The sequence below is a fragment of the Gymnodraco acuticeps genome, unplaced genomic scaffold (assembly GCF_902827175.1).
Source record: "Gymnodraco acuticeps unplaced genomic scaffold, fGymAcu1.1, whole genome shotgun sequence".
NCBI lineage: Eukaryota > Metazoa > Chordata > Actinopteri > Perciformes > Bathydraconidae > Gymnodraco > Gymnodraco acuticeps.
In genome coordinates this window covers 100,555-172,643 of record NW_022992001.1, presented here as the reverse complement: position 1 = coordinate 172,643, position 72,089 = coordinate 100,555, and the positions used below count along the sequence as shown (strand labels likewise).

Below are 72,089 nucleotides of genomic sequence, written 5' to 3'. Positions count from 1 at the left end.
GTAAATGCTGTGCATGTGTTGTAGATTGCCTTTCATTTGCATCTGATTTGGCACATTGCTGTTATATGTTTGCATCGCTTTTAAAAGTGCAGCGTGTCTTGGTTTCTCCTAATGTAAGTGTTGTGGCTGTTGTACCACATTTGCCCCTGTTGGCCACCATAACAGCTGGTATCAATAAAGGTGGTACCAACCCAGTTCATCTTCTCTAACTAAATTCAACGCTTTTCAACACAAGTTGCTGTGCTCCGACACTCTGGGGAACAAAGACAATGAAAATTCATCTTAATCCGGAGAATTCTTCCTGGCAGCCTCTCCACTCCCAGCCCTTTGGGGGACAATAATTAATCAAGCTAGCATTAAGTAGGTGGGGTGCAGGGGTAATAGATCAATTGAAAAGCTGATGATAAGAATCGATGGAAGAGATAACCTTGGCTGAGGTGCAGAGTCTGAACGATGGGAGGAGAATGTGAAAGAAAAGGAGGGGAGGGCTGAGCCGTGATGATTTGGCTTGTATTTATGATTGTCAAAAACAATATAACATTTTCGGAGAAGATAAAACACTTGCCCTAAAGCCAGAAATGCTGAAAAAGCACCATGATTTAATGGTTAGCCCGAGATAGCAGCGGACTGAAGGAGTAAACTCCTATAGTAAATCAGGGGTGGTTCACCATAGGCCTTTTTCAACAGAAAACATTTTGACATGTCACAGCATGAAAAGAACATGTGTAAACAATAACATAAACAGTGGGCGAATTAGGATTCTAGAGTGTGGTCTTGTGCATGCTGGCTGACTGTCATTTCAGCTCATTTTCATGGACATATGACCAAATGTTAAGTGGAAATACACATTGAGAGCTGAATCATTCCCAATACAATGTGCACAGTGTCGAATAAACCAGTATTTATTGCAACAGGAAATAAGTGTTTCCTAAAACGTTTGCATAAACATGTAGCGCCTATATGGGTCCAAAGTTAATACAGATATTATACTGGGTGGGATACACAAGGGTTGAGAGGGTTACTTAAACACATTTTATTTTGTTACAATTAGTAGTTACTTATAAGTATTGTTACCTGATTATCTTTGTTACTTTTGGATAATCTATATATGACACATTAAAAAGATTCATGTTAATTACAATAATTACACAATGATAATCTGGGAGATTATCTATCTATGGTTTCACTCAAGACTCGATTAACTGGGTGTTGTGTTCCTTTGTGTGCGCATGTGCTTAATTACATTTTCCCAATCATGTGATCTGATAACATATTTTTCATGTAACTGTAAGGAAATATAGTTACCTTTCATATTTTTTTGTTATTAAGTAAACCCGTTGCATCTGTTATAACTTAATCTGCCATATTCGTTATGTGTTTGCTTGGATTCAGATTGGATTTTCCATTAATGGAGCCTATGAGTTTCAAGGATTGTTTTTTGGAAGTGTAAATGCTACTAACTGTTAAAGTATTGATGAGATTTATATAATAATTGCTGTTTAAAACTACCTTTGGCAAGTTTTCTAAGGAAGCAGTCTCAGCTGAGCTTTTCTGGGTGTATTGGTCTAAATTAAAATTACATATAAGTGTATTAAATATATGCCAAGAAATGTAGGTCTGCGATGGTCATATACGTATGGAACATTTTGGTGGGTACCTGAAATCAGCAATGAGTTCAAGAGTTTCCGATGTATTCAGCAAGATGTTGTTGTTGTGGAATCCAGCACCTCCTTTAGGTTACCTGCTTCCTGTAACTGTGCTCGTTGTTTTTGGATAACAGGCCTACTATGCTTGTGTCATGTAGTGCCGGGAGCAGTGGTGCGGGTGCATCCTGGACCTAGAGCCCCAAACGTGTCACTTTCTCCCTCCCGGTGTTTGCCTCTAGGCAGTTGGGCCGAAGTGTGCTGTAAGCTGCTAGTATTTCCTCTGGTACTGTTAGAAGGAGAGACTTACATCAGGCTCACTCTACGGGAAAGAAGCTCCAAGCATCCAAAAACAAAACAAGTGTGAGACACAGGATCATAGTGTGTACCGAGATAAGCTTCACTGCCCCTATTATACTGTCTCTGCCTTCTGCCATTGCTCACTGGGTCACTTGAATAAAACAGACCCATTGTTAAAGCAGTAGACTGTCAACCCTTTGGATTTTTTGAAAACTCCTTTATGCCCAAAGCTTGATACTACACTCATGGCTTTTGGCTAAACACAAGGAGAAAGCAGAAGCTTAGCGTAGCCTGTTGACAAAATGAAATGCATGTCACTGGGAGTTCAGTGCATGACTATTTGTTCAGGACTATCTGTATTATTTACCGGTTATGATGATGAAAACTATTTCAAATTAGCCCTGGAAAGAGAAAAAGAAAACCTTGTCTTTATGGTATGCTAGGCTATGCTCACACTATTCTATGCGATGCTAATTATTTCCCGGCGGTATAGATTTATATTTAAAGGAAAAGACATGCGATTGGTATACCAATCGCATGTCTTTTGCGATTTTGCGATTTTGGGAACCGCTGCGTTAGATGACAAGACCTATATATAGGTCTTGTCATCTAACGCAGCGGTTCCCAACCTTTTTGAACTCAGGGCCCACTTAAGAATCAAACATTTTTTCGTGACCCACATTCAACCATAAACAATACGGAGGCTAAATACAGTTCTGATAGGTCAATTCAGAACATGTGACATGTTGTAAATCCAGTAGAACAGACCGCTGTCAAGGACTGTAATGAGCGTTGCTTAGGAGGATCGAGAAAGAGAAAGGAAAATTGGTTCAAATACAAAAAAATCTTAATAATGAAAATGTTTTGCAAATTATTTGGCAGCAAATATTTAATTTATATTTACACCCTTTAATATTGTATTTGGGCTTTTAGATCAAGACCGCACACAGTTAATAAATATAACTATTCTTCTGGCTAAAATACATATGTTTAAAAGTCAATCAAGGAGTAATCTTAATTGAAGGTGTTTGAAGAGTAGATTAAAAATACAATTTATTTTGAATAAAAAATGATTGCCACAAAAAATCAAAGGGTGGCTCAACACGCCATGAAATGGGAAATAGTGAGCTCTAACGAAGAGTGGGATTAAAGGAACAATACATATTCTTGCCTATTTTTGTTTGTGAAATGTTGAAGTGATCCTACTGACTATCTTTATTTCTTCTGTTTTTGTCTGAGGTGGGAATGTCATCTCCTATATGTTATTGTTATGTCCATGTTTGTATCTTTAGCCTGTACAAAATTAAAATAAAAAAACTTGCAATCCCCACAGGTTGGGAACAGCTGATCTAACTCACAACCACATTTCCCCAAATTCTGGATTGTTCCTCCAAGCTTTCTTTCATCACTCACATCTCCAGGCATCATTAGCAAGGCATTACAGTCCTGTGGCAGTGGAGTGATGAAACTGCAAATGCAAATTACATCCAATCTGCTGTCACAAACCTGTACATGATCCCCTTTGTAATGAAGCAGAAACAGACTTCTTTACAGCCTTTTAAGCTCTTCACATTTCTGCAAAATGAGAAATGTTCCATGCCATGTGTATTATTTGATTTTCTCATTGAGACAAATGCTATTTATACATTGTGCATTTGTATGCTATGACAAAAGGTTTGAGGTCATTGTGCTGCAATGGTTTGGATTCTGGGTCACATTGTCTTTTGTACAATATTGTAAAAAGCTGCCATACTCTGTTTTTTGTTCTGACATTTGCTGTCTTACTAATTAGTTTTCCTGACTACATAGTCAGACAATCTTAATCTGTTCGCAGCTTGTTTTTATTTTTTAACCAACTGCAAACATGATCACAAATACTTGTGTTTGTCATTCTCAGCTCAGTCTTAATAGTGACAGTAGACAAACTGGTGTTGACAACTGACCATCTTGAAAGAAGAACCCTACTGATCTTCAGCTTCTACTCGTACTTGTGTACCTCTACTGATCTTCCATCTAAAACTGAGGCACACAAATGCATGGGGGAACAAAAATCAACCCAAGAAAAACATGTTTAGATATTGTAACGAAGGTAACTTCGTTACTATGGACTGACGGCTTTGGGGCATTGTAATATTGCACCTGTGGGTTTGCACTTTATGAAACAACTTCCCTTTGAACAGAAATAATGTCACTCAGCACTTTAGTAGTGAAAAGTTTGCACTTTATTAGTGTGATTTGCACAGCACAGTTTGGCATTGCATATTTGCAATTTTTTATATAATTTATACTATTTATTGATGTAGTATTTATTACATTATTCAACCGTATTAATTGGAATGTCGTCTGGCAGATGCTGGTCGGGTACTCGGCTCCACCTGAAAAGAGAGGGGAGTTATAGCGAGAGCGCCGAGAGTGTTTATGATTGTGTAAGGATGACAGCGGTTGAGAATAATCATTGTGTGCAATAATATGTTTGAGTGTGTGTATATATCATGACGTTAAAGTTGCATTAATTATATAAGTGAACACTGTGTGAAGAACACTGTGTAAAGTTTACATTCATCACTTACCCATGTCTGCGACCTTCAGCACTCACTGGATCGGTTCGCAACCGAGTGTGAAGCGGCTGGGATGAGGATCAGCACCTCCAAATCTGAGGCCATGGTTCTCAGCAGGAAACCGATGGACTGTCCACTCCAAGTAGGGAATGAGTCCTTACCCCAAGTGAAGGAGTTCAAGTATCTCGGGGTCTTGTTCTCGAGTGAGGGAACAATGGAGCGTGAGATGGGCCGGAGAATCGGAGCAGCGGGAGCGGTACTGCAGTCGCTTTACCGCACCGTTGTGACGAAAAGGGAGCTGAGCCAGAAGGCAAAGCTCTCTGTCTACCGGGCAATTTTCGTTCCTACCCTCACCTATGGTCATGAAGGATGGGTCATGACCGAAAGAACGAGATCGCGGGTACAAGCGGCCGAGATGGGTTTTCTCCGCAGGGTGGCTGGTGTCTCCCTTGGGGATAAGGTGAGAAGTTCGGTCATCAGGGAGGGACTCGGAGTTGAGCCGCTCCTCCTTCGCGTCGAAAGGAGTCAGTTGAGGTGGTTCGGGCACCTAGTTAGGATGCCACCTGGGCGCCTCCCTAGGGAGGTGTTCCAGGCACGTCCAGCTGGGAAGAGACCAAGGGGTAGACCTAGGACCAGGTGGAGGGATTATATCTCTTCGCTGGCCTGGGAGCGCCTTGGGATCCCCCAGTCAGAGCTGGTTGATGTTGCCAGGGAAAAGAAAGTTTGGGGCTCTCTGCTGGAACTGCTACCCCCGCGACCGACCACGGATAAGCGGGCAGGGTCGGCTCTAGAACAAATCGAATGGGGGGGCAATCATTTACAAAGGGGGGGCACACACTGCCGTCAACAACCAACACACAAACACCAACGCAACTTCAAAAAACATGCTGTAAAGTATATTGTTTTTCACACACATTGCAGGGGTGTAGTGCTATTGTATAGCACACCTATGACTTGTGCATACATGCACGGTTGTGGCACGACTAGTGCTGGGGGGAAACGATTATTTTGAAAACGATTAATCGGGCGATTATTTGATCGATTAGTCGACTAATCGAACGATTATTTTTCTGTTGTTCAATTCATAAAAAACGTAATGTAAAAAAAACGTAATGTAAAAAACATTTTTTTCACGATACTGTGTCTCAGGGGATCTTAATATTTATGAACCTATTAATGTGTTATACCAGATTAACGGAAATAATCTCAGCTAACTGACGATACAAACCATGTTTACCAAAACAAAACACAAGTCTCATAAGAAGCATCTAAATGACCCCTGAGCGAAAAATGCTAACGGACATTGGCACAGATCTCAAGATAAAAGTACCCTTATTACTTATCGTAGCTGCACATACAAGATATCCGATTAAAGCTGAGACTCCACAGATTATGTAGGTACATAGTATCATCACTGAGTGATCCGGACTCGCGACAGGGGAAGCAAATACAGTCATCACAACACGTACCTTCACAGAGATTCTAGGGAGATCGTCTCACCGCCGTAGCTGTCAATCTGATCAAAATACGTGTTCAATGGCATTCAAATGAGAAAAAACGCGGCTGAATCGGTTAATCCATAGGTTTTTAACGTCTATGTATACAAAAATTATTGAATTTATAATCCATAATTCCATTTTAAATCGGAGAGCAAATACTAGCTGCTAATGGTTGCCACCACAGCTAGCTGCTGCTTCCGGTCAAGCAGCAGTCTCAGTGAGATATAAATATCTTTGCGTTTTGGACTAACTTTAAAATATTCCCATGCTTTTGAAGACCTGGGGCGAGATGTTTTCGTTTGAGGGCTTCGTGCGCAATCCTGTGAGGAGGAGTTGGTAGCCGTTTCAGTCTCCATTGTGTTAGAAGTGCGATTGCGAACTGCTTGTTGCTTTGGGTGACTCACGTGTGTGTGGCGTCATACAGTAGGGGTGGGCGGATCGATCCCAAAATATCGATACTTCCGATATTACGTTACGTTTCAAAATATCGATACTAGAGCCAATAGGATCGATACTGTTATACTTTTTTTCTCGTCTCCTCTACTCGTCAATTTCTTCAAAAAACTATGTGCAGACGAACACAAGTATATGCTCTTTTCTTCTCTCTCCACTGCTGTCCTCTTCTCCTCGAGGCTCCCTGTCTGAACGCCGATTATCAAGCTGACTGACAGCAGCCAGCAGGGCAGGACAGCAGCAGCCAGCGACTCGCGAGTGCAACACACACACGCGCATGATGGCTGAGAGAAAGAGCAGCGTTGTGTGGAGCAATTTCACAACTGGCAATTAAAATTTAGCGAACTGTGATGTGTGCAAGAAGACAGTTCGCTACTTTGGCCACTTTGTATTGTTATTTTTCATGTTTGGACTTTAAATTTGCAAAAGTAAAACGTGTATTTGTCTATAAAAACTGTCCTGTCTTTATTCATGAAAATGAATTCAGATTTAGTCTATTTATGATGATTTCAGCTCAAAAATCATGTCATGCAGCTCTCCCCTATATGAAAGTACATAAGACGCTTTTCATTAAAAAAAAGTATCGGTATCGATATCGGTATCGGCGATACTGGCCCTGAAATACTTGGTATCGGATGGTGGCGACGCGTCGACGCGGAAATATGTCGTCGACGATATTTTGAAGTCGACGACGTCGACGCGTCCTACAGCACTAGGCACGACCACCAAAACAGAAACATATGGACATAGGCCACCATACAAAAAGTGTGCAAATGTATTTAGTATCCTATCCATGTGAACATGTTTTAGGTGGGGGTGGACCTAACGTCCTCTAGGATGGTCTGGGGGCATGCTCCCCCGGGAAGATTATTTTAAAAATATTGAAGTTAAAAGCATCAATCTGGTGCACTTTGAGAGCAAAATGAAGAGATCTATGGATAGTCTACATCTCTCAGCATCCATATGAAACAGAACTGTACACAGATTTACTTTTTCTTTATGGATATTTTACTAATCACTCCCCTTTTAAACTGTATTCTTGTGTTACTGTCCTATAGTATTTCATACCCGTTTTTTATTTATTCTCTTATTCTTTAATAACTATAATGATCATATAAAGGTGTTCCTCGCAAATACTTGTTTACATAAATGGTGACCAAACCGTTTGAGACCCACTGAGATAACCTACACTAAAGTTAACTATCTAAACACTGAGAGAGTCCTTACCTCACTGAGCTGAGGTTATACTACAAACTACAGGCCTGTCTCTCTCCTCCCGTTCCTGTCTAAATCACTTGAACGCGCTGTCTTTAAACAACTCTCCTGTTATCGCCATCAGAATAACCTTCTGGATCCGCACCAGTCTGGTTTCAAGGCAGGTCACTCCACAGAAACTGCTCTCATTGCTGTCACGGAGGAACTGCACACTGCCAAAACTGCATCCCTCTCCTCTGTCATCATCCTGTTGGACCTGTCTGCTGCATTCGACACGGTGAATCATCAGATCCTCCTTCGCACTCTCCAAAAACTTGGAGTTTCAGGCTCTGCACTTTCCCTCCTCACCTCATACCTGAAAGACCGTAACTACAGGGTGACTTGGAGAGGGTCTGAGTCCGACCCTTGTCAATTAACTACAGGGGTCCCTCAGGGCTCTGTTCTTGGTCCCCTCCTCTTCTCCCTGTACACAAACTCACTCGGATCAGTCATTAGCCCGCATGGTTTTTCATACCACTGCTACGCTGACGACACCCAATTAATTATGTCCTTTCCCCGCTCAGAGACCCAGGTCGTCGCACGCATCTCTGCTTGTCTAGCTGACATCTCTCAGTGGATGTCTGCTCATCACCTCAAGCTCAACCTTGACAAGACTGAGCTGCTCTTCCTTCCGGGAAAAGATTGTCCCACTCTTGACCTAACAATCAACATCGGCACCTCAGTTGTTTCTCCGACTCAGACTGCAAGGAATCTGGGTGTGACCCTAGATAACAACCTGTCCTTCACTGCAAACATAGCAGCTACAACCCGTTGCTGCAGATACACGCTTTACAACATCAAGAAGATACGTCCCCAGCTGACACAGAAAGCGACGCAGGTTCTGGTCCAGGCTCTCGTCATCTCACGCCTAGACTACTGCAACTCCCTCCTGGCTGGTCTACCTGCATGTGCCATCCGACCTCTGCAGCTCATCCAGAATGCAGCGGCTCGTCTGGTCTTCAACCTTCCTACATTTTCCCACACCACTCCGCTCCTCCGCTCCCTTCACTGGCTTCCGGTAACTGCTAGAATCCACTTCAAGACACTGGTACTTGCTTACCATGCTGCGAATGGATCTGGCCCTTCGTACATCTAGGACATGGTTAAACCGTACACCCCAGCGCGTGCACTACGCTCTGCATCAGCCAAACGACTCGCTGCGCCCTCGCTGCGAGGGGGACCCAAGTTCCCATCAGCAAAAACACGTGGGTTTGCTATCCTGGCTCCAAGATGGTGGAATGAGCTCCCCATTGACATCAGGACAGCAGATAGCTTGCACATCTTCCGGCGCAGACTGAAAACTCATCTCTTTCGACTCCACTTCGAGCGATAGAACTATTAACAAAGCACTTATATACTAATAAAGGACTGGCTTACCTAAAGCCAGTTGAGTAGCACTTGAAATGTTTGGCTCTATGAAACCTGAAGTACTTATATGATTCTGTTTTCTTCAAGGTTGTGTCTTCCTGGTCGAATGTACTTATTGTAAGTCACTTTGGATAAAAGCGTCAGCTAAATGCAATGTAATGTAATATACGATCCTCTCAGTCTGACAGGAGAGGACTCTCCTCCACCTTGGTGTAGAAACAGCTCTTTATATCCGTTAGCATAGCTAGCTAACCAGATCATGCTAACATCAACATTCCACGTTACAACTTGCGCACTCACAAAATGCGCTCGTGCCACACACACACACAGAGCCGAGCTTGAATGAAACACAGAGACCCAGAAGTATGCTACTTGTACTGTACTGTATATCATATTATTTTCGATGGCTTTACTGTATAATCAGTGTAACAGATGAACAGATCGCCACTGGGCTTTCATCTAAACACACAGCCACGTAATGATAACAAAACAAAGGTCGGGGGTCATTTGTCAAGCAACACACCAATCAGAGAGCAGCGGTGAGCACAGCTCAGGCTGTGTTTTAAATGTTGTATTCTTTATTTCTGACGTATTTCACACAAAAAACCTTTAGTGGAAACGCTTTCACTTATATGTTTTTTTTTTTTAAACGGCAAAGTGGCAAGGCTTGCCCACCCTGTGTTGGGGGGGCACAGTGACTCATTTGGGGGGGCATGGCCCGCGAATGACCCCCCATGACGCCGACCCTGTAAGCGGGAGAAGATGGATGTATGGACTTACCCATGCTGTCCCGTCCTGTGTCCGCTCCAGTGTGTTTGGCCAAAGGGTCCTCGGGTAAAACAAACACTGACAAAGAAGGTTCCGGGACGAACCAAGTGGTGAGATAGGCGTAGGGGTTCCTGTTTTAGTTGGGAATGTATTTAGGGCTGTCAGTCGATAACAAATATTTAATCGCGATAATCGCACATTTTTTGTCTGTTCTAAATGTACCTTAGAGGGATATTTTTCAAGTTTTTAATACTCTTATCAACATATGAGTGGACAAATATGCTTTATGCATATGTTTGTTTATTATCATTTGAACAATGACAAATATCCTCATGAATATTAAACACAACAACCTCTGAACATTACAAATATTCGCCTCAATTCAACCTGGAACCTCTTTCATACAATATTACAATACAGAGTGTGTGTGTGTGTGTGTGTGTGTGTGTGTGTGTGTGTGTGTGTGTGTGTGTGTGTGTGTGTGTGTGTGTGTGTGTGTGTGTGTGTGTGTGTGTGTGTGTGTGTGTGTGTGTGTGTGTGTGTGTGTGTGTGTGGAGAAACACTGATGGATCGTTGGAGCTATGTGCAACTCAAGGCATGCTCGAACGGGAGCTGCCTGGACGCTGCAATCATGTTGCGCGCACTATCCGTGCTGACTTTTCGTACAATATCCCACTGTCTGGCTACCTGCATAAAGTCAAATGCTCGGCGAAATGTCGCTCCTCTGTTTTCATTGAAACAGCTCCTTATATCCGTTAGCGCAGCTAGCTAGCACCAGATGCTAACAACAACAATACACGTAAAGCCCCTGACACACCAACTAGGGATGCCAGCGATTATTCGATTATTCGATTAATCGTTACAGTCTCCATAATCGAATATTATTTTTAAAAATCGATTTTATTTATATATTTTTTTATTATTATTTATGTTTTTTTTTTTTTTTCTGGCTTAGTTTCAACCAAAATATAGACTAATGCTAATAATAGTAATAGTATTAACAATTGTAAATGGCCATTGGTCACACCACCAGTTTGTTTTACTGTAAACTTGGAGGAAGCCTGCATGCAGAGCAGACTGCTGCTGCAGCACGCTACACACCGCCCCCGCCCCCACCCCCACCCTCCCTCACACGTGCGACTAAAGATGAACAAAGCGGCAGGTAAAAAGAGTTCCTCCTCGTGGAACTACTTCGAACTTATAAGTACAAAGGAAGTGAAATGCAAGCTCTGCGAAAAGACCTTGGTCTATCATAGCTCAACCTCAGCAATGCGTTCACATTTGACAGCCTACAGCCTGTATTAATAATAGCATTGCAATAAATAAATTGCTATAATAATATTCATTGCAATGCTGCTATCATTAACACAAGCCGTAGCCTGTATTTAATAATGGCAGCATTGCAACAAATACATTGTGCGCGCATAGCGCATCTCCAAATAAAGGCAATGGCAGGCACTTTAGAAAATAACAAAAAATAAACCAACATCATGTTGATGTTGGTTTATTTGTCGCTTATTTTGTTTGTACTGTTAAACATGTTCCAGTAAAGAAAACAACGGAATTCCTTTTGTCTGAGTTTTAATTTAAAAAAAAGAAAATTGTTTTGTCCCGTGGGGGGGGGGGGGGGTCGATTAATCAATTATTATTCGCCAGGGCTGCCGAATAATCCATTTTGATCATGGTCAGTTTCTGGCAACCCTAACACCAACCAGATTTTGGGAGTCAGAGGCCGTCAGAGGCAGTCGGGCATTCGCGGCACCCTACTCAGGTTGGTGTGTCCCGTACCGTTGTCTCTTTACGCCACATTTTCACACCTCCCGCGGCCGATTCAACTTGTTGAATCAGTAGACAGTTGGCCAAAGAAAGTCGGCCCAAGCAATCACTCTGATTGGCTGTTCAGCTTAGCGAATCAGTGCATGAGAAGCGAAGCTGAAGTGAGGGACCAAAACAAACAATTTTATTGTTGTTGTTAGCATCTGGTGCTAGCTAGTTGCGCTAACGGATATAAGGAGCTGTTTCAATGAAAAGAGAGGAGCGACATTTCGCCGACAACTGCGCCGAGCACTTGACTTTATGCAGGCAGCCAGACAGTGGGACATTGTACGAAAAGTCAGCACACTCAGCACGGATAGTGCGCGCAAAAATGATTGCAGCGTCCAGGCAGCTCCCGTTCGAGCATATGCCTTGAGTTGCACATAGCTCCAACGATCCATCACAGTTCTTCTTCTCTCTACAGTCTGTCTTCCGGTCAGAGCTGGCCCGACCCATTAAGCGACATAAGCGGCCGCTTAGGGCCCCACAGTCACTAAGGGGCCCCCTTTTTTTTAAATAAATAAATCTCAGTACACCGTCGCCGTGATAAGTATGTTTAATTAATTGTGTTAATATGCCTAGATTGCCTACTCTCAAAGTCATGTATTATATTATTGAGTCAATAATATGGATAATATACTGTAAGCGATAATATATAATATAGCTCTGACAATGTTTAAAATAAACTGTCAGTCGGACTCAGAGTTTTTGAAGATGGACATAAGAAAACATTTTTCTTAAATAATACGACAATTCTCAAGTGGTGGCTCACACAACAACCCCAGAGCCACCACTTGAGCCAGGTAAACAAGGTATATAAATGTCAGTAAACTTCCAAGTTATGCGAACATGTAAGCAAAGCATAAATTACAGCTACGTTGACGTTACTTTGAATCGCGGAGGTAAGCTAAACCGTTACCAAGTAGCTATAGCTAGCCAGATATATTAAATAAACACTTTGTCATACAATCTAAATGTAATGTTTTTTAGCGTTACCTGGTGATTTCAAAGAAAGCTCTCTGGGAAATTAAGCTAGAAGCTACCTTACAGTACACAGTTGATCCGGAGTCCTGTCAGTTAAAGTGTTTCATAGTTAGCTTAGCTAAGCATCAACCTAGCACTGAAATATATGGATGTTATGTGACAGTATTTCTGAGAAAAAGTCAGCTGAAATGGTGGCATAGTTGCCACTGCTTTACGTGTCAACAGCATGTTTGAACGTATTTGCAGCAGTAAATGTGGCTGTTTGGCCACTGACGTTGCCATAACAACACCTGAATTTAAATGTGCAACCTCTTTTTGTGACAGATTTTTGCAAGAAATTATAATTCTTCTGAATGATATTCCTATTGACAGCTAGTTTCTATGTGAACATTATGAGATGGACAGCCAGAGAGAATAAATTAAAAACAGTTATGAAATACTATATGACAAAACAAGAATAATACAGTTTAAGTGATTTGTAAAATATCCAGAAAGAAAAATCTGTTCACAGTTCTGTTTCATATGGGTGTTGAGATGTATCCATAGATCTCTTCATTTTGCTCTCAAAGAGCACCAGATTGATGCTTTTAACTTCAATATTTAAAAAAAAAATCTTCCCGGGGGAGCATGCCCCCGGACCCCCCTAGAGGAGGTTAGGTCCACGGTGTTTACATGCTTATTTATACAATATGTGTGCTTATGCTAACATCATAAGACAAAAGTTGGTTCCGTGTTGTGTGTAGTGAGAACGCGCTAGAGTGAGGGGGGCCCCCAAGCCAAAGCTCGCTTAGGGCCCCCAAAAGTCTAGGGCCGGCCCTGCTTCCGGTTGTTGCCTCTTTTGAATGACTGTTGGTAAGGACAGTTATTGCCAATTTGCCACTCGTCGACTGAGGTCTCAGGTTGGTGTGTAGCGGCCTTAACCTGTTAAGCCCGAGAGACCCCGGTTCCGGGGGCCTCCTGCAATATCTTGCAGAAAACAGTGTCTGATGTTCATTTAATAAACTATGAATGTTTTATATCCATGTAACGGGAAGAAACTCATCTAACTGATCATTTTAATTTTTTTTTCAAAAAAACCCCCACAATGCTAACGCTGAGCCTCTGAATTAGCAACGAGCGAAAAATGCTAACAGATGACTGCACCGAAATTCACTCACAAAACCTTATTATTTATCTTTGCTGCACATCTCAACCCATCGTGAGGGGACACAGAATCGATGGTTATCCTCATTATCACTCAATCATACGAACTCTCGGAGATAATAACAAGAACACACATCAAAATATATGGAGCTAGTTAGCCAAAAACGGCAAAATGGCTCACCGGTGTGGTAGTCTGGTCCAAAGTGGTCTTCAATGGCATTAAAACGATAAAAACGATGCTAATCCATAGGTTAATCAAATGTGTCTGTGTCACTTTGAATGATTTCTGATCATCCATGAGCAATAAATCAGCTTTTCGGTTTTGAGATGTCAGACCTAGAGACAGCTTCGCTCTGGAGCAAAACTTCCCGCGCAAAGACGCCATTTTTTTTTAACATGAGTGTGTGCGGGACGATTTCCCTTCGATTATATTGGCTCTAACGGTCAGAAAGAGATGTCACATGTCAAAATCGAACAAGGGGGGCCAGAGCTAAGGAAAATCCACCCAAATGGCCCCAAAAGAGGTTTTGTTTTGCTAAATCTGTCTAAAAAGGTAAACTATCACTTGTTTTGCATCAATCTTGATACAGGGTACTTATTATATGTTGTACTTTGAATTCCTAAAGCTTTTAGTCTCCTAGCATCATCCAAGGTTAGTTTTCACTATAAGTACAAAATATTTGTTGGACGGACACTATAATTTACAGTTTTTTACCATGTTCAATCTGAATTTTCTTTAAAATAAAAAACATCTATATTTATTCTGACTTTTCTACATCCAACTCACAGGTTTATCATTACTTTGAGAAAAAAGATTATTAATTTAACCCTTTTAGAAGGGAAGATATGGTCATTTGTTCTGGGAATGTCATTTTCTAGCCTGAGACCTGAAAAACAGGCTTAGGGCTTAACTGGTTAAGGTGTGCGCGTTCTCTCTCTCTCGCCACACATACACACACCCTCCCGGTTTTCCCGATGGTCAGTCCGGGCCTGCTGGTGAGCGTGGAACTGTGGTCTGCCGCAAGCGGGCGGCAGGAGCGGGGCTGTCAACATCAGCTTGTAGATGGTATTTTAAACTCGCTCTGAAACTACCGGGCGGCCGAGGACAAAAAATACACATGCGTTAATCACGTTAAAATAATTAGTGGCATTAATTTTTATTTTGCGTTAACGCGTTAATAGGCACTTTCACACTGGGGTACCTTTCCCACAAAAGTTCATGTGAACTTAGTTCATGTGAACTCTTTTATCGCGTTCACACCAAAAAGAGCCGGTACTAAAATTAGTTAATGTGAACCTTTTTACCCCCTCGAAAGTCCCTGCTAGAGAGCAGGGACTTTCGAGCGGCTCTTTTGTGAGAAAATAGCTATATTTCTGATTGTCTGGAAGGATTGCAAACCATGCCCCGCAAAACTCCCAAAAAGTTTTGTGAAGCCGCCATTTTATTATCCTCGCATTAGCATTATTAGCATTAGCATTAGCCCAGCGCAGAAACGCAGAGAGACTAACTTATGACAACACAAAATAAAACATGGGAGCGGTGGAGATGAGGAGGTGTCGGCGTTCTGGCGATTTACTCGGAAGGCTTCAGTAGAAGCTGCTGGGAGTCCCAGCAGCTTCTACTGAAGCCAGTTCCCAACTCCGGGGACTTCCGGCCGGGGACTTTGGGCGGCAGTATACGCCGTGAAGTGGTTTGCGGCCTGCCAGTAAACCCAAAGCAGAAGAAGAACAAGTGACGTCAGCGGCTTCATTTGCCTAATCTACCCCCAGGGACTTTTTCCAGTGTGAACGCGATCTGTACTTAGTTCATGCGAACTAAAGAGTTCACATGAACTAAGTTCACATGAACCTTTGTGGGAAAAGTACCGCAGTGTGAAAGCGCCTATTAATCCTAATTTATATTTATTCTGGTCAGTTATAATGTTTGTTTGGGTTAAATTAACAGATGGCTATAAACAACTGGTAATGCTATGAACATGATATTGTGAATATTCTTTATGACAATTATGATGACGTGGTTTTATGATCATTACCTGTGAATGGTTTCTCCCAATTACATCCTTGGAAGATCCTCTATAAATGAGCCAGTCTTCAGTCGGAGAGGAAGGGGTGAACACCTACAGAGAGTGGTGAACACCTACATGCTGGCTGTCTGTTCTCTTGTGGTGTTTTGATAAATAAAGCCACCATGGTTTGAAACTCTACCTCCTCTCGTTGTCGATTCTTTCACTGGAAATACAGCCGCTACTGGGTCGCTGTCTCACAGATATCAAGAGTCAAGACAACTGTGTACATTTCAGAGCCTCATCACAGATGTATTTGTTGTCATACAAGCTCTGTTTCGTGTTGTACTTCTGTCAGTTCAAAGAGCAAAACATTCAAAAATGTTATTTCTGGCTCTGCTGTTTCTTCAGGGTTTATTTGACAAACACAAGCACACAAACATACACTTTGAGAAAATAATATAATTGAACAATGTTAGCATAATAAGTGTTGCTTCTTTCAGTGCTATACTTTATACGTTTACAGTACAACGAGAAGTGTAACTCACCCGCCTACACTATTTGTCAAACAAATTCTGTTATGGTATTTTTATGATTGTTTTGTTTCAACCACTGAAGTCTTTCATTCCCTTCTTACTGTTTATCAACTTCAATGGAATGTAACAGTCAAATTAACCCATCAGCTGTTTTCAGACATGGCCATCTAGCTGTTTTCCTGTGCTACCAGTCATGCTAAGCTAAGCTAGCCACATGCTGAAGCGCTCTTTTTAATTGGCACAAAGGTATGTGAAGTGAGGTATCAATCTTTTCAACTTAACCTCAGTAAGAAAGTGAAATGTATGTAGAAAAGTTCAAACTTTTAATTTAACTTTCAAACAGAGACCTATCTATTGTATTGGAAGCAGACAAGTTCCTAACTGACAATGATTTCACAATACATTCAGCAACAATAGGTGGTGTTTATAGGAGGCACAACTCTTTCCTTTGACAGAATCTCTTGCAGTTATTGTTGTCACAACAGGTGTTGTACGTATTTCTTTCTGCATTCTCCACAATACAAAAGGTTAATTGGATTCAATATGTTTAGATTTATTGTCTATCTGACAGTGACAGTCTTTAAGAAAAAGTAAAAGTCGAGAAACTATGGTTAAATTAAATATAAATAACACAAAAACAAATTCTTGATCACGCACACCATACATTTCTGATGTTCTATTTTATTTATTTTCATTTAATGTAATCGTTTATTTGGCAGGGACAATGTACAGTAATGAACACTTAAAACATTAAAATGTGTCAAGCGTAACATTGCCAGATGTAGCTTTGAGCTCATTTCCATTCGCAGTCCCTCACATAAAACATTTAATAAAATTACATTTTACAAACATAGCAAAAACAAAATAACAAAAAAACAAAAAGTGCAAAAGAGCCAGAGCAGCATACACAAGTATTTATGACATGGTAATACAATATAGCAGCAACGACATATAAAGTGCAAGAGAAGATACAAGAGCTATAGTGCAAGAGGACATACCCCTGTGTTAAAGTGCATTTAGCGGTGATCACACGTCTGTTTGTTTCTCAACCATTCTTTGAGTTGACCTTTGAAGCTATTGAGAGTGGGACAATCCCGTATCTCAGTTGGGAGGCTATTCCAGAAAGAGCTGCCTTTAATGGAGAGGACATTTTGTCCAAAAGTGGTCCGTCTACGGTGGACTTCACAATATCCTCTGGTTTCTGACCTAGTGCAGCGTCCAGTGTGTTCTTTGTGGATGAATTTCCCTAAGGGGGGGGGCAGTCCATGTAAACATTTATAAATAAAGCACATGCTTTTAAAAGGCTTAAAATTGTCAAAGAAAATATCTGAATTTTCCTATCATCAAATATTTATATAAACACCATCTTCCTATATGAATAAACATATCTCGGTTCACATAGATTTCACATGCAAAATGAATGACCAATTGGTCACCTGTGGGACTGAATAAACAAAATAAGGGAATTAAGGGGTGTCAAAAATATACTTCAGAGAAAGAAAACTAGGAAATTCTCCATCGTGTGCACAAGGACACTGATAGCTTGTTTAACCTGCATGACAGACTGCATACATTTTTGGTTTACTCATACAAACAAGTACTATTAAATGAACATAAATAAGCCTCCAGGGATGAAAATATAGCCATTTGCAGAGGTAAGTGACAAGGAGGATGCTGAAGTGTAAAGACAGTTACAGCACCAAGATGGAGGGAAATGTACACATTTTCATGACAGCAGATAGGTTGGATGAGCAGTGGATTTGATGGACAAGGTCCATATGTTGTAACCTTTTATTCATTTAATCTGACACCACATACAACCTTTCTACAGGAGCTCTTCACTAAAATGTCATGTAATTCATATGTTCTTTCAATGTAGAAGGTATGTGCCTAATGTAATATCACGGTAAGATCTCTAAATTACTTGCAAGTTCTCTGTCCCATTGACATTAATTTCACTATGGTAATGGACTGTATTTATACAGCAATTTATCCAATCTTTAAATTGCTCTACATTTACATTATTCATGCTAAAGTGCCATTTGCTCAAGGAAGTTAACATTCACACATTAGCACGTTAGCTAGCTAGCTATTGATCTTTTAGTGTCCACTGGTTTCCGTTGTGTTTTGAGCTTCTTGTATAATTTCTTTGGATAGCATTTTGTTTGTCATCACGTGGTATATGTCTCGTCTGACAGGGGTGCAGTTCTGACGGAGAGCACCAGAACGCGGCTCCGGCACTTCACAAATTGCAGTAACCATAAGGAGCCGGACACATGCAGCAGTTTTTGCGTGGCTGTGTCTTTAGTTGTAAACTCAGAGGCGATCTGTTCATCTGTCATACTGATCATACAGTCAATAACTTTGTTGTTATTAGCATCTGGTTAGCTAGCTATGCTAACGAATATGAGAAGCTTTTTCTCCAACCAATGAGGTAAAGGCATATCTTTATATGATCATTATAGTTATCAAAAAACAAGAGAATAAAGTAAACCGGTATAAAATACTAAATGACAGTAAAAAAAAGTTATTAATAAACAAGAATACAGTTTGAAAGGAGAGTGATTTGTAAAATATCCATAAAGAAAAAGTAAATCTGCTTACAGTTATGTTTCATATGGGTGTTGAGATGTATCCATAGATCTATTAATTTTGCTCTCAAAGTGCACCAGATTGATGCTTTCAACTTCCCGGGGGAGTATACCCCCCGGACCCCCCTAGAGGAGGTTACAGTAGGTCCCCCCCACTTAAATCATGTCCACATGGATAGGAAACTAAATACCTTTGCACACATCTTGTGTCCATATCTTTCTGTTTTGGTGGTGTCATGGCTTGGCTCTCAGCCACAACAAACGCGCGACAGAAACGAGAGCGTGAATAGAAAAAAAAAGGGTTTATTTGGCTGCTGCTGAAGGACACAAACAGGCGACACAAAAGGTCAGCTGGTCGTGACTGCTCTTCACGTTGCGTCCTCCTGCCAGAGAGAGAGAGTGAGATCCGGTCCAGTCCTTTATCCGGCTAGCTCTAGCCGCCAGGTGTCCTCAATTCCCGTGAGCACACACAGAGGGAGAGTCATTAAAGGGCCACACACACGCATACCCACCACCAGAGATAGTGAGGCAGGGGTCGTCTCGGTGGCCCACCACACACCAACCCCATTCCAAACCAAAGGAAAAAGTCATGGAAAACAAAACCACACATATGGCACTCCCCCAGAACCCCAATGAAATACACCACCTTCACACAGCAATCCTCGCCTTCAGCACCCTGCCACACCAGTATCTGAGAAGCACTTTAAAAAACATGGGCAGAGCGAGAAAGATTTATCACAGTATGACAGTCCATATATACACATCAAGGTCAAACTAACAACTACTTAGTGCCATGGAGCACGTGACAGCGCGTCAGCAATAACATTGTCGGATCCCCTAATGTGCCTAACATCAAGGTTGTAAGCCTGAAGAAACAAAGACCACCTCGTCAGCCTTTGGTTGGGACACTTCATTGAATGCAAAAAGGTCAGGGGATTGTGATCTGTGTAAACCAAAATTGGTCCTCCTGCTCCCACATATACAGTGAAATGCAGCAACGCCCAAATGAGTGCTAACGCTTCCTTCTCAATCACCGAATAATTCCTTTGGTAACTGTTAAGTGTCTTTGAAAAGAAACTGACGGCTCTCTCCACCCCCCCCCCCCCTTGTCAACCTGGAGCAGAACTGCACCGACTCCCACCTGGCTTGCATCTACTTGGAGACTAAAAGGATGATCAAAACATGGAGCCGCTAACGCCTGAGAGGAGCACAATAGAGACTTAACACTATCAAACGCTCTCTGACAGTCGACCGACCAAGTATATTTTACATTAGCCCTAAGAAGTTCCGTCAGAGGAAACACTGCAGTGGAAAAATGTTCACAGAACCTTCTGTAGTAACCCATCATACCCAAAAAATCTCTGGAGTTCCTTTTTGGTTGTGGGCTGTGGGTATTCAGATATTGCCCTGACCTTGGCCAGAACTGGAGCCACACAACCCTGACCCACCACATGACCAAGGTATGTCACTGTGGCCTTTGCAAAGGCACATTTGGCCAAATTAATAGTCAGATGTGCCTCTGTCAACCGTTCAAACAACCTCTCGATGCGCTGAACATGAGCCGTCCAAGTATCACTGCAAATTACCAAATCGTCTAGATACACCGTACAGCCCTCTAAACCCGACACCACGCGATTCATCAAACGTTGGAATGTAGCAGGAGCATTTTTTAACCAAAACGGCATTACCTTATATGAATAAAGTCCAGATGGTGTGATAAATGCTGCTATTTCCTGTGCCCGCTTAGACAAGGGGACCTGCCAATACCCTTTAAGCAAATCAAATTTGCTAACATACTTTGCAGACCCCACCTGATCTATACAGTCATCCATCCGTGGCAAAGGAAAAGAGTCTGATTTTGTCACCGCATTCACTTTTCTTAGATCAGTACAGAATCTAGGTGTCCCATCCTGCTTTGGCACCAAAATACATGGAGACGCCCAACTAGATGCTGATGGGACAGCAATTTTATTCTCCACCATGTAATTAATCTCTGCGCTTAACTGGTGGCATGCGATAAAAATGTTGCTTAATCGGCTGAGCGTCCCCAACATCAATATCATGCTCAGCCCAGTCAGTTTGCGAAGGAGTGTCTCCAAACAGACACAGATATTTGTGTACCAATGCTGATAATTCCTCACGTCTTGATGCCGCCAAATGAGACAACAACCCGTCTAAATTATCTAGCGATTCCGAATTTCTCAAACGACCACAGAGCAAACTATCATCAGGTTCGGGCACTATATCTCCCTCATGCGTCAAACCATGTGTCATCACCACAGCCGGCTGCACTTTATCCTTCTCCACCTCTGTGTTAACCTCCCGCTTGTGGTAGGGTTTCAGAAGATTTACATGACAGAGGCGTTTGGTCTTCCTTCGTTCTGGTGTTGCCACAACATAATTTAGGTCAGAAGTTTTCTCAATGATATTGTACGGACCTGAATACTTAGCCTGAAATGGGGAACCAACAATAGGCATAAGTGATAGAACCTGGTCACCTGGATTAAACTCCTGTCGTGCCGAACAACGGTCATATAACTTCTTCATGTTACTTTGAGACACTGACAGCTTTTCCCGTGCCATACTCAAAGCAACACCCAAACGACGTCTGAAGCCATTCACATAATCCACCAAGCTCCGTGGTGGCTCAGTGTCAACACAACCCTCTTTCAGCACTGCCAAGGGACCCCGTACAGCATGTCCGAAAACCAACTCATTAGGGCTAAACCCTGTACCTTCATGTACCGCCTCCCTTGCAGCCAACATCAACCAAGGAAGACCTTCCTCCCAGTCTCCATCTAGCTCAGTACAGTAAGCACGCAACAAGGATTTCAATGTCTGGTGAAACCTTTCCAAGGCACCCTGGCTTTGAGCGTGGTAAGCTGTTGACTGGTTCTTCTTAATCTTCAAAAGCTTCAACACCTGAGCAAACATGTGAGATGAAAAATTGGAGCCTTGATCACTCTGGACGACCTTAGGAATACCAAATATTGAAATAAACTGTGACAAAGCCTTAACCACAGCCTTAGTTGTAATCAACCTCAAAGGAGAAGCCGCTGGATACCTAGTGGTTTGACACATCACAGTCAGCAGATATTTGCAACCAGATTTTGAACACGGTAAAGGGCCCACACAATCCACAATGAGATGTGTAAACGGTTCACTTACCACTTGTATCGGCTGTAGTGGTGCTGGTTTGATCCTCTGGTTTGGTTTCCCTGTTAGCTGACACACATGACATGTTCTAATATACTGCGACAAATCTCTCTTTAGATGTGGCCAACAGTAGTGTCTCAGGATGTTCAAATATGTTTTCCGAACCCCAAAGTGTCCACACTCATCATGTGCGACTTTCAGGACCAGAGGACGAAACTTAGTTGGCACCACCAGCTGGAAAACCTCAGTTCCCCCACCATCAACAGCCACAGGAACCCATCTTCTAAACAACAAGTCATTATGCAACATGTATCCACTTGAAGTGTTTTCCCCCTGTGCAACTGGCGCAACACAGTCAAAAAGGTCTTTCAACGAAGAATCCTGACGTTGCTCCTCTCCCACCTCATGGTGTGTAAGTAATACCGAAAACTCAGACAAAGATGGAACCTCCACTGTGTCAGTTGACTTTCCATCTGGTAGCAAGTCATGATCCCTTTTCGCCCTAGCACGTGTGATCACACACGAGGCGGTGACGTCTGGCATCACTGTAGAGCACTTCTCAGATCCTGACTCAATCAGACCACCAGTGACTAACAACACAGAGGGAACATCAGCCCAGACTCTACCACCTGCCAAACCGTTACCCAGAATGAAATGTATCCCCTTGATTGGAAAAGCTGGGCGTACACCAATAGCTACCTCCCCTTTAACAAGGTCACAGTCAAGATACATCTTATGAACAGGAACAGGGAAAACCGTTAATCCCATCCCCCGACTCCGAACCGTGTCACCAGTGTCACTTTCCTCAGACAAAGGCAGAACAGAGTCAACGATAAAGGAGTCAAATGCACCGGTATCCCTCAATTTTAATTGGAACTCTGACATTGCTACCTACCAATGACACCAAGCCCTCTCTTATAAAAGGATCATAGGACGCCAAAACCTCTGATCCCCATAAATGGTCCGTAAGCACCTCGTTAACACAGCAACTTTTCACAGGCACAGCTAATGCAACTAGTTTACCCACAAATCTTCCTCCCTTGGATTTTGCTCTAAGCGCCGGACATTCTGGTTTCCAATGGCCTTTCTCACGACAATAGTTACAAGTATCCTCAGATTTTTCCCAAGCCACTTTCTTTGGATCCATCCCCAATGAACCAACATCAACAGCCCTTCTACTTCCTTCAAAAACGGGTAGAGCTCCCGCGCGCCCTCCGAACCTGCCCTTATGAAGTAACACAAACTCATCCGCTGCCACCGCAGCTTCGGACACCGAAGTAACCCTGTGTTCTATTATATAAGTAGCAATGTTGTCAGGAAGAATGTTTTTGAACTGTTCCAAAATCATGAGTTCACCCAAATTGTCAAAAGAAGTGATGTCCAGAGCAGCTAACCAACGTTTAAAATGAACCGACAAATCCCTCGCCATTTCCACATATGTTTGACCCTGTTTTTTCTCCAAGGACCTACAACGCTGTCGATAAGCCTCAGGAACGAGTTGATATGCTCTAAGCACCGCCAATTTTATTTTAACATAGCTAGAGCTATCCTCCAGACATAACGCGGAATATGCAGACTGTGCTTTTCCTGTGAGCACACACTGAAGCATCAGGGCACATTCTGCATCCAGCCAATCCCTAGCCTTAGCTACCCGTTCAAAAAGCAACAAAAAAGTGTCAGGATCACTTTCATTAAATTGCGGTAACAAGCGCAAGTTGTTAGCATCGAACCGATGATGGGACCTGGGCACCTTTTCACCGTACCGCTCACCCAACGCCGCACCATCTCTGACCATAGAAAGACGTTGCCCTTCCATATCCAGTTTGGCTCTCTCAGTCTCCTGCCGCATCCGCTCCACTGCAATTTCCTTTTCAACCTCCATCTCATGCCTCATGTTGTCATGATTCAGCTGCAACAATAACATCTCCTTCTGCTGCTCAAAGGACAGTGAACTAGCCTGCAACAGTGGTTTTAACAACAGACCTCTTTTCTCTGCCGGAAACACTCCCGTGTCACCTAATGCCGTCACAATAGAGTCTTTTATAGTGCTTTTTAGCCTCTTATCGCCGACGATTTCAACCGAGAAATGTTCAGCAATAACGAGCAGCTGCTCCATTGAGAAATTGTCAAGGGCTTCCTGAGATGGAGCCCTGATAAATGCGTCTACATCCGCCATACTATCACACAACACCGGAGCTTACACTGAGACGAAAAGCAAAAATAAATGATTGGAGTTCCCCCACTAACTGCGGCACCCACTAACTAATCTCCTCCCTAGTCTTCATGTAGTTACTTGCGGCGGGTACTTATGCACTGGAGACCGCTGGCCCAGCAAAGCGACTAGCAAGCTAGCAACAATACTGCGATCACGGCCATGCCCCCAAGCCGAGGCTTCAGCCACTTTCACCACAACATTAAACACCCTGCCCAACGATCCCAAGGGAACCGTCGCTATAACCTACCAGGGGAAACTCCGCACAAATAATGAACTAACTCCCAACACCAGCTTACCTTACCGGAATGGACGAGCCCCCAGCTGTCATGGCTTGGCTCTCAGCCACAACAAACGCGCGACAGAAACGAGAGCGTGAATAGAAAAAAAAAAGGGTTTCTTTGGCTGCTGCTGAAGTACACAAACAGGCGAAACAAAAGGTCAGCTGGTCGTGACTGCTCTTCACGTTGCGTCCTCCTGCCAGAGAGAGAGAGCGAGATCCGGTCCAGTCCTTTATCCGGCTAGCTCCAGCCGCCAGGTGTCCTCAATTCCCGTGAGCACACACAGAGGGAGAGTCATTAAAGGGCCACACACACGCATACCCACCACCAGAGATAGTGAGGCAGGGGTCGTCACAGTGGTCATGCCACAACCGTGCACGTGCATGCATACGCGAGCCATGGCAAGATATCTGGATTAAGAGGTTGCTTTTTCTTTGCACAGCATGAAAGAAAGGCCAAATGAATGGGCTGTGATTTTTAAGCAGAGGTCAATAATTTGTACGGCCCTCGGAGGATGTTGAAAAAATTGAAATTACCCTTGAGGAAAAAGGTTCCCCACCCCTGATTTAAAGAGAAAAAGCTGGAGGAGAAGGGGTCTCTTTTCCCGTCCTGAAACCAAGGGAATACGACCGTGGATTTATATATTTTTTTTTGTGTGAACTCTGGAGGGTATTAGTATAGGTTTTTCGCGGCTTTGTTTCCTTCCCAGTAGGCTGTGTTTGGACCTTTGGGTAGAGGAGGGAAGTCTGGGTCCTACGGCTCATGGTGTGGCTGGCCCAGGCCCCCTTCTTCTTTTGTTTGTTTTACGATCCTCCAGATTTGGTTCCTTATTGCCGGTAGGCATGCATGTGAGTTACGGCTGTGCTGAAAATAAATGCCTGTCGATAACTAAATTCTGTGTTTGGCGTGGTTGTTTTTATGTTGCGGGTCTTCCCACGAGCCACTACCGCTTGGTAGAGGGACGGGACGTACCAGACCCTAAATACGCTTTTAGTTAACGCTGCACATGTTTCATTAAGTTGGTGAATGTTTTCTAAATTATGTGCATGTGTTGTCAAGTTGGTGAGGATGTTTCTTCATTTACATGTGTTTTGACTTGTGTGTTTTCTTATGCTGCAGCACCTCTCTCCTAATAAAGATTTTTGGGCACTTGTCGGCCACCGTAAAATAAGCTAATCACGACATTTGCTTGTAAGAATCACCAACATTCATTTGAAGCCATGTTATAGTCAGTGGCGTTTCTAGGTGTACAAAACTGGGGGGGCAGAAAGAGGTCGGGGGAGAGAGAGAGAGAGAGAGGGGGGGGACAGAGAGAGGGAGGAGAGAGAGAGGGGGGACAGAGAGAGGGGGGGGAGGAGAGAGAGAGGGGGAGTGTCAAATTACATACTGAAGACCACAGGAGCAACACTGTGAGCGCATACATTTACGTACACAGCGTGGGGATGTCATAGTAATGCACCTTCATACATGGAGTAAAGGTCACCATCACAAAGTAATTCTTAACAATAACAACAACCGTAATGCTTTAGCATTAAAACACCATAGACTGTAAATATAAGGAAAACACAGACACTCATCATCGAGGTCACAATATCAATCGATCCAGCAGAGGCAAAACACAGAAGATCAACAAAATATATGACATAAATGAACTTACCAAAGCTGAAGGCTCACTTGAAAAGAAAAGCGGCACGGCGGTCCTTCCTCTGACAGAATGTGTCTATCACTTTGGGGATGAAGTCCTGTAGTTGCTGGATCAACTGGCTTTCAATTGAAAGCATGGCCAATGCGTTAAGTCGCGGCTGTCCCATGGTGTTGCGAGTGAAAGTCTTTATCCTTTTGAGGGTGGAAAAGTTCCTCTCTGACTCGGATGTCGTCATCGGAGTTGTCACTATTATTTTGACCAAAATAACAGTCTCAGCAAACGTTTCCTCCAAGTTGTTCTCGTGAATGGATTTCAACAGAGACAGGGCAGTGTTTCCAGTGTGAAGCTCACTGTGGCGGTAGAGCGTGGTCAGCTCAGACTTCAACTGCTCCTTGTTTCCCAACGCAGGCCACAGTTTCACGGCGCAGTCAAGCTCAGGTGTAGGAAATGACAGGACATGCTGTGGGAAGAATGAGCTGTCAACAAGCTTTGCAGCGATCAAATGGTCACTCTGTGAGAAACCTCTGTTCCACCTGTGAGATGACTGTGTCACAAGCCTCCTTCATCACCGGCGCTGTGCTGCTGACTCGTCGGCCTGGCTCGTCTGTTCCATCATGAGCTAGTGGCGGCCAATGCATCAGTTTTCTGCCTCATTTTCTGAACATTTTCCTTGAAACGGCAGAGCGCGCTGTTGATCCCAGGTGCATCGATGCTTCGTTTTTGCAGAGTGTTGTATAGAACATCCACTTCTGGCATAAGCAACGAAAAAAACTCCAGGAGCTGCATAAATGCTCGGTCCCGCAGTTTCTTTGACAGGCCGTATGCCTCACTTATGGTGACCGCATCCTATCCTGGTTGTGCGCGTATATGCTTCATACACTGAAGTAGTGCATCTCGGGTCTCCCAAACCGCGTTCACAGTTCTGCTTTTAAAGTTCCATCTCACAGCCGGTGGCCGTGGGATGCGTCTCTGTGTTGCCTCTGCAAGAGCTGCAACACGTTTTGGAGCACCGGAGAAAAAAGTGGAAAAAGCAGTTAGATCTGCAAAAAACACCTTCAGGATGCTCATCCTTGCTGAACACAGTTGCTGCAGGGTCAGGTTCAGTTGGTGGGCGTAGCAGTGAACAAACTGAGCGTTTGGGTACGTCTCCTTCATCACCGTCTGTACCCCCGCGCACGTTACCGCTCATGACGGCCGCCCCGTCATAGGTCTGAGCGATTAGCTTTTCTTTCAGCTTCAGGGGTTCCAGAACAGCCTTGATGCTGTTAGAGAGACCTACACCAGTTTTGTCCTTTACTTCCACAAACTCCAAAAAACGCTCTGTAACTGTGAGGTCAGGCATAATGTATCGCAGCACAATCACCATTTGCGATTTACAGGAGACATCGGTTGTCTCGTCGGCCTGAACGGCAACAAATGATGTGTTGTCCACTTGCTTGGCTATTTCCTCCCTGTACACATCATACATGCAGTCCAAGAGTTCATTCTGTATGGTGCTTGATGTCCCTTTGAAAACAAGCTGAGCTTCGTAGTGCCATTGAAGGGAATCGCCCTCACACATTGTCTCGAAAATTGACCTGAATATCCCTGGATTCAGAGAGTCCGCCGACTCGTTGTGGCCCCGCAGTGCTGTCTCACATTTCCCACACAGTTTAATACAGGTGATGATCCGACCAAGCACGTACCTGTTTTCTTCCACCTTCCTATTATGAGAATCAATGCCGCGTCTGTAGGCGCTGTCAATCTGAGCTGCAACATTCACCCTTCCAAGTAATCCCAATTTTACGGCATTTTCCAAATGACTGTTGCTGCTCTCATGCTTCATTGTCCTCTCCGAAAGATGCTTTAAGTCCTTGTAACCTGTCCTCGACCAAGTACCTTGATCTTCACCAAAAAGCAGGCAAGGAAAGCAAAAGAGGGAATTCTTCTGGATGCTCGCCGTTAGCCATTTCTTTTTAGCAAACCACTCAGCGTTAAACCCACGTTTAACTTTGCCCGCAGTCTGGACCATTTGGAAATCCGGTGGATGGTGGGCACCGAGGCGCTTTACCTCCAGTTTCTCTCCGAGACTAAGTGTCTCAAATGTGTGCTCCAGTAAATGGTCAACTTCATTCATTTTCTTTCAGTTTTTTACTTCTTTTAATCGCTGGTGATGTTAGCTATATGCTGCTCTCTCGTCTCCTCTTCAAACTACACGTGACGTTTCGCAGCACTGCACACGTGAGTACTTACAGCCAATCAATTCTGAATTATGTGAGATGACGTATGGTGGGGATGGGAGCACTATGCCCCTACGGTCATTATTTTTTTGCCACACACATTAAATAGAAAAATACTCTGAGCATGCGCAGTGTAGTTTTTACAATCACCGTTCACTTAGACTGTGAGAGGGAGGGGCAGGATCGGGTTTTGTCCCACATGGCTCTAAACAGCTCAAAACGGCACTCTAGACACTAATTAGAAGAACACAGACTAAAACAGAAATGTACAGACGAATCAGATTATTAAACATGACCTTAAAATATATTTTATATGTTTTTTTATTTATTTTTTAGTATTTTTTTGTAATCATTATTTGTAATACTTTCTTCTGACACTAGGTGGGGCTGTGCCCAACCTGCCCCTAATGACCCGCCGCCACTGGTTATAGTCAACTAGCAAATGAAAGTCACTGCCCTTTTAGCTCTGTTTTTGGTCTTCACCAACTCCTGAGGGAAATATCTGGCTATTAAGCTGCTAAATGTTCCCCTTAAACCATAGGTTTGCTAGAACAATGAGTTAAATTACTTTAATGTTAAATTAACTTTAAAGGTGATTCTAGTCATATAGTGCGTTACAAATTACACCTTTAGATATTATATACTTTTTAATGTGACCCATTGTTAATACAACCTTACCCTAACCCAGCGTTTCTAAAAGTGTGGGGCGCAGAGATGTGATAGGTGGGTTGCGAATGGACGCGATGAACAGGAGATTATTTATTTTTTTTAAATACATTTTTTGGACCTCAGGCCAGAGTCGAACCTGGGTCCTTGCGGGCGGTAGTGGACTGTTACAGCCGGAGACTCGCAACGGCGTGTGTTTGCTGCGGGGGATGCAGTACCGGCGCAGCGGCGTTGTGAAAGTCCACGGCCCACCTATGCCAGAGCCAGCAGCCCACCGAAGGCAGCAGCCCACCGGGAAAAGTCCCGAATCTCCCGATGGTCAATCCGAGCCTTCTCACACACACACAACTGAAACCAAAATCATTTACAGACATGTGTAAAACATCTCTCATACATAGGCTACATGTAACACACACACCAGCTTGCAGTCAGGAATAAAATCAATGTGGAGCGGCACCTCACCACTTCATAAGGAGTTTAACCGTGACACTTTTCGAAATCCTGTTTGTGTCCCCCCCCCTTTACAAATATGTTTATTATTATGTTTAACGCAAGCCGTCATCGCCCCGGAGGAGCACACAGCCTCTGTGAACGAGCGAGAGAGAGGGAGAGAGAGCACACCTTTATCTATTTAATATAGCCTAGTTGTCAAAAATAAAGTAAGCAATCATTCCAATGTGTACTATACATAGGACAGTAAACAAAAACAGTTTAAAAGGGGAGTGATTTAGATTAGTAACATATGCATAAATAGAAATAAAGAATGCTAACTAGGTAACATAGGATAAGAATAAACAAGTTTAAATGATTTGTTATTGGTTGTGATCATATTCTAAAGATGTTTGGATTATTGAAAAGTATACAGCTCCCTTTCATCTGAGTGTTGAGAGCTGTATCCATAAATTCCTTTTGTGCTCAAAGTGCAGCAGATTGATGCATTTCACTTCAACATTTAAAAAAAATCTTCCCGGGGTTGCATGCCCCCGGACCCCCCTAGAGGATGTGAGGACCCCAGGTTGAAATAATTAAATTACATACATTTTATTTTAGTAAACACTGAAAACGGGTCCCACAGACCCAAACAGCACACAAGGGTTAAAATGTAAGCATATAATAATGTTAAAATGTCCTAAATATATACACTGCAAAAAACAAAAAAGAGGAGTAAAAGTAGCTCACGACTTGTTTTATTTTTTTAAAGTAGCCCTCATCCTAAAAAAGGTTGGAGACCCCTGTTATAGAATGATACATTTGACCATTTTAAGCTTGGCCTACCATTTTATTGGAGCGATGAGGAACAGGTGGGGCTTGAAAAGGCTCACCTGTTCAAAGTGTGGAATGACAGAAAAAGTTTGAGAACCACTGCTCTAACCCAATATAAATGAAGATGATGGTAGCTTTAAATGTGCTGAAAAAGATTTAGCAAAAGCCAACATAACATTTTCTATACAAGTCTCTTCCTGCTGCTAGCTCTTTGTTTGAACCCTTTTATTCATAATTTGGCCCATTTGTAGTGGGTTAGACATGAACTCAGCTTGCATTCTTTTCCTGCCTCAATTTCCAGCATCATATTATCGTATAAAATGTATCCGGAACATTTTCTTTCATAGAGTACCTAGACCAGTTGCTTCTGTGAAAGACTTTACATTCCTTATGTGTTTTGTATTCAAGTGTCGCTAACATGCTAAACCTTGGCCCTTAGGTATAAGTGTTTTAAATGGCCGGTTCACTCATCGAAACATTCCATCATACCTCATATTCTGCTTTCAAATGACAATTTGAAAACTACAATTCAGTTTATTCAACAAGAAGCAGTGTAGGTAGATCAAAGAAACCATTTAATATTTTCTCATAGCTTCAACTGAAAGGCTATGTCCTTTGGAACACCCCTCTGCCTTCCTCTTTCCTGACAATTATTGTGTAGCTAACACTAAACACTCCAAATTAAAGTTTGCCTGGCAAGGGGCGCACATTCATCAACGAAGCTTGCTGAAACATGCTGCGCTTTCAAGAGTGAATAATGCCAAAGCAATGACGCCGTAAGTGGATTTTCTGCCTGCTCCCCTGCATGGCACTCACACCAGAGAACCCATTTGAAGTGTTTAGTCTTGGGAACATTAATCCCTGTAATTTCAGGTCTGGTGTGCCTTCTCTGTCAGGTACATTAGGGCTGCATCGGAGAACCAGTAAAACAGCGAGGAAGCTGCGTTGTTGTCCGCCAGTAATTAAAATGCCATGTGTTCATCCTTACACGTAAAACAGCACTTGTTAAATGAAGACCTGCCACGCAGTAATTGTCTCCGCTGAGAAAAATGAAAGAAGAGTGGCAGAGATAACGAATAAAGGCAAACCAGAGGAGGGATTTGTGTTTTAATGCTACAAATAGACACACATTTACTATGATGTCTGAATTGCGTAATGGTGAGGGTCCCTTTGAAAGCATCAGGACTCTGCTTATTTGTATAATTACCTTCGCAAGGGAGGATTTGTCATTGATTCAATTAGTTTTTGACTGTTTGGTAGTTAGTCAACACTACTTTACACATTTTAATTGCATTTAGTGGGAAGTTCGACCACAGGGCAATGAAGGAACAAATGCTTCGTATTTGTTGTGTTTTGACTTTTGGCCATGTTCTATCACGCTTTTAAAAAAATAGTAGATGTCCAACATGTATTATTATTATTCTAATTCAGATCAGGATGGATACATATTAAAGAGGCACTATTATGCGTTTTGTGGTTTCCCCTTTCCTGTAGTTTGATATAAGATTTTTGTGCATGTAAATGATCTGTGAAGGTTTCTCTTACACACTCCCCCGTTGCCTGAAACGCCTCCATTGGACTCTTTGTTTACTTCCATAACACAATGATATCACTTTGTAACACTCGTGCTTCTGTTGGTGGTTGACCAATCACAACAGAGCCGGACAGCTAACCAATCAGAGCAGACTGGGCTCTGGTTTCAGACAGAGGGTGAAAAGAGGTGCTGCAGCACAGGCAGTCTGAGAAAAATAAAGAGCTTGTTGAACATTAAAGCATGGAGACATGTCCCAGTAGAGGCACGACATTCAAATAAACCTTAAAATGAGCATAATAGTGTTTAATGTTGTATCCCAGTGATGGCAGCATACGTACACTCAAAATGCAACAGACAATTTCTCACTATGGCCTCTGCTTTTAAGGCATCATGGGCTGGCGGTATACCCCCCAGCAGTATAGCCAGGTGGGGCCATCTGAAAAATAATGAGCTACGTGGGTTGTGCCCCTTGCCAGTCATATCACCTTTTGATACAGAACTATTACAGTATAGAAATACTGCTCTAAAATGTCAGTTCACCACTGAGATCAATCAGCCTCCAGACAAACTATTTACCTGCAACTCATGACAGCAACTGTGTTCAGAGACAACGCAACGCAAATTTAAGAGGCGCCGTGATTGCATACAGAGTAAATGTTGAGAGGCTACCCCAGGGCCTGCTTCATAAACAAGAGGGGAAAAAGAAAGACTGGAGGGAAATATCAGAAACAGTCAGAGTTTCTACAGTTGGAACGCTCTGTGCGACCATACTGTCACATGGTCGCTGTATCTGTTGATAGCCGTGAACCAACTGCACTGGGGGCTAGATGTTTGGGGATCAATAAACACAATCATGTTATTGATTTGAAGGATAAGACAAAGCAAGTAGCTTGCTCGACTTTCAGTATGAACGGACTTTAGATGATACACTTGCTTCGTCATTCAAAAAGGGGAAATACGTCTGCGCCATCCGCCGTCTTTCTATTTCCTTTTCGTTATTTGGCGTAATTCACCAAATGTTTAAAATGTTGCACTCGTAAAATGAACGGAAGGAGATGTGGCTCAGGAGGTAAATTGGTCGTTCACCAATCAGAAGGTCAGGGGTTTGATTCCCAGCCCCAAGTTGCTCCTTGTGGCGTTATATAAATGCAGTCTGTTTACAATAGGGCAGAGATAAAGTTTGGTCTAATGATGGCAACACGAAATGTGTTATGTGTTATTTATACTGTGTTATGTATATTATAAATGATTCATGATTTGCCCTCTCTTTGATAACCTCTTTAGTACTTTCTGTAGGTTTTATCAAGTCCAAACTGATATGCTTTAAAATACTCTGAATATAGCTTTTTCTAAATGCACTGCTCAAAATAGTTTTTGGTTGGCTTATGATTTAAATCTGACCTTTGAGGAAGATTGAAATCCTTCCATCCATCTGTAATGACTTCCATATTTTCTGGTAACAACAGGGCACGTTTGGCCAATAACAACTAATAGCTGGTTTAAACATAGCAAGTCTTTCAGAATATAATTCCTTTATTGTCATCGCACCAGGTACAACGGAATAAAAAAAAAAAGCAATCCTCGCAGTGCATTTCCACATAAAACAAAAAAATATATATCTATATAAACATATACACACATAAACCTATGCTCACACATCCATACCAACAGAGTGAGTGTGTCCTTACAATTGCACTGTGCAGGCACTGGATTGACTCCAAGTCTTGTTTCAGCATGGATTGATGAGTCCTTACACTGACTGTGTGAGCACTCACCATAACAAAGTGCTGTTTTCTAGCACAACCCAAGGATTCATGAGCAGGCCACACAAGAGAACCAGAGCGCTAATTAAGAGAGGGTTAAGGTCGGCAGAGTGAAGGATGGTAATGGGGAGGCCTGACAGCGTGAATGTCTTCATTTTCCCCATATGGAAGTTTAAAAAATGGAAGCCATCCTTGCCACCTGGGTGTACCTTGAGCTGTCTGAAAAGAAGCGATTACCTGCTCAGAGTGTGCCGCCGAGCCCTTGGGCGATTTGATCATCACTTAATCCCAAAAATGGTACCATTCATCAAAATGTAATGGTTATTTTGCTTTTGAATAATTACACTCTAAAAAAGACTGATACATGTGAGTAATGACACAGCTTCAGCACTGCACTAACCACCACAGCCGATGATGCCACATTGGAGAGAACAGCACAATCATTGCTAAAAACATCAGACAGAAAGGTTGAACAGGGTGACAGGATGTTCTCAATTGAAATTGAGATGTCTGAAGTCTGATTGGATTCAATGTAGTGGAACTTGAGACAATGACCACCAAAGGCATGTTCTGACCACCCGGCCTTTGTTTACTTAATTGAAGCTTTGTGGTCAAACATCAAAGTTGATAGATGATTTTCCCCTGATTTAAATGGAATGATTTTTATAACGGAGGTGATACAAGCCATCATTTCCATTGGAGTTCAGCATATGTTATATAGGTTTTTGAGCATGTAAATGGTCTGCAAAGGCTAAAATCCCAATGTTGTTCTTAGGTGGATTTTCTCTTGCCTGAATTACATCCATTGGACTCCTTTGTTTAATTCTGTAACATAGTGACATCACTATAACACTTGTGCTTCTGTTGGCTAGCGCTCCAGCACATTGTAAGTGATATGCTAAGGGTGGGGGAGACATTTTTAACACTTCTCTGAGCGATTGACCAGTCATCAAAGAGCTGGCCAGCTACGGGGATCACATCGGCATCAATAGTCTTATCTGAATGGGTCAGCGCGATTAGGCCAATCCACCGTCATTAAACACCTCTTAAACAAGGTTGGACACCGTTTGGAGGCTCTCTGGCTTTGGTGAACAGTGTTTCAAATATAATTGAAATGGATGACATGATACTGACTTTTAAACATCTCAACAACAATCAAATAATAGAAAAAGAGGACAGAGTGTGAAAGGTGTAACTTCTTTTGAAATTATTCTGTGTTTATCTGCTGGTGTACTAGAGTCTGTGGAAACTACAAAAACCAAAGTGACAGCTGCCTCATAAGAACATGTCCAACTTGGCATGATAAAAGAAAGAAAATGAGAAGAGTAGCCTTTTTTTTTAAATATAGAAATAACTCTCACACCTGCAAGGGGTTGCATGGGAAGCATTTATTTAAAAAAAACGTTTCTGACCCAAAAAACGATGGTTGGTTCTCTGTTGAGAACAGTCTCTGAGCTGCCATGTCAAGGGAATTGCCAGCCCAATGAATCCATTTTCTTGTGATTGAGAAGGGTGTAAACACACATTGACAGCCCATCCATCTGTGATGATCACCACTGTATTCTGATTTCCAACACATTTTCTTGTGAGGTCATACCGGCATCAAACCAAAGGCACGTCTCAAAAAGCTTTGAGTTCTTAAAATGCAGCTTTCCAAAAGTTATTTTGGTTCATTGTGCAAGGTAAATGATTCTCAATTGACTTCAGTGCAGTTGCAGTGGTCTACTTTACTCTTTGACTTCTGTTCTCAGGCGAATTGAACATCTTTGATAACCCTGATGTCCTCTCTTGCAATGTGTATCATCCATGCATTGCAATCCATCATTTGCTAGGTGAACCATCGGCCACCTGACTTACTTGGTCCATTAGGATCTCACCAACTGTTGCTATAGGCACTGTACAAATGCACACACATATGTGCTTGAATTGGAATAAAAAAAGTGCCAGTACTCTAAATCAGCAACTGTTTCAAGTCAATTTATTTATACAGCCCAAAAACAAGTATTTGGCTCAAAGTCATAGTATATCCTATAATGCTGGTGGGTTTGTCTCTTTACTGTATATTTTAGAAAGGCTCACTGTACTAAATGACTCGGGGTGCATCTGAGATTAGAGGGGGTGCAGTGGTAAAGTGCTATTTTTATAAGTGGGGAGTGGACCTGACACCCTCTCGGGGGGTCCGGGGGCATGCTCCCCCAGGAAGATTGTTTTTTTAAATATTGAAGTTAGATGTATCAATCTGGTGCACTTTGAGAGCAAAATGAAGAGATATATGGATACCTCTCAACATCCATATGAAACAACTGTAAACAGGTTTACTTTTTCTTTATGGATATAAAAGAAAGTAAAGCCTGACTCCTACTGGCGGCTGGTTAAATGACTCCTCGTCCCTGAGTACACTCACCATCTTTCAGCAGGAAAGGAGAGAGGAAATCCTTGTCCAGCGACAACCGCTGTCTTTTCGCACTATTATTAAGCCACGCTAACATTTTCGAAATGCTAACATTATGTGATGTCTTTTCTGCTCTAGTCTATCGCTGCGGCGCGTCTTAGATGCATCATGAGATGCCGCCGGCATGTCACTACCCGATCTGCAGCTCTGCCCGATCTGCAGTGCGCATGTGCGCCATATTGGACAACTCCGTACGGCAACCCAAGTAGGACACTTGACACAGTGGCTTTTGGCAAAGCTCAAAAAGAAAACTCGTGAGAGAGATGAGTTATTGTTATTACAACGTGACTTCACTATTATTTAACAACTATTTTTATTGGGTTCTTTTATTTGGGGTTAAGTACATTGTCAGAATAAGTGAGAAATGGATTTAACTTCTGTTAGACAGCCATATGCCATACATTTTTGCATACATTCACAGTAAATATTTATTCAGTATGATAGCTGTCTAACAGAAGTTAAATCCATTTCTCACTTATTCTGACAATGTACTTGACCCCAAACCCTAACCATCTCGCACATGCGCACTACAGATCGGGTAGTGACAGCGCATCTAGGTACGCTCTGGCGCCAATGAGCAGCTCTCATAGGAATGAATGAGGCCCCGCCTCCCACGCTGTATCCAGTTCTTATTATACATCCATGGGTACGCTGGGCTTATTTGTTGTCATGCGTCACGACGTGCCACCGGCAGCTGGCGGCTGAGTACCGGCATTTACTGAGTACCGGCACCTTGCCGGTACTCAGTAAGAAGTGCCGGTACCACATGGGTAAAAATCAGAAGTGCCGGTACCACATGGGTAAATATCAGAAGTGCCGGTACTGCGTACCGGTGAGTACCGGCCCTATTCAAGCACTGTGTATACTGCTGTTAAACAGGTCAGGTTATTGGGTCTACACCCACATTTCCAAACTAGACATGACAATTCCTATCAATGATAATTGCACATATTAGCTTTGCTATATATAGTAGAAGTTTAAGGTTGCAATCAGGTCATATTTGTCATGAATGGAGCAAGAGCAGGGTGGACCCAAATTAATGATGTACACGGTTTGAACAGGCAGAGCAAGGCAAAACAAAAGTAACAAATATCTCCAATGCACACAAAACAGAACACGGATCGGACAACTACGAACAGAAAACCAGAACTGAAATACCTGCAAGACTAATTTCAAGGACAAGACACATCTGGGTAGGGAAGGCAAAACACAAAAGGCACTATGTGAACAGAATTAGGTAATCTACAAGTGGTAAAAACCAGAGACAGGAAGTAAAAATAGACACTACACAGGGGGAGAACCCTTTTCAAAATACAGGAAACACAGACAGATTGTGAGAATACTGGCATATTAATATTCAATAATGTACTATTTATATGGCCCAATAAGTGCAGCTCAGCGGGAATGAGGGAGATGGGAGTGTTGGAGTACTGGTTTTCCCCTGTTAAATGCTGCAGACCTGGAGGGAACCCTGCTGTTGGACATTAGCTAATCAAGCTACTGGCTGAAAGAACCAGGCTGTGCAGAAAGGTGTTCTTAGATTAGGAAGGCGTCTAACTGAAATAACTCACCTGGAAAATCATTGGCAGCCATTATAAGAGCTCTAGAATTAACTGAATTCTAAAGAATAGGCTTTTGTAATCTCTTTTACCCTAGTAATACAGGTAGACTTTATTGCAAATGCCTGTAGGTGTTGTTTCCTAAGTCTGACTATTTTCTCCTTTACCTCTTTACTGTAATATGTTCCATGAAGGAGAAAGAATACAGTTTATTAGAGAAAAACAGTGGACATAATTAGCCATCTTGCTCTTTTGTAACACTGTACCTCTTCAGAAAGAGAGAAAACGGAAGCCAAGTTGACCTCTGCTTCTGCCTCACACTTCCAATACTTTGGTCCAGGAAGATCCCTGCTACCCTTTGCCCTAACCCTCTGTCCTCAATTATTTTTCAATATAAGTATTTTTTTCACCACACCACTGTCTCTGAGTGTGCCTCTGCCATGAAAGCAACTGTGGGCTTAAGCTGTTGGACGATTGCGTAAATGGAGAGCTTCTATAAATACCATTTTACCAACAGGATGTTATTGGCAGTCAGAATTGTGGGTTGCATTATCTCCCTTACTTTAGTATAAAATGATTTAGTGTGCACTATGCTCAAGGAGACACAAAAGAAAGCATTGAAGCACTTTTTCTTTAGCATTTTGGAAACTCAACCAGCTCATATAATGGCTGCAATTTGATGTGTCTTAGTCCTTTCACCCATTAAGAACCTTCCTAAGCAAAAACAGACTATTCACGAGCAGCCATGGTGTCCAGAGGAAGAACCAGTGGCGACTGGTCATTGGGGGCAGGTACCCACCTAGTGTCAGCAGAAAGTAATTCAAATAATAATTCCAAAAAAATGTAAATAAATGCAAAAGAAATACATCTTAAAATATATTTTAAGATCATGTTTAATCGTCTGTACATTGCTGTTCTAGTCTGTGTTCTTCTAATTAGTGTCTACAGTGTGTGCCTATTGAGCCGTTTTTAGCGACGTGGGTCAAGCCCCGATCTAGCCCCTCTCTCTCACTGTCAAAGTGAATGGTTGCTGTAAAAACTACACTGCGCATGCTCAGAGTATTTTTCTATTCAATGTGTGCGGCAACAAAATAATCACCATAGGAGCACTGTGTTGGCATACCTACCAAACGTCCTCTCATAATTCAGAGAGCTGATTGGCTGTAAGTAGGCCTACGTGTGCCGCGAAAATAGTAGTTGTTTGTGAAGAGGAGACGAGAGAGAGCAGCGTATAGCAATTCAAATCAGTAAAAGTTGTTCGTGCCCCACCCCTTTTGTACATATAAAAACGCCACTGGGATGAATCCAGTCATCAAAGAGCTGGCCAGCTAACTAATCAAAGGCAGACTGGGCTCTGGTTTCAGACAAACTGAAAAAGGTGCTGTAGACAGGTCATAGTAGTAGCACAAAATACAAATATGAACCTGAAAATGAGCATAATACGGCCCCCCTTTCCAAAGTGGACTTCAGGAATACATTTAAATGTTGTTCAGTCATTTTTCGCCATGTGTAGCACAATTAATTAAGCAACATTTGTATTGTGTTGCATAATGACAACAAATGATCCTTGTGAATCCTTGACATTTGTGGTTTTCAAATTACATTTAGCGACAACCACTATGCCCTGGTACTGCCTCACAGAGACTCTTGTTTTTTTTAATTAGCAATGTCTCAGTGGCAATGAGCTCAAATGAGAATTAGCTGGAATAATACAAAGGGTTATTTTAGTGCACATTTTGTGGAGGAACAAATCCGGAGTCAATGCCCTGTTTGAATGCATGCAAGAGAGTTATATTGCACCTCTTTCTCTGGTAATGAAGCCATTTTTACACTATGCTGCAGAGTAACACTTTATTCTGTGTTCATGCAGATAGGTGCAGTGCCGTGTCTACTGTATGTTGGCATAAAATATGTACACCTTGCCAAAAACATCCACATACAGCATGTGGTTCTAAATAAGAGATGACAGGGTTTAAGTATTCTTGTCCTGTGATGAAAATCCACTTTATACATGCTTTTTTTCTTTTAGTTTCAGTAATGTGTTCACAGGTGTGCAAGAAAATGTGATTCTAATTCTCTCTATCCCAACATACCCATCTCTTACTATTGTGTAAATCAACATAGAGCCACTTTCTCTACATCATTATGTAACTATCTGTGCAGACAAGCAATTAAGCTTAGGAATTGGAGACATGACAGCACTGAATAATACTGTTGGAGTTAAGGAGTAAAGGGGGTGGAAAACCACAAGTAACCAGTGTGTTCGAAAAGTTTTAACAAGCATTGAAGAATCAAAGTTGTATCGAGGTGTAATGAGTCCTAAAATAACGTGTTTGTGGTTAGAAGCCTGAAGTAAGGTCTTTGGTTAAATCAAGCTTACAAGATGTTCACGTTTTGTTCAACAACATGAAATACATCAGTAAATACTCAACTCTTTGTCTGAGACTTGACTAAATAAACAAAACGTCATCACGGCAACACAAGTCCACCTTTGGCTTAGCGGTGGTGACGTGAAGTCATGCGACCGTGATCTAGTTGTTTTATAATGTTAGCTTTTATTTTCTGTTGTTTCCACTTACATTTCAAAAAGTGGTGTTTATATGTGGAGAGCCAAGCTACCGAGCGTAAATATCTGCAACGGGTGGTAAAGGATGCTCAATCTCGATCACACACTCCGGCCACTTCCTGTTCAAGACGACCCACACACTACCCGACTGGAGAACAGCTTCTTTTATCAAGCTGTAGGGAAAGACTCCTGCAGGACTACATCATCACTGAACAATTCTTTGGTAGTAGTAGGAAGAAAGCTGGCCAGTGCATAAAGAAGAACAAATATATATCCGGATATTTTCATACTTTATTTACTCAAATAAATGTGAGATTAATACCATTTAGAATGTACAATGGGATGGAAAGGTTTTTCATTGATAAACAACTTTCATGGGCTTGAAAAGAGGCATTTTCTATGACTATTTAATAAATTAAATAAATACAGTAATGCAATTTACACATTTGTATGCATCTATCAATAATTTACTTTGCACAAGTATGATGAATTATTCTAAGTCATAAAACTATTTCTCTCACACACACACAATCATTACCTGACTAATAGCACACACTAATGTTTTCCAGAGTGCTCTTAAGACAAGAAAGATAAAGGAGGAAATAAACACAAAAAGTGCAAGAACATTAATAACAAAGCGTGAATGCTTGTGTACAACTTCTGATCAATTTGTATGAAAGAACTATCCAAGGGCAAAACTCTAATTTAAAGGCTGGTGGTTTCTATTGCCAAGTATGAAAGTATTCACAGTAATGCTCTACAAGGGAAATGAAACACATTTAATTGAATGGTGCAATGATTCTCATAAATGCTGCTGAGGACAGTACAAGAAGAACATGTAGGTGGTTTGTATTTGCTTCCTTCCTGGAATATACGTGTAAACCTCATTTAAAGGGAAATGGAAACACTTTTCAAACTGCTTTCCATGCGACAATATTCCCATTAGGAAATGTATTTATCTAGTCTATTTCCAATGTAAACGATCGAGATACGCGAATTTATTTTTAAATACGTGCCTAATGACCACGGGCGCTTCCATTGCTCCGGGACTTTCCCAGTGACGTCACTGAGTGGGTACGGCTTCCTGGGCCAAAGCTCAATAACAAACATGGCGTGCAATGCACCAGTAGTTTACATTAAAATAAAACGGTCGTCGTCAGGAGTTTATTGTATTGCCCCAGGCTGCACAAATGGATTTTATACGAAGAAGGAAGAAGTACATTTCCATAGGCTGCCACTAACGGATGAGAAGCTGCTCAAAGCATGGGTTATTTCCATGAAACGGTCCGATCCGCCGCTGAATCAGTACGCACGTGTGTGCAGCGAACACTTTAAAAATGACGATTATGTCCACAAAATGAGGTTTGATGAGTCTGGATGCCTGGTTCAATACAAAACATCGGATTTGAAGCCAGGATCTGTTCCCACAATATTCGATTTCTCAACGTATGCAGTCGGGAACACCGACCGTCCCAGCACGTCGGTCGCGCAAGACAATGACAGTGTCAACAAACGTGAAGTTCGAGCCACCAAACGAGTTGCTTCAGCTGCCGAGAGAGATAAATATTGCAGCACTACCAGATTACTAGCTCACACATGTATTTACTGACACAGTGTGACCTTATTAATTAACGCAATCGCGTCCAAACTAAATGGTAGCTATTAGTATGACGTACAATGGAGAATTGGGGGTGTTAATAGCTCAACTAATTAAACTGGCATACACACGCTCATCTGTCGAAAACAGCCCTAAAAAGGCTAGTATTGCTGGACTAGGTGTTCAATGGATGGTATTGCCAAGATGTATGAGGTGTTGGAAAATACAAAATATATGTCATGACTGGTACATGTGGTAGCCTGATACTTCATCAAAATGACTGCCCATCCTTAGCCCTGCTTGAGTATTTTCTGAACATGTGCTTAATAATAACACAATCCTTTATAAATAATATATTTTGCTCTGAGTAATAACAGTTTGAGAGTTTGCTTAAATAGTCTTCAAAAACAAATATTTTTCTATTTTTTTTCCAACGGCCGAGATACACATAGGTCTACATAATTATAGGGCATCTCCATGGAGCTCAGGCTGATTGTTTGCTCTCTGATGGGCTGTGGTGGCTCAATCACGTTCTTTTAATTCTTAGGTTTCTATGAACAGTTTCTTTATTTTACCATTATGGAATAATCACATTGGTAAATATTAGTGGTGCACGATAATTATCGGCCCGATAATTATCGGTCCGATATTAGGAATTATGACGTCAACCCGATAACAGTATTAATAGCCCCGATAATATACAATATATTTTTGGGGTAAAAAAAAAGAAAAAAATACTGCGGTGTGGGTGGATTGGGATGAGGGGCGCTTGTTTTTCACTCGGCTCCTCCCGTTTAGCCAGTACTGTGGTATTAGTGGTTTAGGAAGAGGGGAGTTTTTCACAAATCCAGCGCTCCCTAACTCATGCCTGGCTGTGACGTAAATGGTGTGCGGCCGTGAAGCCAGGACAGTAAACAAACATGTCGCCGGTAGTATGGGACTATTTCAAAGTTTCAGAGTTAGATAGTTCGCTTGCTATTTGTATTAACAAATGCAGAAGTTCCACGAGGAGGGAAAAAGGCAACGAGCTATAATACTTCCAACCTGATTTGTCACCTGAAACATCGGCATCGCTACGATGGTGTGTTAAAAGCGTACGAAGACGCCTGCGCTGCTAAACTAGCTGCAAAGGCACCGGGGCTTTTACCTATCGACGAGGCTTTTAAAAAAGGCAAGAAGTTTGCCAGAGACGACCCCAGGGCTAAAACGATCTCTAACTTCATCATATAAATGATGGCGCTTGACGAGAGTCAAAACTGTTCTTGGCTTTGTTTTGTTCATAGTAGTAATGCTCATGTCATTTGCTCACTACTAGTCTTTTTTTTCCATCAGGCGTGCAAAAACTACAGGTACATTTAATATATATATATATATATATTATATTATATTATTATCGGTTATCGGTATCGGTCTTGAGAAGCAGGAAGTTATCGGTATCGGTATCGGTTTCAAAAAAACAATATCGTGCATCCCTAGTAAATAGTGGCGATGGGGTTTTTCCGGCCAACTTATCATAGTCATGATTTTGAATATTTCAAGTTCACCTTAACCTGTAACATATTTATATTGTTTTGTTTCAGGTCAAACGAGCTGTCCATACTGCTGCAGGATTGTTGTCCTGTCAGACAGAAAATGCATCCTGCATAGGTGCTGATGATGCAAGTGATGATTCCCAGGTACTGGAGGCACACACAACTAAACGTGGGCAGTCAGTGACTGTGGCCACACAGACGGAACCACTGGAACCATGCCCGTGTAAAACTGTGACTTTGGTGAGTGTGCAGACTGGGACCGATGACATCAACAACAATCAGTTGCTCAGTCATGATCATCCATATTGCGTCAGCAGGGACATTGCTGGTGGATCCGCCACACTGGCACCGGCAGATGCAATGGCCAAAGCACCACCGAGTCCAACACCTGATGTGTCAATGCCTGAAGAAGATGCTTCCAGCTCTGGGGAGAGCATTCCAGGGACTGAGCCTTCTTCGTCGGACTACAGCCCTACTGAAGATGACATTATACAGAATGACAGCGAAGACAGCGAGGATGATGGAGAACATTCAGTGGATGGCGGAGAAGATCCAGTGTCAGACAAAAAATATCTGGTATCCCATGCACAACTGATGAAGCTGTTTTGTGTATGCAACTTTGCCGGATGCGGAAAATGTGTGATCAGCAGGCCGTACTGTTCCGCCAAAGGCTTTGGACTGACAGTGAAAACTGACTGCATAGATGGCCATGAGTTTGTGTGGACTTCTCAACCCCTCTTAAATGGCACAATGTCCTGCAACCTGTTAGTGCCAGCTGCGATTTTCCTGACTGGAAATGCTTATGGCCCATTTTCTGAGATATGCCAGTGTCTGGGCCTGGAATCACTCTCGACAAGACACTGCTATAACATCCAGAGTGTATGTGCTGCCGGAAGTTACCAGTGTCTGGAACTTGCACAATGAGGCAGTGATGGCAGCAACTGGCGGGGCGGCTATCAAACCCGTGTGATAGAAATTGAAGATGTTGGCTTTATTAAATTAAATGTATGGTAAATATATTTTCAGGATCACAATGTGACAATTTCCATACTAGCCACAGACTGCCACCCTGCAGTGCAGAATATGCTACGTGAGGACCACAAGACCATCAAGCATGAGTTTGACTTGTGGCACATTCTGAAAGGTGTGAAGAAGCGGATGCTCGGAATACCGAGCTGAAGGAGTGGGTGCGCATGGTATCCAACCATCTTTGGTACTGTGTGTGTACATGTAATGGTGACGCGTTACTGCTGAAGGAGAAATGGACGTCCATCCTCCATCATATCATCACTGTTCACGAGTGGCTGTCGGCAGAGAAGATGCTGAAGTGTGAATACAAGCCTTATTCTGAAGAGGATGGGAGTTCCCGACCTTGGTTGGAGCGTTCATCCAAGGCCTTTGGCACTCTACAGAAAGTGGTCATGGACAAGAGACTGTTGAAAAAACTAGATAAGGTATTGTCTTAATTGCCCTTCTTCATTTATATATTCTGGCCTTATAAATTCACCACAAAGTAGTATATTTATCTAAAGAGAATATATTCAACGGATGTAGCCCTGAACAAACAGTAAAATATGAAATTGAAAATATGTAAAAAAAAAAAAAATACAAACACATGCATAATTAATATCAGTATTTGAATTATCCACCAACCATGGGTGATTATTCAATAGTGATGTTTGAGAATTGCATGTCTGACATCTCTCAACTCCAATAGTTCGCAATCTGACAAATTAAGTAATAACAAAAATGCTAAATAATGCTGACATTCATGACCCACTCTGTTCAATTGCAGGTTACAGAAGGGATCCATACTGGCGAGCTGGAGAGCATCCATTCTTTGTATACAAAGTACGTTCCAAAGCGCAAGAAGTTCACGGAGGAGAGCTTTCAGGCACGCCTCGCTGCATTGGATCACAACCACAACATCGACCGTGAGCAGGCACAGACCACTGCAGTTCAAACTGCAGTACTCGAAGCCTGCTGGAGGATATGTGGTGAAGGCGATGAAGACACCAAAAAGCTACAACTTCCGAAGAGAAATCATGGTAGGGGTAGTCGAGAGGTGTTTATCAGCATCGTCCATGAGGTCCGAACTTGCAGAATACCGTCATACAGATGCAGAGAAGGAGAAAAGGACACTTGGTGCGCATAAAGGCCTGGTAAAACCATAGGAGGATGCTGTGGCACACCACCTAAGTCGATTTGTGAACAAGTAATGTCGGTCTCTATGTGTCTATCGTATATATGAAGTCAGCCTGTGGGGCTCAATGTGTCTGTGGTGTATGAAGCTTAGTCAACCTGTGGGGCTCTGTGGCAAATAAATAAAGGACGTCTATGGCTGAAGTAATATATGCTGGTAGTATTTGTATATTATTATTTGAAGGGTAAAAACATAGAGGAAAATGGTCTTTATTATTTTATGAACATCGAGCACTGAAAAACATTTGTAGAATCTAGTGAGATACATGTATATGCTTGATAATATAAGTTGTAAATACTGTTCTGATATATCACAAACATTGTATGAATGGTTCCATTATCAAAGTAGAATTTTCTTCGCTAGCCTAAATGTCACGATTTCACTGTCAAAGATTTGCCTTCCATGCATGGAATCATTGGTCACATCATATCCCTGCAGAATATTCAAATCCTTTGTAGGTTACTGATGGGTAGTGATTTCGTATCCGATTCACAACACAGGCAGGTATCGGCACTCTGTTCCCTTTTCCAAGGAAACCTCTAGTCCAGATGGTGAATTGCCGATAAGCTGTTAGTCTGTAGAGGCTGAAATAAATAGGATACAAATCATTTAATTTAAAACAATTATATATTTTTAAATAGTGTTAGAGATTAAAAGGGATATCTGGTCCGCTTTTCAAATCTCCGCGCGTCCCTATCAAGCTGGTTAATACAGGAAGGAATCCAGAGCTACCAAGTAAACAATAATCTACTTTAATGGTAATATGCCAATACAATACAATCAATACAGTAAATCTTTGGGATCCCGAATTTACCTGCACGTGAGCCAGCCAGAGGAAAGAGGCTGAACACCGCGTGTGTGTCTGTGTTTATACTCTTTGACAATGGGAGGAGTTATCAGATCCTCCCATTTGGACCTCCTTGATTGGCAGCCCCAAATATCCCTAACACCTTAGACCTTAGGTTTCCCCAATCACTGTAGCTAGATCTAAGTTGAATGCAACTCAAGACATGCTCTCACCTTCCCCCATCTTCCTTTGTCCTCAAAAACACATGTCAACAGGCCCCAAATCCAGCTCACAGTTTTACCCAAATTATTCCCATTTTAAGCTTATCCATAGTTTGCTAACATGAATAAATACAAATATTTCACTACAATAGGGCCTACACTTACTCGCTATTTATTGGTCGTTCGAGGGTTGCTGCATGCACGTCTCGTAGCGATACCATTGCGATCGCCAACATATCATTCTCGATGGAAACCATAGGGAACAGTCGGTGTTCCATGATACACTGGAGATTATTCCCGTCTGAATTGAGCATGTGGTCGATACCAATTCCCCTGCAACATCTACATTCATTTTTCGATGGCATCACCACACAATTGTTACATGTACACCAATCTGTGTTGTTCATTCGTCCCGGGTTTTGAGCAACATCTTCTTCCTCTGAGACCGAGTCGGTACTGGAACTGGTGGTATCCCACTCGGCGAGTTCAGAACCGTCGGTAGTTTCGGCAGATTCCGGATCGTATGCCACTCTAGTATTCGACCGAATCGGTTCATACGCATAGGCCATGGGATGCCAGGTAACTGTAGATGCTTCCACATCAATGTCATCTCCCGACGAATAGTCAAATTCATCGTTCAAAACGTCGATCTCATTGCAAAATTCCTCCATCGCTGCCATATCTGCTACGTTGTGTTGACTTCCGGTATGGATACCCGGAGCGAAGACCCACCCAGTGACGTCACCATTTGGGACTCCCCTAATGGCGGCGGCCTGGTCCCGGAATTCCCCACCCGGCCGGCAGATAATTAATTTTCTTTTGGCGAGTAATATCATATACAATAAATATTACGATCAATATCCATTGTAAAATTAATAAACTACCGGAATATTATAGCTGTAATTGGTGTTTCCTTTCCCCTTTAAGATAAGTGTATTCCAATCATTTATTTCACAAATGATGCCCGCTGTCCAATTTGTGGCAGTTGGAAGACAGATGTGAATGTAAACTGCTGCTGGAAAGTCAGACCCCTCTCCCCTGAGATTATCCGTCATTACTGGGGAAGATATTCTTAACTGATGTAAGTATAATGTAAACACTGATCATTTGCCCTCTTTACAGCTTTGTGCATTGCCTCAAGGTGATTTGAAAAGACCAATATCACAGCAGTGATTGCTAAACCTCTTTTATAGCTGGAAAGGTTGCTAATTGCCATGTTCCGTTTTTGTAGCTGTGGTGGCTATTCAATCTTTAAAGTCCTATTTTGTGAGGTGTTAATAATATTGTGTCTACGCCTTACAAACAATCAAATGAAAAGGTAATTAGGACGGAAAGACACTGATAACACCATAAGAACTATATGGCATTAGAAGGGTTGTGAACTGAAATAGCTCCCTGGAAAATCTTAAATATGATACTCAGATATATTATTGATGGTCACTTGTGGTTATAAATCATTTGTACCAAAACATTAACCTCATTTTATTTTCAGATTATACAATGTTTTTTTGTTCTGATAAGTATCCTAGAATAATTTACCTAATTTAGATTCTGTAATGGTATGTTTTTTTAAATTGTTCCATCATTTCATTTATTTCCCTTTGTGCTTTTATTATTTTTACCAACACACATTTACATTTTAATTGAAATCAGCCTTTTGGGTGCACTTTTTTCCCACTAAGACTCGAAATGTCCTCTTCCATTTTCACCAAGTATGCACTGGGACGTGTATTGTGATGCAACAGCAGGCTGGGAAAAACAATATAGCCGATTGTCTACGTATCGCCCGTCCCATGTGAACGTATTCATTCTTCCGCCCAGACTTATCACAGCTCTCCTCTGCCGGTGGCCCCTGGGCTTAAAGCTGCTGGAGCCTATAGGCTTTTCTGCACCTGATTCCTCATTTTGCCCCTGAAGACCGTAGTCCTCCATTTGTCATTGGTAAAAATGCAAAAGAGCTGGTGTGTGCTTCACATGACAAACGGGGAGGGAGGGTGGACTGAGGGTAGAAACAAAGAGGACAAAAATATCAGCATATCTTACAGAGATGATACAGAAAGTATTTACCTCTGCCAAGCAAAATATGGGTTCTAACTGTACTTCCTGTTATAGGAAAAAGCAAATTACATTACATTGCATTTCGCTGACGCTTTTATCCAAAGCGACTTACAATAAGTACATTCGACCAGGAAGACACAACCTTGAAGAAAACAGAATCATATAAGTACATCAGGTTTCATAGAGCCAAACATTTCAAGTGCTACTCAACTGGCTATAGATAAGCCAGTCCTTTATTAGTATATAAGTGCTTTGTGAATAGTTCTATTGCTCGAAGTGGAGTCGAAAGAGATGAGTTTTCAGTCTGCGCCGGAAGGTGTGTAAGCTATCTGCTGTCCTGATGTCAATGGGGAGCTCATTCCACCATTTTGGAGCCAGGATAGCAAACCCACGTGTTTTTGCTGATGGGAACTTGGGTCCCCCTCGCAGCGAGCCGTTTGGCTGATGCAGAGCGTAGTGCACGCGCTGGGGTGTACAGTTTAACCATGTCCTGGATGTAGGAAGGGCCAGATCCATTCGCAGCATGGTACGCAAGTACCATTATTTTTGAAGTGAATTCTAGCAGTTACCGGAAGCCAGTGAAGGGAGTGGAGGAGCGGAGTGGTGTGGGAGAATGTAGGAAGGTTGAAGACCAGGCGAGCCGCTGCATTCTGGATGAGCTGCAGAGATCGGATGGCACATGCAGGTAGACCAGCCAGGAGGGAGTTGCAGTAGTCTAGGCGTGAGATGACGAGAGCCTGGACCAGAACCTGCGTATCCTCCTGATGTTATAAAGCGTGTATCTGCAGCAACGATGTTTGGAGTGAAGGACAGTTTGTTATCTAGGATCACACCCAGATTCCTTGCAGTCTGACTCGGGGAAACAACAGAGGTGCCGATGTTGATTGTTAGGTCAAGAGTGGGACAATCTCAAATAATGTTGTATATTATATTGTACTGTAGGTCACACTATATTTAGTGGAAATAAAGTATACTTTTAAGTACTGCTTCTACTGAGACATGTTTACATGTTCAAAAAGCTATTTTCTCATACTGCCTGTGCTGCAGCACCTCTTCTCACCCTCTGTCTGAAACCAGAGCCCAGTCTGCTCTGATTGGTTAGCTGGCCGCCGGCTCTGTTGTGATTGGTCAACCGCTTAGAGATGTGTCAGAAATGTCCCTCTCCTTAGCATATTACCTATAATGTGTTGCAGCACAAGCCAATAGAAGCCTGAGTGTTACATAGTGATATAATAGAATTGGGAGGGATGAAACCCTCTTTAACCTGTTAAGCGGGGACCCTGGGTCTTTTTTTCACGATACTGTGTCTCAGGGGATCTTAATATTTAAGAACCTATTAATGTGTTATACCAGATTAACGGAAATAATCTCAGCTAACTGCCAATACAAACCATGTTTACCAAAACACAAGTCTCACAAGAAGCATCTAAATTACCCCTGAGCGAAAAATGCTAACAGACATTGGCACAGAACTCAAGATAAAAGTACCCTTATTACTTATCATAGCTGCACATACAATATATCCGATTAAAGCTGAGACTCCATAGATTATGTAGGTATATAGTCAGTGCTTGAATTGGAATGAAAAAGGTGCCAGTACTCTAAAATCAGCAACTTTTTCAAGTCAATTTTATATATACAGCCCACAAACAAGAATTTGGCTACTATAATGCTGGTGGGTTTGTCTCTTTACTACTGTATATTTTAGAAAGGTTCACTGTACTTAACATTTTTTATGATAGGCAGCGGATATGGCTAAAGCTCAGTAAGGTCAATATTAACTGAAAATATAGCAATCAAAGTCTAGATCTTCTGCTGAAGACACATGAAGCAGAGACCTTTCAGGTGAGAGCCCCTCTGGTGGTGTTCAACATTAATGACAAGGAAACAAAGCTCTGGTCAGAAGCATTTTTTATAAAAAGCTTTAACAAAATTAAGTATTTCTGTACATTTTGAATGCAATCTAACTTTCCAACTCAGAAAACGAAAAACGAAAAAGTGCCAAAAGTCTTCTCACATGGCTGAGCTGCTTTGCAATATACTTCACCACTGAAGAATACAAATATGTATAAAGTAAACTATGATGCAATCTAACTTTCCAACTCAGAAAAATGATAAAGAGCATGAACAAAGAACATGTAAAAACAAATGCAAAATTTGCACAATCTAAAATGAGAAACTGTAACTGCAAGTAACAAAGTCTGAGCCATGGTAAAGAGTTACATTGAACACCAAGCTGATCAGATAACTCCCTGGTTGGTCTGAAGTCCTTCTATCTCCAGGATCTGTACAAATCGGCACATTATGCCAAAAGTCTTCTCACTGGGTGAGCTGCTTTGCAATATACTTCACATTGTTAGAAAAGGCTCCAGAAGGCCTTGGGGACATCAGTATCAGGGGCTGGAGCTGGACAGGCTCTTTCATCAGCACTTCTCCTTCCCTTTGCCAGCCAGGACCTCACATACTGTTCCGGATTGAACTGTCCTAGTGATGGTCCATTACATTTAATGAAAACCAGGCTGGACAGTCGGCTGACAGAGAGAGCATTCCTTTTTGCAGTAAGGATATCGTTCATGCAGCTGAATGCCCGCTCACACTCACTAGTGGAGACAGCGATGGTTCGGACTGCTTTCAGTAGAGGCTCCATGGCAGCAGGTGTACGGGATGCCCTGGTTTCCTTGTATTCGCGAAAGCCCTGAACAGTCTCTCTTCTGTCCACTTTCAGCACTTCGCACAAACGTAGCACCTCTACGTCCCCATACTTTACGTCTAACTCCTCTTCAGGCCAACTTCCAGGATGGATAACTTTCATGTCCTGGATTAGCTGATTGTCCCGGGCCTCCCGGCCATGTAATGGGATTTATCTTGTGCTGACATGAGAGGAGGTTGTGGAAGTCATTCTGTGTCTCAGATTCTCTACCATACTGCGGAAAAACTGACCTGCATGAATCTGTACAAGCCTGCCATTCTCACGCAGGGCAACACCCTTGAAGGACTTCTCAGCTAGAGCTGTATGAACTGTAGTCATGTGTGGGCCAGGCATGGTGACCATGGATTCAAAAACTCGTATTTCTCGAGTTAAGAGCCTATCTGCTGTAGGCAGTGTCATCTCTCTTTTTTTGGAGTTGCCGAGAGAGGTCGCTGAGCTCTGTGAGCGCATCGTACATCAGTCCCAGATTGCTGACAAACGTTGCAGATGTGAGCACATCATCCAGGCCCTTGTACTTTGCTCTGTCTCTGGAATCCCTGCTCGTGTCGTTTGCAGCATTTGTGAAGTGATCATGAAGCACTCGGTAGTTTTCCCAGACTGCTCTGACGCTCCTTTCACTTGAAGCCACCCAGCGGATGGACAAAACACGCCCTATCACCAGGAGACGCTGTCCGACTGCTTGCGCACACTGCGCTAACTGCCTCTGATTTTTGGGGGAGGCATGGAACAAGGAATAGAGTTTGTCAAAAAAGATCTGGAAATGATTGAGCCCTGAGACCTCCTTGACCACATCCCCAACTGCCAGCTCTAGACGATGATTGGAGCAGTGCCACACAAACAGGCTTGGGAATTTACTACACAACTGGGTAGCAACGCCTGTTCTCTTCCCTAGCATGACTGAAGCCCCATCACATGCAAAAGAAACAAAACACTGACCTAAAAAGTCCTCGTTAAAATCTCTTCCAAGACACTCCATTAACGCCTTTGTCATGTCATCAGCCGTTGTTCCATCCAACTCGATCAGCTCCCAAAAAAACGTTTCGGGCTCAGCATCAGCTAATGCTGAGCGTAGACACACAACAAGCACCGTTTTACCACTAATAGTGGTAGATTCATCGACCAAAACACAGAGTTTTCTTTGGTTTTCTGTAATGTCTTTTGCCATTTTTTTCTTCAGCTCATGAGCTATGTGGTCGATGATTTCGCCACAGGTTTTATTGGAGTGCAAAACCCTGCCCACGTTCAGCCCATTCAGTTTCTGTACATTCAAATCAATTGGCATGTCTGTGAATGGCCGGCTATGTTTGCCAATTTTATATGCCGTTCGAAAAACTCTGATAGTGGTGTCTAATTCAGATTTATGCATAGACTGCACTTGATGTTGAATAGTTTCACATGAAGCAGATGTAAGGATGTCAGCAGCTTTTACATGGGCTTGTGATTCTTTATGTTCTTTGATTTTTTTTCTCAGGCTAGCTTGTTGTTTGCCCTTGTCAACACCGAAATGAGACACTGCACACTCACCCCATTCAGTTGACAGTTTCAGTCCTTGTCCAGTGTGTATTCCCAAAGATTTGATATCTCTGCATATCCGACATCCTAGTTTCTTATCTTTAAGGAGCCATGCATTGGTCTTGCAAAAATATTGCACCTGGTCCGTTGTCCAGCAGTCAGGTGCATCGCTTTGCCCGGTGTTGGTGGTGGCAGTTGCGCCAGCAGCAGCTAACGTTAGAGGCTCTGGAGGAGGCGGCGGAGCTAGTGCTAATGCTAATGCACTAGAACTTGGAGCAGGAGGATCAACCAAATAAAGCTCCCCATCAGACACAATTTCCAACACAGGCACAGCATTCTCTGTATTTGAAGTTTCTTCCGGCGACAACCGCTGTCTTTTTGCACTTTTATTAATCCACGCTAACATTTTATAAATGCTAATTTGTGACGTGACTTGCTTTCCTTCTCTCGGGGGCGTGCCTGCTCTGTTCTATCACTCTACATAGCCACCCACTGGGTGGGAGTTGCACTGCATAAACACAACACACGTGCATCTAGGTATGTAAATTGTAAAGCATTAAAACATGGTTTTACTAACAGTTTTCAGTATGTTGTTACTTCGGCATTATTATTATTATTTTGAAACGTGTATTACTATTAAATCACGGTCAAATAGGTTAATTTTGACATAGTCGTTTCCACCACAGTATTTACATGGAGAAGATAAGCCCCGCCCCCTCTCCAGCACGTTCTGTTTGAATGACAGGAGTAAACAGCTGACAGCCGCTGTGAAACTCCAGCGGTTAGAGCGATGAGAATGTCCGTTCGGCACCTCATGACGCATCTACTGAGTACCGGGCGGCTGTATATATATATATATGGATGTATAATAAGAACGGCGGGAGAGTGTTGAGTACTGGCACGGTGCATGAGTGCGGAGTACCGCCAGCATGCCGGTACTGAGCAAGAAGTGCCGGTGTTACCGTTTAACTGGTTACACCGGGGAACTCGTTACGTTACGTTAACGGTAGGAATGGGGCGTGTACTTTGAGGAGCCATTGTCGAATAACCAGGAAATACACATTTCGATCGCTTCTTTTGTTGTTTACATTTATCTTTTGGTATATTTGGCTCCATAGGAACACTTTGATGCACATTCAGTACCAGTGTGTGAGGTTGTGGTTGCGATGCCGATATCCAGACGCGTACAGCGAGGACTACAAAATGACAATGAGGTGACTGGGGATGTCTGTTCAAAACATTGCAAACGTGAATAAATCATTTTAAATATGTATTTGTCTCCGACTTTCATTTGTACATCGTTGTTAATGTGATGTTTAGTAGCTTTGATAGCTGTCCATACCTCCAGACAGCCTAAACATAAGACACAAGTTGTTTACTCACAGCCCGTATGCAACATCGAGATCCGTGGCCAGCTGTGATCCTCTCCGATTAACTTGTGACAGGACTTCTTTAGCTATTCTCCAGCGAGCAAGGTTTTTATTAAATACCTCCATCCCTCTCATCACAACAAGACTATACACTGTGCAGAAAAAAAAAAACATAAATGAAAATAACCTTGCTGGATAGCTTGACATCAAGCATGCTCATTTCTGATGTGGAGCTAATCTGAAGTAAACATTGAATACTGCTTTCTATTCCTCCATCTTGTGACTGTGTAACTCCCTCTCTTGGATATCAGCATGTGAAGGACACTGCTCAGGAACTAGTTGATGCTCTGTATGTGATGACTACTTCCATTCTGGAGAGGATCACAGACACATGGATCCTGAGGTTGAAGCTCAAACTGGTGAAAAGTGATATTTTTCCAACAATTTCCAATAAATGTTATTCTGAAACATAACTATCACTGTTGTCTTTCCTTCTATAACACTGATGTAGGCCAAGAAAAACGTTGCATTGCATAATATCTAAACTTACATTTGGCACTTTAAATGTAGCCAAAAATATGTGAAGCTTGCGCTTAGCCCACCAAAAAGTGCATAGTTGCATCTTAGGCAGTTAAGCATTTTATATCAGTGGGTCCTAATGGTGCAAGACGGGGAAGGCAGACATAATTGCTTAAACATATAGGCTTAACCCTTTAATTGGCAGACCAAGAAAACAATCTATGGAAAAAGTATTTGTTTGCATTTTTTTATCAAATGGGACACAAACTACTTTTTTTTTTACTGTCTACACAGTTTTGTTTTTATGAGCCTCAACCAACTGGTCGTGCTGGCATTTTATGGTAAAAGTGCATTTTCAACAATCATCATCTACAGTATTTGTATGCATCAAACTCAAATAAATGTTTTTCTTTTATGGAAAATGAGCAATATACCAGATATATTCATACAAGATAATAAAGGATAATTGTCAACAATTTTATTTTTTTCAAGCCATCAGCATAACTATCGTGGATCATAAAATCCATCAGTTGTTTAACAACTCCTGAATCCATCCCCTCTTGGTTAGCCCTAACATAACATATTCTCACACACACACACACAGCCGATCTTTCTCTATGTCTATCTCTCTCTCTCTATAATCACAAACCAAGAAAGTTGTGACACTTCCGCCGGTTTATATAGTCTAGACAATGTAGGATAGAAATAAATATAAATATATATAGCATGTATATATATATATATATATATGTATATAGCCTACATATATATAAAATAACAATTTCATTATATGGATTCAACTTGTGCCCCCCCGCTGGACTTGTCTGTGGTTTAGCCGTTACTGTGACATCAGTATCAGCCATGGAAGATAGTTTGTTTGTTTCATTCTAAGCTATCCAGCAAGGTTATTTTCATTTATGTTGTTTTTTTTCTGCACAGTGTAGAGTCTTGTTGTGATGAGAGGGATGGAGGTATTTAATAAAAACCTTGCTAGCTGGAGAATAACTAAAGAAGTCCTGTCACAAGTTAATCGGAGAGGATCACAGCTGGCCACGTGAGTAAACAACTTGTGTCTTACTTTTAGGCTGTCTGGAGGTATGGACAGCTATCAAAGCTACTAAACATCACATTAACAACGATGTACAAATGAAAGTCGGAGACAAATACATATTTGAAATGATTTATTCACGTTTGCAATGTTTTGAACAGACATCCCCAGTCACCTCATTGTCATTTTGTAGTCCTCACTGTACGCGTCCGGATATCGGCATCGCAACCATAACCTCACACACTGGTACTGAATGTGCATCAAAGTGTTCCTATGGAGCCAAATATACCAAAAGATAAATGTAAACAGCGATCGAAATGTGTATTTCCTGGTTATTCGACAATGGCTCCTCAAAGTACACGCCCCATTCCTACCGTTAACGTAACGTAACGAGTTCCCCGGTGTAACCAGTTAAACGGTAACACTGGTACTCCATGGGTCAGAACCAGAAGTGCCGGTACTGCGTACCGGTGAGTACCGGCCCAATTCCAGCACTGTATATAGTATCATCACTGAGTGATCCGGACTCGCGAGAGGGGAAGCAAATACAGTCATCACAACACGTACCTTTACGAAGCTTCTAGGGAGATCGTCTCACAAGTAGCTGTCAATCTGATCAAAGTACCTGTTCAATGGCATTAAAATGAGAAAAAACGCGGCTGAATCTGTTAATCCATAGGTTCTTAACGTCCATGTATAAAAAAATGATTGAATTTATAATCCATAATTCCATTTTTATGTAAAAACCGGAGAGTAAATGCTAGCTGCTAATGGTAGCCACCACAGCTACCTGCTGCTTCCGGTCTCGGCGATGCAGCAGTCTCACACATACACATGACCAAATAAGGACTATGTGGGAGTTCCCCTCGATTCCATTGGCTCTGACTGTCAGAAAGAGATGTCACATGTCAAAATCGAGCAAGGGGGGCCAGAGATATGGAAAATCCACCCAAATGGCCCCAGAAGAGGTTTTTTTTTGCTAAATCTGTCTAAAAAGGTCAAATATCACTTGTTTTGCATCAATCTTGATACAGGGTACTTATTATATGTTGTACTTTGGATTCCTAAAGCTTTTAGTCTACTAACCCATCATCCAAGGTTAGTTTTCACTATAAGTACAAAATATGTTTTGGACGGACACTATCATTTACAGTTTTTTACCATGTTCAATCTGAATTTTCTTTAAAATAAAAAACATCTATATTGAATCTGACTTGTATACATCCAACTCACAGGTTTATCATTACTTTGAGAAAAAAGATTATTAATTTAACCCTTTTAGAAGGGAAGATATGGTCATTTGTTCTGGGAATGTCATTTTCGAGCCTGAAACCTGAAAAACAGGCTCGGGGTTTAACAGGTTAATGGTCACACATGCAGAGCACACAGTGAAATGTGTTCTCTGTATTTAACCCGTCCTAGTACCAACAGTCTAGGAGCAGTGGGCAGCTATTGTACAGCGCCCGGGGAGCTGCATGATAAGTATTTTCACTTTGTGTACATTGATACATACATTGTACATACATTGATGTTAATACATTTTTAATGCAAGACTTTAATTGCAAGTATTTTAACAGTGTATTATACTTTGTTGTAGGTAAAATATCTGAGTACCTTTACACCTTTGACTGTATTCAACAGTTTCTTTCTGTTTGATTTATTGCATTCAGATGGCAAAAATAAATATTGCAATCATATTGCGGGGAGAGGTGATAGTTATGACATAGCGTTACACAGTCATTATAAATCCATTGACCACCGTTGTGTCACACACCCCAAGTGGAATCCTAGCCAATGCATTCTAAAAACAATTTCTAAATACCCATGCTCAATGCATGGGAACGTTGATGAATGGCCTGTCTCATGCTTTGGGAAGGTGACAGAAAGGAGGGGGGGGAAGGTGACAGAAAGGAGGGGGGGGGGGGGGGGGGGGGGGGGGAGGACGGGGGAAGCTAAGTGTGGAGGAGCAGGAGGGAGATCCTGATGAAATTACAGGATGGATTGATTGATCTCAGCGGATGCATGTTGCAATGGAGGGAACGCAGTTAAAACTGATGCATCTAGATTAGTGTCAGAGGAGCCGCTGAAGGACAATGAAAGCCATCATCAACAAACATGACCTTCTCAGCATATGAAGCCCGCAGCGCGCCAGACCGAGCCTCATGGCAGTAAACCAAGAGCTGGAGGAAATGACTGTGCTGCCAGGAGAAAGAAAAAAGGACAATATGAGGCAGGAATGAATTTGCAGATGTTTCAATTCATATTCATTAGCATGGCTTTCCATTATGGAGCGGAAATGAATGGTTAGAAGACAATTGGTAACACAGAGAGGAAGCTGGATGGTGTGGTACAGCATTACGCACAGATCCAACATACACAGAGACAGAGCAATAGAGCATTGGGTTTCATGTTTCATGCTTTCCAGGAGGCATTACATTCAGTCATGTTAGATTTTCATATTTGCTGGCACAGCAGACTCTCCAGTGTTAGGCAAGAGGGTGGGGAATGTATGAAAGGCTTAAATGATAAAGGAATACAAGGAGAAAGAATGTTTGAACCATATATGTGCACACACATAACAGGCACTGGTAATCTGTATAAAGAGATCCTGCTTTCATATGCAGAGTCTTTGCTCAACAAGGAACGGTGTTGGTATTGGATGCTTTTTGGTTCTGTTTGTAGTCAACGCAGTACGGACCATTCATGTTTGAGTAGGCAGTTGCGTGCATGATAATAATCTTTGAGAGCAGAAGAGGCATATGGCCGATATACAATCTTGCAACCCCATGGCTATCGTTTAATGATGATATAACTGAAATTTCCTTTTAAAACTGGCTACTTAAATACATCTGGGCAAACGCGTTGCCAAACTCTTACTCCATTTATCTGCATTTGTATAAAGTTGCTACTCCAAATGTTGAGAGTCGACAGTCACTCGAAAACAATTACTCTTGGCCTGGATATCCGCTAGCTTCAACAGAAACAAAGGAATATTCATTTATACATACATTTTGTCAATACGATAGCTGATGGGTTTAAACAAAGATGGGCGAAAACAAATGAAAATGGAGGATTTGTGATCATCTTTTAGTACACATGTAAAAGCACAGCACACAGTGACATTTAGATCCTGATTTTAACAATCAGGAGCAGTTGGCAGCTATTATAGTATACAGCGCCCGGGCAGCGGTGTTAGGGTCATGGATGTATAAAGTGAACTGGATACAGCGTTGGAGGCAGGACCCCGTTCATTCCTATGAAAGTTGTTAAGTGGCGCATTAAGCCAAAATTGAGTCAATCGAATAAATCGAAGAAATCAAGTACAAAAATACCCATATCTGTGCCCTCAAAGCATTCACACTTGAGCTTTACTTTAGCCCCACTTTCAATCAGCAGCGTATACAATAATAATTTTGGCGCATTTCACAACTTTTTTATACACTAATGGTGGTTAGTTGATTCAGTTAAAAAAAAAGCTTTCAGCTGATTAACAGACTCTTTCCCAATGTAAGTCGCATATAACCGTGGCCAGTGCTTAACCTGTTAAGCCCGAGAGACCCCGGTACCTGGGCACTGCCGCAACATCTAGCAGGAAACAGTGTCTGAGGGCATGTCCATTTAATAAACTATGAATGTTTTATATCCATGTAACGGGAAGAAACTCATCTAACTGATCGTTTTAAAAACCCCACAATGCTAACGCTGAGCCTCTGAATTGGCAACGAGCGAAACACGCCAACAGATAACTGCACCGAAATTCACTCACAAAACCTTATTATTTATCTTTGCACATTCAACAACACATCGTGAGGTGACACAGAATTGAAGGGTACCCTCATTATCACTCAATTATACGAACTCGCGGAGATAATAACAAGAACAGACATCAAAACATATGGCGCTAGGTAGCTAAACACGCTAACATGGCTCACCTGTGTCGTAGTCTGGTCAAACGTGGTCTTCGATGGCATTAAAACAATAAAAACGCTGCTGAAGTTAATCCATAGGTTAATCCAATGTGTCTGTGTCCCTTTGAAATGATTTCTGATAATCCATAAATAATAAACCTGCGTTTCCGTTTCTAGAAGTCAGACCTAGAGACAGCCTCACTCTGGTGCAAAACTGTGTACGTGAAGCCCAAACCTTTTTGTTTTAGACTGTGTGTGAGTGGGGAGATTCCCCTTCAATTATATTGGCTCTAACGGTCAGAAAGAGATGTCAATCATTAACATCGACCAATGGGTTCCAGAGAAACGGTAAAAACCCCATTTCCACCCAAATCACCTCAGAGGTGGAGTTTTTTTTGCCAAACCTCTCTAAAAAGGTCAAATGACACTTGTTTTGCATCAATATTGATACAGGGTACTTATTATATGTTAGACTAAAAGCTTTAGCAATCCAAAGTACATCTTACTATCCAAGGGTAGTTTTCACTATAAGTAAAAAAGAACATTTGGACGGACACAATCATTTACATTTTTTTACTGTGTTCAATCTGAATTTACTTTAAAATAAAAACATCTACACTGAACAAAAATATAAATGCAACACTTCAGTTTTTGCTCCCATTTTTCATGAGATGAACTCAAAGATCTAAAACATTTTCTATATACATAAAATAACCATTTCTCTCAAATATTGTTCACAAATCTGAAAAAATCTGTGATAGTGAACACTTCTCCTTTGCCGAGATAATCCACCTCACAGATGTGGCATATCAAGATGCTGATTAGACAGCATGATTATTGCACAGGTGTGCCTTAGGCTGGCCACAATAAAAGGCCACTCTGAAATATTCAGTTTTATCACAAAGCACAATGCCACAGATGTCGCAAGTTTTGAGGGAGCGTGCAATTGGCATGCTGACAGCAGGAATGTCCACCAGAGCTGTTGCCTGTGAATTGAATGTTAATTTCTCTACCATAAGCCGTCTCCAAAGGCGTTTCAGAGAATTTGGCTGTACATCCAACCGGCCTCACAACCGCAGACCACGTGTAACCACACCAGCCCAGGAGTGGAGTGCACCAGCTGGGCGTAAAAAAGTAGGGCTTAACTCTAACGTCGGGCTTAGCTACGTCCGACGTAGTGATTTGAATTTACACCGAGTGCACCAAGCCTGACTAGTCTCGGGCGTAGCTGCGCCTGGTCTTAAGATGCGCGTCCACGTGAATACACGCAAAACTATAGGTTACTTACGTAACCCCAGTTCTCAGAGTAACATGAAGTGAGATGTCTCACTATGGGATGCGCCTCATCGCGGAGCAAACAGAAGCATCACGCCAATCCTGATTGGCTGGAGATCTTGACGTCAGCATCAGGGAAATCACCCCCTATAAGTAGCTTGCGCCACAACGCATGCGCCATTCAAAATAAGCACCTCTTCTCGCTTCACCATAGCAAGGAGGGCCGTCTGGTGAGACATCTCACTTCATGTTACTCTGAGAACTGGGGTTACGTAAGTAACCTATAGTTCTCATTCATAACACTCCGTTCGATGTCTCACTATGGGAAATTGTAGCTCCCGTATTGCCAGACGAGCTTATCTCGAAAATCACCAAACCAACCAGAACTTAACAGGTAGAGCTCTGACTCAACCAGGTGCCCAGCACTGCTTGAGTCACACTGGGAGCAGAACGTCCAGCCTGTTAGGAGGCAGACAAAAGTGAGCGGCGAGGACCAGCTCGCCGCTGCACCAATGTCCTTGATGGGAGACATCCTGGACAGAGTCCAGAATGCAGCCAGACTCTGAGTCGAAAGAGCTCGCGGACCCGAGGGTGCCTGCGAACTCTGACTCGTATGAGCCCCAAAGCAATTGCTTCCACAGACCAGTGGGAGAGCCGTTGCTTAGTAACAGGCTTGCCCTTATAAGGGTTAGCCCAGGACACACGAGGTTGGTCATTATGACAAAGCACCCTTGATCTGTCCCTGTACGTGCGTGAAGCACGGGCTGGACACGGCAAATCCCGCCGCTGTTCCCCGGAGGAATACCGTGGCGGGGAGGATGCCTTAATATCAAATGTGGTACCCGAACCGACCGCCTTAAGATAAAGGCAGGGTCAGGCTTCAACCACACTCTGTTTGCCCTGGGGCAAACTGAGTGCATGAAAACTGTACAGATAGTGCATGAGTGCCACTGGCTCGCTTGGCAGCTGCCAGGGTCAGCGTCATGTCACACTGTATTTAGATTGTACCACTCACGGGCCAGGCCCATAGAGCCAAGCGCTCTGGGTGTGGGTGAAAGATCGCCCCCCCCCCCGCTTGGGACAGTATGTCCCTGCGTAGTGGGAGCTGCCATGGCTGCCCGCACAGCAGCTGATATATCTCCGCTAGCCAGTACATAGCTGGCCAGTGCGGAGCTATCAGGATAAGTGTGTGGCGTTGCTCTCTCACTCTGGCCAGAGTTGGGGGTATCAGAGCCAGGGGTGGGAACGCGTACAGAAGGCCCGGGGGCCAATTGTGCGTGAGTGCATCCACGCCTAACGGTGCATTTAGATCGTGCATCGAAAAGAACAGCTGACACTGAGCGTTGTCTTTCGATGCGAACAGATCCACCGCGGCTCTGCCGTAACGCACCCACAGCTGGCTCACAATCCTTGGGTGTAGAGTCCAGTCTGCATAAAGTGGTATACCTCTGGACAGTAGATCTGCCCGAGGTTCCTCACTCCCGGTACGTGCGTCGCTCTCAGAGAGAGGAGACGCCTACCGCTCCATAGGATAAGTTTGCGCGCCAGTGTGTGTAACTGGAGAGAACGCAAACCCCCTTGGCGGTTAATATACGATATTGTGGTCGTATTGTCTGTCCTCACGAGGACGTGATGTCCCCTGAGGAAAGGCAGAAAGCGTTTTAGGGTGAGAAACACCGCTAAAAGCTCCAGGTAATTTATGTGCGCCCGCTGGAGGTCTCTGCTTCAGAGACCCCTCACCGGGCGACCTTCATAAATACCTCCCCAACCTGTCAGACATGCGTCCGTGGTGACCACTTTCTGTGAAAGGACAGCACCCATAGGCACACCTCGTACTAGAAAAGTCGGGTGCAGCCAGTGGCGCAGTGCCATTACGCATTTCACAGTAACCATCACTCTCCGCGAGGACATTTGTCTGCGTAACAGCCTCCTGCTCCGACTGTGCGAGAAGCAGCCAGTCGTCCAGGTAGGTCGCCAGGCGAATACCCTGTTGTCTTAACGGGGCTATCGCGGCTTCCGTACATCGTACAAACACCCTTGGACTGAGAGACAGACCGAAGGGGAGTACTCTGTATTCATAACAGATCCCCTGAAATGCGAATCTCAGATATTTCCTGTGTGGGTAATATACTGGGATGTGAAAATACGCATCTTTCAGGTCGACTGATGTGAACCAGTCGTCTTGTCGCACGAGCCGCAGCAGAGATGTGTGAGTGAGCATTCTGAACTTATATCTTCTTAGATATTTGTTCAGAGCCCTCAAATCAAGTATTGGCCGAATTCCGTTCCCTCCCCGTTTGGGAACGAGGAAGTACTTGGAATAGAAGCCGCCCTGACTCTGCTCGGCGGGTACAATAGATATAGCCCTCTTTTCTAGGAGAGAGAGAATCTCTTTCTCCAGAATATGAGCTGACTCTCCTCGGGCCTGCGAATGCAGAATGCCCGAGAAGCGAAGGGGGGTGACAGCGAATTGGAGTCTGTAGCCCCGTGTTACTGTCTTGAAAACCCAAGCAGATGATGTGAGCATCTTCCACTGCATGCTCCTTAGAGCCAGTGGAGATGTCACATCTCTTCCCCTCTGAGTCTCTATTTGTTGTGTTATGGGGCCCTCTAGTGTCTGAACACAGTGGTGCCCCCTTTCGACAAATCCCACCGACACTGCGCATGACGGTGGTGCCTTCACAACCCCAGCCGGCACTGCGCATGCGCGTGGCGGTGGTGCTTTTAAAACCCCAGCCGGCACTGCGCATGCGCGTGACGGTGGTGCCTTCACAGACCCGCCTGTAATCCGCCTTTTGAGAGATGCCGAAGCTGCTCTCAGAAGGGGAACAGTTGACGGGCTGTTTATTGGTTTTATTGTTTTTCTTATCATTTTTTTGAGCTGCGCCCTCGGCCTGAAGCCTGGATGCGTCAGCGGCAAATGTTTAATGACAGAGGAACAAACAGATTTGTGACATGTGTTTTTGCGGACTTGAGGATGGTGTTGAGGCATCTCTCGAGGCGGCGGGAACACATTTAGAGCTGGGGAACCGTGGACTTCCAGCTCTGTCACGGAGGGGAGAAGGAGGGGCTGTCACGCCGCTCGCTTCTTCTTCCTCGCCTGCTGGCCGAAATTCTGGGTTGGCTGCGCCTGAGCTGTTGCCGGAACCGGAGATTTTCTGGGCCAGCTCGCCCTCGTCTCCAGCCTGGGCTGGGGACTCGGGGCGGGCTGTGACCTCTGCGTTCTCTGTGTTTTAAACCGAGCAGGGTTCAAGGCAGCTTGGGCGAAGGACTGCTGCTGCGAAGGCAGCGGCTGGACCCTTCGAGGGAGGCAGAGGTGGAGTGCCTCGTCCTCCCTCTTTCGACTCACACCTCTTTTGCATGGAAGCAAGAGCGGAGCCGAAAATTCCCTCGGGAACGATGGGTATATCCAGCACATCCTCCTTTTCCCGGTCTGGGAGGTTGGTGAGGTTGAGCCATCTCGCTCTTTCCTGCACCACCATGATCCCCATTGCCTTACCTGTGGCCTAGACGCTGCAGCGTTGGACACGGAGACAGAGGTCTGTGACCGCTGCCATCTCGTCCAGAGTGGCTGCACCCGGGTTACCCGACAGGTCCTCGCAGAGCTCCGCTTGGTAAGCGGTTAGCAGCGAGGCCACATTCAGGGCCCTGGCGGACAACGCTGCGGCTTTGTAGGACCGTTCAGTCATTGTCGACTGAAATCGGTCCGACTTTGCCGGCAGCGTGGGGTTCCTGCTTGGTGACGAGCCCATCCTCGGTAGGAGGTGGGCTGCTACCAGCGGTTCCATGGGCGGTATGCGGAGCAGGCCGAGCTTCTCCATTCCGTCACAGTCTAGGGAGGAGGCACCCTGGATTGGGACCTTGTTGCTGAAGGGCCGGTCTCTCCACGAGACCGACACCTCATCCAACATCTCCGGGAAGACCGGAAGGAGTTGCCTCTTTGTCCGCGCTGCTTGGGGAAAATGTTTCCCTTCGTAGCGGGACCTGGAGGTCTCCTTGGCCATTTCAGGCCACGGGATGTCGAGTCTGGCCGCAGCGCATTTGCACACGGCCTGCAGGTCCATACTCAGACAGGGCGAAGCTGGTGTGCTATCGTCTGGGAGAGCAGCCCTCGCTCCAGGCTTTGCAGCCTGAGCCGATGACATGAAGATGTCCTCTTCATGTTCATCCGATTCGGACAGGAGGAACACCGAGGCGTCCTCTTCGTCCTCGTCGTAGTGAAGCTCGAGGACATCCTCCGCGGGTGAGACCATGGTGAGGTCTAACCAGGAGCCCCAGCTCGGTAAAGCGTGGGGTCCCGGTCCCGCGTGTCTTGCCGCCACCGGGTCCCGGCCTGCCAGGGCGCGGAAATCCGGTTCTGCGGCCATCGCAGATACTGAGCCCCAGACCGACATGGAGAGGGGTTCACTCTCTGTGGCAGATGTCCCCGCGTCTTGACTGCCGGCCGGCAGGTCAGAGGACATGGGGGGTTCCTGCTCCGACAGGCTAGCTTGCCATGCTAGCCGTCGGCGGAGGCTCTTTACGGTGAAGCGGACACAATGTCCGCACGAGCCGGGGTTGTCGATAGCGCCTCGGGCGTGTTCCAGCCCGAGGCAGGACGAGCAGACCTGGTGTGTGTCTGTGCCCGAGATCTTCAACCGGCAGCCGCAGAGTCGAGCCACCGAGTCCCTGACTCCTCTGGTATGAGGGAGAGGGGCGTCCATCTTGTTTGCCTCGTGGCGTGGAGAGGACCCGCTCTCAACAGGTAGGTTGGGAGAAAAAGAGGTAACCACCCTGTCCTTAATCCGGAGAAAAGGACGGTGTGGGTCTTTTATTCCCGGAGAATACTGACTGGTGTGGCAGTATGCTCCTTTTAATCCTTTCCTCCTCCGTGGGGAAGAGAAAATAAAAGACTTCCTCGCTACCGTGGTGTCGGTAGTGAGGGAGCAAGCTAACGCTAGCTTGAAAAAGTCAGACCTAGCTTACTTTCCGGGGAAAGAGAGCGGCGAGGTCGATTTCAACAATAACTAGCGTTAGTAATTACCGTCTTCCTGCGAAGCAGAAGGAGTAGCCGGCAAGCGCCCGTCGACCGAAATGGATATTTGGGTTCAGTCTGTGGACCGTGAAGCTTGTCCGGCTACCATAGAGATGTGCTCTGAAGCGAGAAGAGGTGTTTGAATGGTGCATGCGTTGTGGCGCAAGCTACTTATAGGGGGTGATTTCCCTGACGCTGACGTCAAGATCTCCAGCCAATCAGGATTGGCGTAATGAGATTGATGCTTCTGTTTGCTCCGCGATGAGGCGCATCCCATAGTGAGAAATCGAACGGAGTGTTATGAATGAGAACAGTAATTGTTGCCAAGCAACGCCATTTTACAGACTCAGAGGACCGCAGAGAAGAGGGAATTCCCACACCCACTGCGTTAGCGATGACTCAAGGGGAATCCCAAATAGCCACACCCCGAAAGAGAAAGAGGGATTTGTCAGAGCTACAGCGGGAACTGACGGAGAAAGAAATTGTTCGTGTGGAGGTGGAGACCGTCAAATTGAGAGCGGAACACAAACAAATTTAGCTGGAGAAGGAGAAATTGAGACTCTTCTTAATGCCCTTTCATTGATAAACATGTAAACAAGACGCCCTGCCATCGTTAATATCTTTCTTGCCTGTTTTACGTTACTATGGATACTAGTCTGTCTTTCCGATTTACGCCTGCTCCATACTAGGCGTAAAAGTTACACCCGGGCGCAACGCATACAGGGCTTAACTCTAAGTGGTGCACTAGTCATAACTTTAGTTTGGTCTTAACCTTCGGTTCTACGTCGGACGTAGAGTTACGCCCAGCTGGTGCACTCCACTCCAGGACCTCCACATCCAGCATGTTCACCTCCAATATTGTCTGAGACCAGCCACTCGGACAGCTGCTGCAACAATCGGTTTGCATAACCAAAGAATTTCTGCACAAACTGTCAGAAACCGTCTCAGGAAGCTCATCTGCATGCTCGTCGTCCTCATCGGGGTGTCGACCTGACTCCGGTTCGTCGTCGTAACCGACTTGAGTGGGCAAATGCTCACATTCGATGGCGTCTGGCACGTTGGAGAGGTGTTCTCTTCACGGATGAATCCCGGTTTTCACTGTTCAGGGCAGATGGCAGACAGCGTGTGTGGCGTCGTGTGGGTGAGCGGTTTTCTGATGTCAATGTTGTGAATCGAGTGGCCCATGGTGGTGGTGGGGTTATGGTATGGGCAGGCGTATGTTATGGACGACGAACACAGGTGCATTTTATTGATGGCATTGTGAATGCACAGAGATACCGTGACGAGATCCTGAGGCCCATTGTTGTGCCATTCATCCACGACCATCACCTCATGTTGCAGCATGATAATGCACGGCCCCATGTTGCAAGGATCTGTACACAATTCCTGGAGGCTGAAAACATCCCAGTTCTTACATGGCCAGCATACTCACCGGACATGTCACCCATTGAGCATGTTTTGGGATGCTCTGGATCGGCGTATACGACAGCGTATTCCAGTTCCTGCCAATATCCAGCAACTTCGCACAGCCATTGAAGAGGAGTGGACCAACATTCCACAGGCCACAATCAACAACCTGATCAACTCTATGCGAAGGAGATGTGGTGCACTGCGTGAGGCAAATGGTGGTCACACCAGATACTGACTGGTTTTCGGACCCCCCCAGACCCCCCCAATAAAGCAAAACTGCACGTTTCAGAGTGGCCTTTTATTGTGGCCAGCCTAAGGCACACCTGTGCAATAATGATGCTGTCTAATCAGCATCTTGATATGCCACACCTGTGAGGTGGGATGGATTATCTCGGCAAAGGAGAAGTGCTCACTATCACAGATTTTTTCAGATTTGTGAACAATATTTGAGATAAATGGTTATTTTGTGTATAGAGAAAATGTTTTAGATCTTTGAGTTCATCTCAAAAGACCTCATGAAAGACGACACAAGAAGTGAGGATACCCGGCCCGGAGGAAGCCCGGGGTCCCCTTCTGGAGCCAGGCCCAGAAGGAGGACTCGTCGGCGAGCGTCTGGTGGCCGGGCTTGCCACGGAGCCCGGTAGGGCCCAGCCCGAAAAGGCAACGTGGGCAACACCTCCGCTTCTCCGTCCCGCGGGCCCACCACCTACGGGAAACATCAATGGGGTCGGGTGCGCTGCCAGAAGGGTGGCAGTGAAAGCGGAGGGTCTCGACGGACCAGACCCGGGCGACAGAAGCTGGCTTTGGGGACGTGGAACGTCACCTCTCTGGGGGGGAAGGAGCCGGAGCTTGTGCGGGAGGTGGAGCGTTACCAGTTGGATCTGGTTGGGCTCACCTCTACGCACAGCGTCGGCTCTGGAACCTTACTTCTGGATAGGGGTTGGACTCTATTCTTCTCCGGAGTTGCTCAAGGTGTGAGGCGCCGGGCGGGTGTGGGGATACTCACAAGTCCCCGGTTAGGTGCTTCGTTGTTGGAGTTTACCCCAGTGGACGAGAGGGTCGCCTCCCTACGCCTGCGGGTTATGGGGGGGAAAACTCTGACTGTTGTGTGTGCTTATGCACCCAACAGCAGTTCAGAGTATACGGCCTTCTTGGAGACCCTGGAAAGAGTCCTTTATGGGGCTCCTGAAAGGGACTCTTTAATCTTGCTGGGAGACTTCAACGCACATGTGGGCAATGATGGAGACACTTGGAGGGGCGTGATTGGGAGGAACGGCCCCCCTGATCTGAACCGGAGTGGTGGTTTGTTACTGGACTTCTGTGCTAGTCATGGATTGGCCATAACAAACACCATGTTCGAACATAAGGATGCTCATAAGTGTACGTGGTACCAGAGCACCCTAGGCAGAAGGTCCATGATCGATTTCGTTATCGTATCATCGGACCTGAGGCCGTATGTTTTGGACACTTGGGTAAAGAGAGGGGCGGAGTTGTCAACTGATCACCATCTGGTGGTGAGTTGGGTCGAGTGGCGGGGGAAGCCTCTGGATAGACCTGGTAAGCCCAAACGTGTAGTTCGGGTGAACTGGGAACGTCTGGAGGAGGCCCAAGTTCAGGAGGCCTTCAACTCACACCTCCGGCGGAGCTTTTCGGGCATTCCTGTGGAGGTTGGGGACATTGAACCAGAGTGGTCGGTGTTCAAAGCCTCTATTGCCGAAGCCGCGGCGGGGAGCTGTGGTATCAAGGTCCTAGGTGCCTCAAGGGGCGGTAACCCTCGAACCTCCTGGTGGACACCGGTGGTCAGGGAAGCCGTCCGACTGAAGAAGGAGGCCTTCAGGGATTTGTTATCCCGGGGGACTCCCGAGGCAGGTGCAAGGTACCGACAGGCCCGAAGGGCAGCAGCCTCATCCGTGGCCGAGGCAAAGCAGCGGGTGTGGGAGAAGTTCGGAGAAGACATGGAGAAGGACTTTCGGGCGGCACCAAAGTTGTTCTGGAAAACTGTCCGACACCTCAGGAGGGGGAAGCAGGGAACCATCCAAGCTGTGTACAGTAAGGATGGGACGTTGTTGACCTCAACTGATGGAGTGTTAGGGCGTTGGAAGGAACACTTTGAGGAACTCCTGAACCCGACAACTCCGCCCTCTATGTTAGAGGCAGAGCTGGAGTATGACGGGGGATCAACACCAATCTCCCGGGGGGAGGTCACTGAGGTCGTCAAACAACTCCACAGTAGCAAAGCCCCGGGGGTGGATGAGATCCGCCCGGAAATGCTGAAGGCTCTGGGTGTTGAGGGACTGTCATGGTTGACACGTCTCATCAACGTTGCGTGGAAGTCGGAAACAGTACCGAAGGAGTGGCAGACCGGGGTGGTGGTCCCCCTTTTTAAAAAGGGGGATCAGAGGGTGTGTGCCAATTACAGAGGCATCACACTACTCAGCCTCCCCGGGAAAGTTTACTCTAAGGTACTCGAAAGGAGGGTCAGGCCGATTGTCGAACCTCAGATTGAGGAGGAACAATGCGGATTCCGTCCTGGTCGTGGAACGACGGATCAGCTTTTTACTCTCGCAAGGATCCTGGAGGGGGCCTGGGAGTACGCTTATCCGGTCTACATGTGTTTTGTAGACTTGGAGAAGGCGTATGACCGAGTTCCCAGGGAGTTACTGTGGGAGGTGCTGCGGGAGTATGGGGTGAGGGGGGTCTCTACTCAGGGCCATCCAATCTCTGTACTCCCAAAGCGAGAGCTGTGTCCGGGTTCCTCGGCAGTAAGTCGGACCCATTTCCGGTGAGGGTTGGCCTCCGCCAGGGCTGCGCTTTGTCACCAATCCTGTTTGTAATATACATGGTTCGGATTTCGAGGCGTAGTCATGGGGGAGGGGGTCTGCAGTTCGGTGGACTAAGGATTGCACCACTGCTTTTTGCAGATGATGTGGTTCTAATGGCTTCATCGGTCTGCGACCTTCAGCACTCACTGGATCGGTTCGCAACCGAGTGTGAAGCGGCTGGGATGAGGATCAGCACCTCCAAATCTGAGGCCATGGTTCTCAGCAGGAAACCGATGGACTGTCCACTTCAAGTAGGGAAATGAGTCCTTACCCCAAGTGAAGGAGTTCAAGTATCTCGGGGTCTTGTTCTCGAGTGAGGGAACAATGGAGCGTGAGATGGGCCGGAGAATCGGAGCAGCGGTACTGCAGTCGCTTTACCGCACCGTTGTGACGAAAAGGGAGCTGAGCCAGAAGGCAAAGCTCTCTGTCTACCGGGCCATTTTCGTTCCTACCCTCACCTATGGTCATGAAGGATGGGTCATGACCGAAAGAACGAGATCGCGGATACAAGCGGCCGAGATGGGTTTTCTCCGCAGGGTGGCTGGTGTCTCCCTTAGGGATAAGGTGAGAAGTTCGGTCATCAGGGAGGGACTCGGAGTTGAGCCGCTCCTCCTTCGCGTCGAAAGGAGCCAGTTGAGGTGGTTCGGGCACCTAGTTAGGATGCCAACTGGGCGCCTCCCTAGGGAGGTGTTCCAGGCACGTCCAGCTGGGAAGAGACCAAGGGATAGACCTAGGACCAGGTGGAGGGATTATATCTCTTCGCTGGCCTGGGAGCGCCTTGGGATCCCCCAGTCAGAGCTGGTTGATGTCGCCAGGGAAAAGAAAAGTTTGGGGCTACCCCCGCGACCCGACCACGGATAAGCGGGAGAAGATGGATGGATGGATGGATGGATGGATGGAGTTCATCTCATGAAACATGGGAGCAAAAACAAAAGTGTTGCGTTTATATTTTTGTTCAGTGTATATTGATTCTGACACTTCTGCATCCAACTCACAGGTGTAACCTTGGTTTGAGAAACAATATTATTAATTTAACCCTTTTAGAAGGGAAGATATGGTCATTTGTTCTGGGAATGTCATTTTCGAGCCTGAGACCTGAAAAACAGGCTCGGGGCTTAACAGGTTAAAACGATAAAAATGCTGCTGAAGGTTAATCCATAGGTTAATCCAATGTGTCTGTGTCACTTTGAAATGATTATTGATAATCCATCCTTCAATTTTTGTCAAAAACTGAGATTTAATATTAAATGCTATTAGAGCTACAACCCAGCTTCCGGTTTTGTGCATTCTGGCTACTGTAAGAAATTAAAATCAATATTGAATGACGTCACTTAGTTTAAACATTGAGTAAGCTTAAAACTGTTTTATTCTGAAAACATTTCAGGTTAGCATTGGCTCGTGGCTAACGTTATTGCTAAAGGAATGTACAGTTACATTTGAAAAGCTTTATTGAAAGGCATCAACATTGTCAACAGTGACGTCACTTCCGGTTTTACGTTAACAACGATTACAGCCGTTAAAATGCATTAAATAAAAAGTAATGAATGAGTGTATGAGGAGAAAAGGCGTGTGGAGTTATACAATGAACACACTACGTCTAAATTCTCTGTTTTACGCGATATCGGACACAGAAGAATGCGGAGGGCGGACCCCCGTCGTCACAGCTGCCAATGAGAGGAGGAGCCATGCATTAGATATATCTCTAAATCCAACTCAAAGGTTTATCATTGCTTTGAGAAAAAAGATTATTAATTGACCCCTTTTTAGAAGTGAAGTTATAGTCATTTGTTCTGGGAATGACATTTTCGAGCCTGAGACCTGAAAAACAGGCTCAGGGGTTAACAGGTTAAAAGTACCTTTCCAAACACTGCT

The 72,089-nt window shown here is 43.9% G+C and overlaps 1 protein-coding gene across 1 annotated transcript; it reads left to right on the top strand.

The window, feature by feature from the left end:
• Positions 1–44,161: 44,161 nt before the first annotated feature.
• On the top strand, positions 44,162–66,523 carry LOC117536418. The gene is made up of 3 exons (XM_034201261.1): positions 44,162–44,814; positions 45,156–45,408; positions 66,330–66,523. The coding sequence occupies exons 1-3, from the start codon at positions 44,554–44,556 to the stop codon at positions 66,521–66,523; spliced, it is 708 nt and encodes a 235-aa protein (XP_034057152.1). The 5' UTR covers positions 44,162–44,553.
• Positions 66,524–72,089: the final 5,566 nt, after the last annotated feature.

Bases quoted from the DNA above. Each gene is read 5' to 3' on its own strand.
- LOC117536418 (XM_034201261.1), top strand. From the start codon at position 44,554: ATGGTATCCAACCATCTTTGGTACTGTGTGTGTACATGTAATGGTGAC. The intron at 44,815-45,155 runs GTATTGTCTTAA...GTTCAATTGCAG, and splicing joins TGTTGAAAAAACTAGATAAG to GTTACAGAAGGGATCCATAC. The intron at 45,409-66,329 runs GTAGGGGTAGTC...GCCATTTTACAG, and splicing joins ACTTCCGAAGAGAAATCATG to ACTCAGAGGACCGCAGAGAA.